This window comes from Capricornis sumatraensis, chromosome 14 (assembly GCF_032405125.1).
Source record: "Capricornis sumatraensis isolate serow.1 chromosome 14, serow.2, whole genome shotgun sequence".
In the NCBI taxonomy this organism is placed as follows: domain Eukaryota; kingdom Metazoa; phylum Chordata; class Mammalia; order Artiodactyla; family Bovidae; genus Capricornis; species Capricornis sumatraensis.
Window position 1 is genome coordinate 80,706,899 of NC_091082.1, and position 69,633 is coordinate 80,776,531.

Below are 69,633 nucleotides of genomic sequence, written 5' to 3' on the forward strand. Positions count from 1 at the left end.
GCTGACTACTGTGCGGGGACAGTTGGGTGTCTTGTAGTGAAAAATCATCTGAACAGGTAAAAAGATGAGTCTAAGTCAGGTTGGGGCTTCCCCGGTGGCTCAGTGGTAAAGAATCCACCTGCCAGTGTAGAAGACGCTGTTTCAATCCCTGGGTCGGGAAGATCGTCTGGAGGAGGAAATGGCAATCTCCAATGACGTTGTGTCGCACCTCAGTGTTCTTGCCTGGAAAATTCCATGGACAGAGGAGCCTGGCAGGCTACAGCCTATAGGGTCACAAAGAGGCTGACACGACTTAGCAACAAAACAACAATGAAGTCAAGTTAGGTGGGAGCAGGGACTGGGGCTGGCAGGGACATCTACCCCTAACACTGGATTAGAAGAGGTTGGCCATCTCCTGGGAGAGTGAGATAGGTATTTCTTATGAGAAGCGAAGTCCCCCAATTTCCTACAGGGCTGCGAGCAAAATTGCTTTTAATTACGTTAATTACAACAACCGAGCATTTCTCAGAAGAGCTTTTCATCTTCAAAGGGGCTCCAGGATGCTGCATACCAGTTGACATGAAAGGCCCTGGAGTTGCAGAACTGCAGTCTGAAGTTTGAGGGGCCCCAGCTCTGTGGGAAAGGCAGGGCTCAAGGAATTCTCTCGCTTCAGGGTGGGGAGCAGGTCAAGGCAGGGATATGTGTCCAGACGCTGGCCCTTGCCTCCCTGAAATTGGAGACCCAGGGGCATGGAGTGTCAGCCTCAGTCTAGTCCTGCCGAACCCTGCCCTCTCTATTGGAGTTGCCAGATAAGTAGAGGACACTCAATTAAATCTGAATTTCAAATAAGCAAAAAGTGCATGGGTTCACTAAATGATTATCTGTTGCTCACACACACACATGCACGCACACACACACACACACACATACACTCACAGGTGCACGTATGCGCACATGCAAACACGGCCCCAGTCATATCAGAGGCTGGGCTTCCTACCCCCAAAGACGCCGACCGGAGAGCTCAGCGAGCTGGGGCGTGTTCCCCCCGGGCCGTGGGATTGGGGCTCTCCAGACATGCCCAGACCCAGCCTCTTCCCCTCCCCTCCTGTGGGAAGGTCCTTCTTTCAGCGATCCGAGGCGGGACGCAGGGTTGGGCCGTGGGGCAGGCAGACAGTCCAGCCTTCCGAACTCCTCTATTTGCCTTGGATTTGGGGATGAAACAGCCTCAGGGATGGAATGTCTAGAGCTCCCCTTCCCTTGACGCCCTGCTATAGATCCCAGCCCTCCGTAGCTTGAGGGAGAAGCCCCGTGGGCACCCAGCTGCCCGCATCGCCCTGAACGGCTGGAATGGAAATTCCTCTGTGACAAACCCCAGAGAGAAATGGTCCCTGGGCACTGATGAGCGCCCTGCCTCGGCAGTGGAATCCAGGCTGCCGGGACGGGTCTGGGCCTGAGCTAGAAATACCTCTGGTTTCCTGGGCTGGGCGGGAGCCGAAGGCGAGCTGGCACTTGCCACCAGCAGGAGAGCACCTGGGAGGCGGCCGGGCCTGCTCCGAAACTCCGAAACTCTCGGGGCCTCCAGACACTGATGCCCTTGGAGAGAGGTTCCCAGGCCACTCAAAAGCCCCAGATCCAGCCCCTGGGTTCAAGTCATTCAGGGTCAAGGGCAGAGCCCCTCGTGCCTTCTTCACGCCCCCAGGACAGACAGACGGTCCAGGAGATCACTCTGGGCCCACGGATGAGATTTAACATTTGGCAGCTCGGGTTCCTTTCCATGACCTAATGGAAAGGGCACGAGGTCAGACAGGTCAGGCCTGGCCAGCTTCCTACTCACCATGTACCCCAGCTGAATGACCTCAGAGAAGAAAGACTCTTTTAAAATTAAATTTAAGAAAAATTCCCCCAGTGGACTTGAAAATAAATCCATTTAAGCAAAATGAATGTGCGCAAGATGAATTGACTGGCGACCAAGGCGGCAGAAGGGGGTTCTGGTAGGGAAAGCAGAGCACTGAGCCGCGACTGTGCTTTCAGATCCGAGTTCCTGGAAGGAGTCCAGAAACCGGCAGATTACTCTAAGAATTGTATAGGGAACAACAGCAGCTTTCCCCCGCCAACTGTAATAGTTGGTAAAACATGCTAGTGTTTCCTTCTCACGTTATCCTTTCTTAATAAATTAAAAGTGAATAAACTGTGACACACTTAGGTCATGGGCGTCATTCAAATGATTACCTGCCAATTATGGGAATTTGTTGAACACTGAGGCTATGGTTTTTCCAGTGGTCATGTAGGGATGTGAAAGTTGGACTGTGAGGAAAGCTGAGTGCTGAAGAATTGATGCTGTGGTACTGGAGAAGACTCTTGAGAGTCCCTTGGACTGCAAGAAGATCCAACCAGTCCATTCTAAAGGAGATCAGTCCTGGGTCTTCTTTGGAAGGAATGATGCTAAAGCTGAAACTCCAATACTTTGGCCACCTCATGCAAAGAGTTGACTCATTGGAAAAGACTCTGATGCTGGGAGGGATTGGGGGCAGGAGGAGAAGGGGACGACAGAGGATGAGATGGCTGGATGGCATCACTGACTCGATGGACATGAGTTTGGGTGAACTCCAGGAGATGGTGATGGACAGGGAGGCCTGGCGTGCTGCAATTATGGGGTCGCAAAGAGTTGGACACAACTGAGCAAATGAACTGAACTGTGAACTGATCAATAAATGTCCCTTGACTGACTAACCAACCTATGGTCTGATTTGATGAAGGAAGGAAGAGAGGAAGAAAGAAGGGAAGGAAGGAAGGATTAATTTTATGTCAACTGAGCACGTCTTAGCAGAAATCCGGACTCTGATTTTAGAAGCCTCCAACACTGATATTCTATTTCCCCGAATTCCCCCTCCCTGGCTCTCCTGTTCTCCCACCTCCTTTCATTTCTATGTATGCAGCAGCTCTGCCCAGCTCTGCTGATAAATATTTGTAAATAGTGAACGAGAGCAGGAAAAGCCTTGAGGCCCCTAAGGATTTAGTTGGCCAGACTCCTGGCCAGCAAGATCTGATGGGTCCTTGTTTGGACCTCAAAGGCCCCAAAGAGACTGTTACTGCTAGCAACTCAATGTTTTACAGATGTCAGTGGGCTGAGAAGGGACAGGTGGGGAGTGGGCTGCATCATCTCCGATTCCTAGGTTTGAACAAGAGAGAGGGAAAACAGTCCCAGAGAGTGGGATGGGGAGTTCCCCAGGGGGGTCAAAAGCAGGTGGAGGTGCGCGTAGGACAAGGGGCTGTCCCCACGACCTGGGTAGGGGCTGCTGGCTGGTGGAGGGGTCTGAGGAAGAGCTGTTTCTACTCTTCTTCTCTTAAGCCGTCTCTCTTACAAGACATTCTGCTGATTTCCAAGTTAAGAGATTTGAACTTGAACATGACTGTGGCCCTTTCCCACATCATCTATTACCCTCCACAAGCCTCAGTTTCCTACGTGTAAAATGGGAATCCTAATAAATAACCCATGCGCATGCACTTAGCAAATGTGTTTGAACACTGACTGACTGCCAGGCCCTGTGGCAAGCTCTGAAAACACAGCGGCGCTTATTCACACTCCAGGCAGTAGTCCCCAAAGGGCAGCTCCTGTGGGGTGGTTTATATGCTATTAAGATTTTTGAAAAACTTGTAGCAAACATATAAAATGTTGGAAGATTGTATGTACACATCTGGATTTCCCAGTGGGCAAAACTGGGCCTGCCTTTCTGTACAGCAGCTATCAACAAGACTAGGGCTGTTTCCTTTAAAAGGAAATCACGCTCTCCAGGTCGCCACAGTCCTCAACATTCCCACCTTGCTAGAAATTAAACGATATTTTTGCTTATCTAAACCCTCTGATGTTCCCTCACTGTAAACAAGAGAAAGTCCAGCTGTTTGCTGTAAACTTCAAGGCCTTTCAGTTCTGTTTCCTGCCTAATTAATTAAGTTCAGTCGCTCAGTCGTGTCTGACTCTTTGCAACCCCATGGCCTACAGCATGCCAGGCCTCCTTGTCCATCACCAACTCCTGGAGCTTATGGAAGCTCATGTCCATTGCGTTGGTTACGCCATCCAACCATCTCAGCCTCTGTCATCCCCTTCTCCTCCCGCCTTCAATCTTTCCCAGCGTCAGGGTCTTTTCAAATGAGTTGGTTCTTCGCATCAGGTGGCCAAAGTATTGGACTTTCAGCTTCAGCATCAGTCCTTCCAATGAACACCCACGACTGATCTCCTTTAGGGTGGACTGGTTGGATCTCCTTGCAGTCCAAAGGACTCTCAAGAGTCTTCTCCAACACCACAGTTCAAAAGCATCAATTCTTTGGTGCTCAGCTTTCTTTATAATCCAACTCTCGCATCCATACATGACTACTGGAAAGACAATAGCTTTGACTAGATGGACCTTTGTTGGTAAAGTAATGTCTCTACTTTTTAGTGTGCTGTCTAGGTTGGTCATAGCTTCCTGCTTAATGCCTCCCTATAAATGCTATGTGCCAGCAAACTGCAACTTCCTGACCATTCTGTGTGGTGCTTTGCGGTGCTATTTTCTTTGCCTAAAATGTCTTTTGCTTTGGTTTTCCTATGCAGATAATTGATGTTGATTTTCAAGGGTTATCTTAAACATCTTCCTCTCCCTTTGTGTGTCATTCCTGTGAGGCATTGCTCAGAGGGTCATACAGTCTGGAGACCTGCAAAGAAATCAAATGGTTCACTTGAAAACAAAGAGGCGTCGATGGTTCTATATGTTATGATTGGGCCCAAGGACCTTGCCATTGGCAACAACTTGTAAAAAACCTCAGCTTTCCCAAGAAATAGGGACAAAATAGAAACATTAAACAAAACCATGTCTGTAAGTGAAATTAGGCAACACTTAAATCGAACGGAATTATGGATGCTGGATAAGCAGCAGCGATTATTCGGGTTGTGATGATTATTTCAAGCAGAGTCCGCTTCATCAAGGGTGATATGTCAGCAGCTGCAAAGTGTGTTCAGGGAAGAAGCGTTGATTAGGGCGGCAGTGGAATAGTAAGAGATGCGACTGGACAAACAGATGAGGGCCAGCAAGGAGCCTTTCAACTCGTCTCTCTGCTTGGCCCTTTTCTCCTTTCTCTCTGCCTGAGACACAGCAGCCAGACTGATCCTGCAAAATAAGTCACCCCTTGCCACTCTTCTGCTCAAAAGCCCCTAGTGGCCCGCCCCCTCTCTTAGAGTGAAAGCTGCAGCTATCAAATCTCAAATCTCACAGCCCAACAACCTCTATTCTCTCCTCACTCTCTGCCAGTCACCGGGCTTCATTCCGACCTCTCTGCTCATCCTTTATTGGGCAAGTGTGCTCTCACCCCAGGGCCTTTGCACTTGCCAGCCCCTCTTTCTGGAACCGTCTTCCCTCTGCTATCCCAGGGTTCACGATCTCAGATCTTTACTCAGATTGTCATCTTCTCTCTGGTAAGTCTATCTAAAATTCCACTTCTCCCTCACCCTCTCTTCTTCCTGAAAGTGTGAGAGTGAAAGTCCCTCAGTCGTGTCCAACTCTTTGTGACCCCATGGACTATACAGTCCATGGAATTCTGCAGGCCAGAGTACTAGAGTGGGGAGCCATTCCCTTCTCCAGGGGATCTTCCCAACCCAGGGATCACACCCTGGTCTCGTGCATTGCAGGCGGATTCTTTACCAGCTGAGCCACGAGGGAAGTCCTTTTTGAACTTATCACCACCTGACTTTTCTTACTGTATTCGTTTATCTTGGTTACTGTCTGTCTCCACCACTGGAATATAAGCACTAAGAGGACAGAAGATTTTCTCTCTCTTGCTCACTGATGTATCCCCAGCACCTAGAACAGAGCTTGGCCCACAGGAGATACACAGTAAACATTTGCTGGATGAGTGAATCAAGGTTCTTGACTCAATAAACATTGAGGAGTCACAGAAATTTTTTAAAACTTTTAGTTTTATATTGGAGTATGGCCGATTAGCAATATTGTGAGAGTTTCAGGTGAACAGCGAAGGGACTCACATCATACATGCACGTGTTTCCATTCGCCCCGAAACTCCCCTCCCATCCAGGCTGCCACATAACATTGAGCAGAGTTTTTTGGGCTGTACAGTAGATCTTAGTTGATTATCTATTTTAAACATAGCAGCCTGTACACGTCCATCCCAAACTTCCTAACTATTCCTTCCCCCTGGCAACTGTAAGTTCCTCCTCTAAGTCTTACAGAATGTTTTCAACGAGGAAAGTAAACCAATTAGAGCTCACAAAGGGCCTTAGGAGAGATTAGGGTGGGGGTGGAAGCTGGTGGGGGGGGCACAATAGTAGAAGGATATATAAGTGAAAGTTTAAACAGAGGGCTTCAGTAGGAGTAGAGGAAGACAATAGGAGGCAGTAAGTTTCCTGATGGTGGGGATTTTGTCTGGAGAATAGGAGGCACTGAACAAATATTTACTGAAGGATGAATGAAGGAATGATGCTTGTGTCTCACGTGGGATGGACCCAGGGCTCTGGTTTGGGTCTGTCTTAGAAAAGATCTGGATCCTTTTTTGATCTTGACTCTCAGGTTCTCGTGGTCAGGAGTAAATGAGTTTAATGCCGAACTCTTATGTTTGTATGTATGTCTTCTCTTTCTTCCTGGATTGGGTTAACCCTCTATCTTGTTTAGTCACCTTGTAGGCCTCAGCTTAGGTCAGACAAATTGGGATTCAGGCTGGCTGCAGGAACTGAGATGTGGTTCAGACTGTAAGCGCCCAGGGACAGCCTCCCGATCAGATGACCTGTCTGAATGTTATACAGCTGAAGTTTCAAGTGATGTAAAAAAAGTTAGTGTGGAAGGAAGCCCATAGTGTGGAAATCAGTGTGCAAGTCCAGAGACACTCAAGAGAGTGGAAATCCCTGTGGACACCATCTTTACCTTTTCTGCAGAACCACAAGTAATTGAATAGGAGGCTAATCTAGGTTGAGGCTGGGTGTGTGGACTCTGCTGAGAGATTCCCACAGAGAAGGGGTGGAGGGATTGGGGGTGGAGGTGGGGCAGGTACTTGGTCAAAGAACCTCTCATTTATGCCCTCCCTTGTCTGCCCTTTAGTTAACGACATCTCCCCAAAGGAATTATTCACTAGGCTCTGACATCCACACTTGGACCTTGCCTGTAGTCCAATCAACAGAAATGAGGTGCTTCACAATTCTCTCTGCCCCAAGAATAAATACACTGTAACTCATTTCCGTCATGGCTCAGTCAGTAAAGAATCTGCCTGCAATGCAGGAGACCCGGGTTCGATCCCTGGGTCAGGAAGATCCCCTGGAGGAGGAAATGGCAACCCACTCCAGTGTTCTTGCTTGGAAAATCCCACAGACAGAGGAGCCTGGCAGGCTACAGTTCATGGGGTTGCAAAGAGTCGGACACAACTTAGCAACTAAACCAAAGCCAAACCAAACTCATTTCTGAACCCTCTGGGTTTTAACTAAGCCAATGCCTGGTGCCAGATCCCTGGGACCAGATCCCTTGCCAGTTCTGAGACGTGGGCAGTATCCTCGTGCGTGAGCTGAGTAAACCGAGGCTCAGCCAGTTCACACAGCTAGGAATTGCAAGAAGGGAAATTCGAGACAACTTTGGACTAATTCCAAAGTACAGGTTTTTCTGAGGACGTCAGTTATGCCCATAGAACTTACCTGTAGAAGTGGTAATTGTTAGGACTAGAAGGCAACTGTGGGATTTGTTCAGCTCCTTCAGAGGAAGGGGCTTGGGCTCAGACAGCAACAGGGACAAGCTCCGCTGTCACCAAGTACCAAAGAAAGATTTGACATCCAGGTCTCTCCTGACTCCCTGGGGCCCTTTTTCCTTTCTTTGGAAAGAAGTCCTCATATTAAAACGTTTCTTAAATTTTATGTCTGTCTGCTTTAAAATCAAAAAGTACTGAAAACTTTATCATCAAAATAGCAGACCTCCCCACTCCTTGTTTTTGTTGAAATAATATTTCATCTCCTAATATTTTATGTTGAAATCTTTCATCCTGTCTTATCTCCCTGCTTGTGCTTTTGTCCTCTCTTAACCTTGTGGGTTAATACCCTTTTTTTTTATTCCTTCATTGTCATTTTACTGGAATGGCCTGGGGAGGGAGACAAGACAAAACACATTCGGTCAATCAGTCTCGTTGAACAACAAAAAAAAAATCCAGTTTCTCACCACACTGCCCCCCAAGGATCCTGTATCACCAGACAACTCATTTTTCTGAAGTCAACACATTGCCCTATGCTCCTGGAGTTTACCCTGCTCCTGGCCCTGTGCTGAGAGCTCACGGCTTACCAGAGTTTCTGTCTGGCCTGTGCCTTGCTGCCCCCAGGGATCGGACTGAGGCTGGAGAGAATGATTTACAGGAGGAAACAAAAAGTAGATAATGGCAGTAAGAAGCCCTCCCACCCACTTGTGAATTTCAGAGAGCTTTCATATCCAGGATCTCTCAACAGCCGCAGATAAGCACAGGATCCGTTGTTTGGTGCTGACCGTGAAGTTAGAATCACAACACTGCTCTACCCCAGCAGAACAGCGTATCTGAAATGGGGACTATGAACATTCATGTCCAAGGTGCTTGTAACTTATTATTCGGTTCTTTTGTCTGCAGGTCTAAAGCTTCCTTTGCCAGGGGAGATGGAAGTGGACTCTTGTATTTCCAAGGGAGTTACTGAGTCTTGTTTATTTTCCTCCTGCTCCTCTCATACAGTCCCAAGTTCGGAATAAAGAAAGCTGCTTATCTGAGAACACTTACCACGGCTCAGCTTGGTCCACGAATAAAAAGAGTCAGAAACAAATAATCGTGAACACTTTCTTGGGAATTCTCTTAAAGTCTCGAGCCAAAGTCTATGTCATTGTCTAGGCTGGAACGTGAGATTCATTTATGGATTTATTTCTGCCGCAGAAATCTCAATGCTTCTAGGATTTGGATGGCATTCTGGGGTGCAGTCTATGGAGGGAGAGGGGACAGAGGAAGAGACAACGCCAAAATGCATTACAATTTAGGCTGTGGTTCAGACAGTGTGTTCGGCTCCTTGTAGCCCTAGTCCCTTGAAAACCTTGGTGGAGCCAGAGATAAACCAGGGCACTGAAAGGACTTGAGGGTAGACCTGATGGGCTCCAGAATTGCCTTCCAGAGGCTGGCTGGGGTCTGAGTTCCTCTGACAGAGCAGAGAATCGGACTGTTTAGCTTGCAGTCCCCAGCCCTTCTTTAGCAGCCCCACGGATGCTCAGGCTCGTCTCAGAGGTTATTTGCTGTCACTGCTTCCAGGAACACTCTCCGCTGTACTGAGCCATTGGGAAAGGTTCCAGTTGCCATGCCCTCTACCCTGGCCAAGAAGAGAGTAGGATTTGCGTCACATGGCTTTACCGTCACGTGTTTCATACTGCAGAGGCTAAAGCTTCAGGGTCATGAGAAAGACCCCACCTCACCAGCTAAGGTCTTCCCTGGTGGCTCGGAAGAAGTGGTAAAGATTCCGCCTGCAATGCAGGAGATGTGCATTCGATCGTGGGTAGGGAAGATCTCCTGGAGGAGGAAATGGCAACCCACTCCAGTATTCTTGCCTGGGAAATCCTGTGGGCAGAGAAGGCTGGTGGGCTACGGTTCATGGGATCGCGAAAGAGTTGGACACGACTGAGTGACTAAACAACACTACCAGCTAAGAGTTGCCTGGGAGCCAGAGAGGGAAATTCCCCAATTTCCTATAGTTGTGAATCAGGACGCCTGTGCTGAAACGTACATCCCACTGCCTGAAACTCAGACTCACGAGTGACTCAGCAGTGCCTCACCTGAGCAGGGACAGAGGGCAAAAGGCTGGGAACACTGCAGGTTCAAGCCACGTTGGGGATGTTTGAATCCCGAGAGTGCTCTTTTTGAGATCATAGAACAGATTCCTCTAGGGCCCTCACAGTTCAGTTCACTTCAGCTGCTCAGTCGTGTCCGACTCTTTGTGACCCCATGGACTGCAGCATGCCAGGCTTCCCTGTCCATCACCAACTCCCGGAGCCTACTCAAACTCATGTCCATTGAGTCGGTGATGCCATCCAACCATCTCATCCTCTGTCGTCCCCTTCTCCTCCTGCCTTCAATCTTTCCCAGCATCAGGGTCTTTTCAAATGAGTCAGCTCTTCGCATCAGGTGGCCAAAGTATTGGAGTTTCAGCTTCAAAGCACCGTCACAGGGACTCATAAGATATTCTGATTCCTCAGACCAAGCAGATAAGGTATGTCTCAAGCAAAAGAGACCTCAGGGTGGCCTCTTGCCAGCTCTCATTGGAAGAGCCAGGAAGTTCCTCCTGATTTCTACCTTAATTCCCCTTGCTTCATCCCCTCTCACTGGTTCCTCAGTAGGGTGACGCAAGAGTTGGAACCATGCTGTGTTCACCATAGTATCAACAGTGTCCAGAGGCATAGGTAACTTAGAAAAATTTTAGCAACCAGTGCAGCACAGTCACAATGGACTCTGGTTAGGGTGCTGAACAGGATCCAGGAGGAAAGAGCTCTGGGCTTGAGTTCTAGTCTTGGCTCTGCGGCTAATTTACTATGTGACCTCAAGCAAACCACTTGACCTCTCTGGGCCTCAGTTTTCTCACCTTTAAAAAAGGGATATCTGGACTAGAGGTTGCAAAATCATATGCCAGCAGGATCAGGCAATTAAAGTAAATGAGTGAATCCAGTAGGGCGGGGTTGTCCTGACTGTTACATGTAGACTCCCTCTAAATGGGCAGCTGTTGCCTGATGGAGCTGCCGACCCAAGCTGTCCCAGGCATTCAACTCTTCAAGACATGCTAAGACTCTGGATGTTTTGTGAAATCTCCTGATGTTTAAGCAATTCTGTGGGTCAAGCAACATCTCTAATTCCCCCCTAGACCAGAGGATTTGAAGGGCCCTCCCAACTCAAATTTTCTGCTTCTAAAATATACGTCTTCCAGGGAATTCCCTGGTGGTCCAGTGGTTAGGACTCGAAGCTGTCACTGCTGTGTCCTCAGCTGTTCAATCCCTGGTCAGGGAACAATACCCTGCAGGCCATGCAAAGGAGCCAAAAAAAAAGGAAAAAAAAAAAAAGAAAGTGCCTTCCAAAGAAGATCACTAAGAAATCACCTTAGTTATGGTAATTTCAGCTACTGCAAAAGCGAGTGTCTGTGTGTGGACTCATGCTTTCAGCTTCTGGTTCCCCTCAAATGACACTCTCCTGGTGGTCTTCCCCTGCATCCCGCTTATATACCTGCAGGGGATTGTTTGTTTGGTTTCAGGAGTGCAGCCCTGGGCCAGATGGAAGGTACAGCTTGTCCAGTGAGCTCACCAGCAGTAATAGGCTGGCTGTGCCGATGAGATAGCCCTCCCCTTTCCCTGCATGAAGGTAAGAGTGGCCACAAGCAGTGGCTGATTCAGGTTCTGGACCTTGCTGCCTTTTCAGGCCTTTGCTGGCCGCGTCCCTAGGCTGAACTGGGACTAGGAATCCAGTCTGCATTATTACCAATCTGGAGCTCTCCAACCTAGCTATATTAGTTTGCTAGTTTCCAAATTAGTTTGCATTTGGAACAACGGAGCACAGACTGGGGGGCTTAGACCACAGAAACGTATTGTCTCACAGTTCTGGAGGCCAGAAGTTCAAAATCAGGGTCTCAGCAAGGCTGATTCCTTCTGAGGACTTCGAGGGAGGGAAGGGTCTGTCCCAGGCTTCTCTCCTTGGCTTGCAGATGGATGTCTCCTCGCTGTGTCTCCTCACATCCTCTTCCCTCAGTGTCTATTTGTCTCTATGTCCAAATTTCCCTTTTGTATAAGGACATCAGTCATATCTGATTAGGGCCCATTGTAATAACTGCATTTTAACTTGTTTAACTCTGTGAAGACCCTCTCTCCAAGTCAGAGTACATTCAGAGACACAAGGGGTTATCGGACCTTGACATCTGGATTTAGGGAACACGGTTCAGTCCATAACACTACTTCACCATGGTCTCTCACTCATTGCTTTAAACTCCAAAACCTAAGTACCCTGCTTGTGCCCCTTCTTACCTGTGACAGCCCAGTGCTGCAGCATCTGACGTGCTGGTACTCAGCTCACTGTACACACGCACTCTATATGAACTGAGGCTCTCTGCAGTGGGAAAGGGGAGGGGACGTTTATCGGACACCCATTAGGGGACATACAGGCCTTGAATTTCAGGTAATAGTAAGAGCTGTCTGCTGGTGGTCCAGTGGTTAAGAATCCACCTGCCAATGCAGGAGACACGGCTTTGAGCCCTGGTCTGGGGAGATCCCACACGCCCTGGAGTAACTAAGCCCGGATGCCAACGCTATTGAGCCCATGCACCACAGTTACTGAAGCCTGTGCTCCAGGGCCTATGCTCTGCAACAAGAGGCCGCCTCAGTGAGAAGCCACCACACTGAACAAAGAGTAGCCCCTGCTCACAACTAGAGAAAGCCCACATGCAGCAAAGAGGACCCAGCGCTGCAAATGGATAAAATAAACAATTCATTATAAATGACCCATTTATAACATCTTATAAGAATCATTCATAATAAATAAGTGAAAATATGTATTTAAAAATGAATAAATAAAAATTAATAGTAGGAGATGTCTGTTTATTCAGTGAGACACTGCCCCTATGGCACTTTTTATCTTCATATCAATAAAAATGTTATTCCCAACTGCAGTTGGGAAGTGCCAAGTATCATTCCAAGCACTTTATATGAAGTAATTTTTTGAATACTCACAATACCCTTTTGAGGTAGATATGATCATTTACATCCTTCTACAGATGGGCTTCCCTGGTGGCTCAGCTGGTAGAGAATCCGCCTGCAATGTGGGAGACCTGGGGTTTGATCTCTGGGTTGGGAAGATCCCCTGTGGAAGGGAAAGGCTACCCGCTCCAGTATTCTGGCCTGGAGAATTCCATGGACTATATAGTCTATGGGGTAGCAAAGAGTAGGAAAAGACTCAATGACTCTCACTTTTCACAGATAAGACACTGAAGCACGGACAGCTTAGGAAAACTTCCCCAAGTCTATAGTAACTGATGGAGTTGGATTTGAATCCCAATAGTTGGCTGCAGAGGCCATGCTTTTAATCATTACCAGATAGTATTTGGAAAAGGCAGGAGAGTTATTCTCATTGACTAGATGAGGAAATCAAAACCAAGCAGCTAAGGACCTCACTCAGGGTCACAGGGGTAAGGGGCAGAGTAGAAGCAGAATTCCTGCCCTGGAAGCCACAGGGCTTTCCTCCTGGGTCCCTTCCCCACACCCTGCTCCACTTACACAGGCCCACAGGTAATAAGGCCAACCCACAATCTCTAAACCCTTATTTGTAGTTAACTGTCTCCAGGCGTGCACGCTAAGTCGCTTCAGTTGTGTCCGACTCTCTCTGACCCCACGGACTGTAGCCAGCCAGGCTCCTCTGTCCATGGGATTCTCCAGGCAAGGATACTGGAGTGGGTTGCCATGCCCTCCTCCAGGGGATCTTCCCGACCCAAGGATTGAAGCCGTGTCTCATGTCTCCTGCCTTGGCAAGCGGATTCTTTACTACTAGCACCACTTCCATACCGAAGGGGTGATTATTGGGCAGAAGGGAAGGGAGGCCCCTTCTCGATTTAGAGCTAAATCTCGACTTAGGTTTCCTCGCAGTCGCTTCCAGTGCACAAGCCCACGAGCCCCAAGGGGTCAGGTCTAGACCTGAATCCTGGCGTTTACTTTCTCAGCCTGAACGAGAAGCAGGGCAGGGCGGTGGGGAAGGCGCTGCGAGGGCCTGGGCCTCCCAGGAACACAGAGTATCTTATTTCTCGCGACCCGCCAATCACGGACGTGGGGGCGGGCCCACACCTGGGAGGCGGGGCCACACCTGGGAGGCGGGGCCACACCTGGGAGGCGGGGCCACACCTGGGAGGCGGGGCCACACCTGGGAGGCGGGGCCGGACGGCGGAGGTGGGGGCCGCGGCGTCCCCGGGCGAGGCGCTGACGTGAGCCTGGCTCACCTGGGCCGGGCAGGTGAGGGCCGGCGCGGGGCGGGGAGAGGATCCCGCAGTCCCTACCAGCGCGCAGCCAGGCGTTGCTCGCCCTACGGATCGAGGAGCGCGGTGGCGGCGGGTGATCGTACCTGGGGACTTGGTTCGGAGGGACGTTCGCTTCTGGCAGCCGGATTGAAGACAGGTGGGAACGCCAAAGTCCGGAACTAGCTTGGGGAATGGAGGGCACGCCCGCTGGTGAAGGGTCCCCTCCAGAGCCTGCAGGGGTGAGGAGAGCTTGCTTAGGGACATCTGTGCGTCGGGCGATGTCCTCTAGGGCTGGATGCCTGTCCCTGTGACCCAGGTGGCTCCTGGATGGTCAGTCCCAGCTTGGGATCGCCGGACCCTTCCCGACCCCTCGCTTCAGTCCACCTCCTTTGCCTCCCCGCCCAGCGGGAGTGCGCGGCTCCCAGCCTCCACCCACCCACCGTCGGGGCGCGCTAAGGCGCCTCCACCCCTCTGGTCCTACCGGCTCGCCGCTCCGCCGGCCCTCGCTGCCCAAAGAGGGGATTTCCCAGGCCGGCCGGCCGGCCCTCGGTCTTGGTGGGTGTTTTGGGAAATTGCGGGTCGGGGCAACCAGTAGCTTCGGCCAGTTTGTTTTCTCTGCTGGAATTTGTTTAGCACCGTCAGACCCCTCGCCCTGGGCCTGGGAGACACCCGTGGATTTCCAAGTAGCCAAACGAGGTGCTGCGGAGGGTGGCGCCGGGTGTGGCTGCTCTGGGGGTGAGGCTCTCTTCGCCTGAAGGGGCTGGAGGGCGGGTGTGGAGAAGTGGGGAAAGTCTTCCAGGCCGGGCTGGAAAGCAGGCCCGGGGTGCCACTGTTCACGGGGAGCCTGCTGTGTGGTAAAGGGGTCATCCCAACGTGACCCTGCTGTCTTGGTGGCTGTCAAAAGTGGAAGTCAGGAAGGGAGATGAAGAAGGTGCGTTTGAGCAGGGGTTGGTGAAGGCGGGGTGCCGACCCAGGACAGTACTTTAGGCTTAGATGTTTGTATAACACTTGACACCAGCACCCCATACAGGGTCGCTAGCTCTCTCCAGCCCCCAACTTCAATCAAGCAGGGAGGAAGGGCATAGGAATTATGGCTAGAGGCTCAGAATTTACCCATAAACAGGGCTGAACTAAATGGAGGAAAGACTGGGGAACTTGGAAGATGGCATTTCAGGTCCCTCCAGGAGGAGGGAGAAGAAAAGCAGGACCATTCCCTGAGGCCTGTCTGCAAGAAATGAGGGTGTGTGTGTTTTACTCTGAGCAAAATCATTGACAGCTGAGTCTCGGCTTCGGGGAGGCCGTGTTCCTGGAAAGTAGTCTGGGCAGGGGCTGCAGAGATGGCAGTGTGGGTGTTTCTAGGGGGCCTGTTCCCTGGATTGGGGGTGTGAGAGAGGACAGTTCATGCCCTGGGGAGGTTGAAAGCATCTGTGCTCAGGGCCCAGTGTGAGGGGAATTGATTGGGTTAGCATCTTTTTCTGTGTCTGGTTGAATACCTGTTGAAGACTCAGGCCTTGAATTCTCTAGCCTCTATAATGGCGGCTAGAGATAACAGAGCTGAATTCAACTAGCCTAGGGTTGTTCTGTGGGCCTTGGGATTTGGGTGGCAGGAGTGTTTTGAAAGAAAACTTTGGTTTAGGTGTGTTTAAGGGTGGGTGTCGTGCAGTCTCCTCCCTAAGCACTTTGTTGGCCCTCTGTGCTGCTTGTATCTTTGTCGATGTTTTTGGTTTACTCTGTTGGTGTACAGAAGAAGGGAGAGACTTGGAGGGCTGGGTGCAGTGGCAGGTTATGGTACAGCACACTCTGACTCAGAAGTATTGGGTCCAGGTCCCAGATAAAACACTTTGCTGTGCCTCAATTAACCCAGCTGTAAAATGGGGATGATAACAATACTACTTGTAGATCATGAAGATGAGGTCAGGCACATTAAGTAAAAGCGTACGTGAAAACTATAAAGCCTATGTAGATATAGAGGATTGTTGTTACCATGGTTTATATTAGCTGAAGGCCATCATCTTTTTTACCTCCCAGTGGCCAAGAAATGCGTTAGCTTCCTGTGGTTAAAAAAATATATATATATATATATATATATATATTACTTGTAGTGTTCTGTTTTTAAGTTATGAATCAAAACATGTCATTGTAGGAAAATGTGAATCATATAAAAGTATGTAGGGAAGCGTGAAAGTCACCCACAATCTTACCATCACTAAGGTAACTACTTAGGTAATGACTAAGAACTTCTTGTTGCATCGATATTTTATTTCTACCCCTTTTAAAAATTCTATGTGCATATATACACAAGTGCATGTTATGTTACAAGATGGAAGAGATACTATCCAGTCAATATTGTATGATGCCTTTTCCCTCTTAAGTACATGTAAACATTTTCCCAAATCCAATAGAAATTCTTCAGATGCCTCGATGTTAATAGCTGCTTGATACTGCAGCCTATGAATGTCTGATTAGCTGTTTTTCCCTGTTATTTTGGTTGCTTCCCAATTTTCCCTTTCTGCCTGTTTTTGTAGCCTTAGTTACTGGGTGGCAGGTGGAGATACTGGTCGGCTTTGAGAAGATGGGGAGGGTTAGCTGTGGTGGAGGTGGGGTAGGGAGGAGGAGGCTGGGCAGGGTTGCCCCTGCGTGCTGCCATCTTGAGAGAATGCTGAGAACACAGGGCTCTAGATCTTGATCATTGATCTCTGTGGGTGGCTACTTCTCCCTCCCCATCACTCTGTGTGCGGTTCCTTGTGTTGGCTTGCTTGCCTTCATTTTTTTCTCGATGTGCCGTGGATCAACTAGGAGGAACTCTCTTCTTCAAAGCCCGCAATCCTTCAAGGGGTGGATTTCACATGTCTGCCAGTCCTAGACACAGGACTGGCCATATTGTAATAAGTGTGTTAGTCGCTCAGTTGTGTCCAACTCTTTGTGACCCCATGGACTCTAGCCCGCCAGGCTCCTCTGCCCATGAGATTTCCCAGGCAAGGATACTGGAGTGGGTTGCCATTCCCATCTCCAGGGGATCTTCTTGACCCAGGGATCGAACCTGGGTCTCCCACGTTGCATGCAGATTCTTTATCTCCTGAGCCACCAGGGAACAGTATAGGAAGGCTGACCGTATTGCAATAGATCTTCTCAAAAGCCCCTCACTAGGTTGGACCCGTTTGCCACCCATTTCCAGTTCTCTCGGTTCTTCCTTCGACCCATCCCCCCCATCACCACAGGCCAGGACTGAGGAAGGGAAGGCTAGAACTTGCCCTGCGGAGGATATGCATTCCCTCCTTGTAAGGTAAATGTTTTCCGGGGTTTGATAGCTTGGTTTGCTGCCCTATGGAGCAACCTACACCAAGGCCAAGAACTTGGGGGTAGAGGGCACTTGAACACCCCATGCCACCTCTCCTGCCCACGGGGAGCTCTGCTCCCGGGGGTGGGGGGGTGGTTTCAGTTGCACGGCTTGGTAATTGGGTCAGAAGGCTCAGGTGAGGGCAGGTCCTGCTTTTCTCTTAAAGTGCCGGTGACCCAGCTGGGTTTGCGTTTTCCCGTTTGCTGTCAGGCTGGCCAGGGGAAAGAAGTGATGCATTAGGGGCCACCCCCTCAGCTAAGCTCCTCCGAGGGGGAGACTTAAGCTGACTCAACTGGTTTGATTTCTGAACCGCAACACCAGTGGGAATCTTTCTGGGTGGGAAGGTGACTTATTTATCTTCCTTTTCTCAGGTTCTTGTGGGGTTTGAGCAATTCCAGCGTGGATTTCTTCAGGCAGTCTGATGAAAACATTGTGTTTAGTTACTGACCTCGTGCTTGTCACGCAGTAGCTGATGAACAAATATTTGTTGAATGAATGTTGTTTTGCAGGCATCTCTTTCTCATCTGAAAATAAAAACAAAGTGAGATAAGAACACCGGAAAAAAAAAAAAAAAAGACTAAATGCAACATCCCAGGCAAGCAGTTCTCCAGGGATTGCTCTTTCCTGTAGACACCCAACTGGGACAGGCCTTTGTTTCCCCCGCTGGCACCAAATGTTATCTGCTAGGCTGTGCTGAGCCCTTCTATTTTTATGAGGATCAATTGCAAACTTTACCCAGGCTGGCTCCTGTAGCCAATCAGTTCCACTCACCCTCTGTGGGGGAGATAAACCGACCCAGGTAAGGAGGCTGTCCTAACAGCAGGGAGCGTGTCTCATGACTGTTTTTCGGACTTTAGGGTTAGGCACTGTGATATTTGATTATTCTGGGGCTTCTGAGCTTTACCAGACTCAGTTACAGAGCACGGGATTGTTCTAGGGATAACCAGCTCATACTCCCCTTCCCTTGTTTTTCTCCCCTGTACAGAACCTTTGGGTGGCCCAGAGAAAGGAAGCCTGACTTGAGGCCCAGCTCTCAGATTCCTGTGGATACACTGCCTGCTCATCTATGTGAGTGAGGACTTTGCAACCAGGACCCACCCCTTTGCCTACTTCTCTCTCATCACGATGCTGTCATTCCGTAGTTGTCTAAAAAGAGTGCGCGCTTCACGGTCTTGTCTATGCTTTGCTGTTTCCATAACTTTTTTCTTCCCTCTCCTGAGATGAGATTGAAAAGGGCAATTTCCCTTCTGTTCCCTTGGTACTTCAGGAAGGACTGTGTTCCAGCAGGGATGACATCATCTTTTTATTTTTCTGCCTCAGGATTTAAATAGAAGAAATGTGATCTACTTACATGATAAGTCTGATTTGGCTGGAGCATGAAAAATAAATGGCTTTGAAATAAGAATCAAAAGAACCTTTTAACCTCTTTTCTTTTCTTCCCCACCTGGCACAGTTTATTCCCATATTTAGTTTCTTTGCTGTAATCTAATGAAACTGTAGCTCTGTCATACGGGAACAGTGGCTGGGAACTTTTCCCAGGGGCTGGCCTAATTCTCCTCTCCCCACTTCTCCCCCCTCCCCCAAAGCGAGATCATGGCCCTCCACCCCCGCAGAGTTCGGCTGAAGCCCTGGCTGGTGGCCCAAGTGGATAGTGGCCTGTACCCAGGGCTCATCTGGCTACACAGGGACTCCAAACGCTTCCAGATCCCCTGGAAACATGCCACCCGGCACAGCCCCCAGCAAGAGGAGGAAAACACCATTTTCAAGGTAAAGGTCTTCTTTTACCATCTCGCTCGAAACGTTTTCCAGTTCTCAGGCCTTTTTGGGTTTTTGTTGTCTTGTTTTCAGTTTTGGCGTGAAGAAGGTACTAGATGCAAGATGCTGAGGCAGCAGAATGTTGTTGATGCGGGTCGGGGGACAGACTTAGCAGGCGTAGTGATTTCTCTTGTTGGGGCATGTCTCTTATTATGGTTGAGGCCGTTTATTCTTTCTCATCGGTCGAAGGTACTCAGCTCACATCCCAAGGGATGGCCTGTGTGACTGGCTATACTGTTAATTGCTTGTATGCTGAGGCTGTTTCTAGAGCTCTGGAGGGTCAGCCAGCAGTCAGTCTTTCGTTCACTCAAGGCTCTTGCTCTGGCCTGGAAATGGCTATCCAGACCCAGGCAGAACTACTGAGTGGCAGCAGGCTCCTAACAGCCTGTAGAATGGGTGTTGAGGGCCCCTGCAAGTTTCCTTTGAAATTAAAACATTTTGACTCATCCATCTATGCATGCATGCTCTGTTGTGTCTGACTTTTTGCGACCTCATGGACTATAGCCCTCCAGGAACCTCTGTTTATGGGATTTTTTCCAGGCAAGAGTATTGGAGTAGGTCACCATTTCCTCTTCCAGGGAATCTTCCCAACCCAGAGATCAAACCCCCGTCTCCTTCATTGGCAGGCAGGTTCTTTACCCCTGAGCCATCTTAAAAAATGAAAGGTGATTTAATTACAGGTTTTTATTCAACAAATGTTTTCTTAACTAAAGAATAGCTCAGATGTGAGAGTTATTTCGCTTAACGGAAAACAAGATTGAATCACGTGGCATGGTATAAAATGTGAGTGAAACCAAAATCTAAGACGGAAGTCAGTGAGAAGGTAGTTGTAGGAAGGGCTGTTATGTGGTTTGTAACTCTGGAACCTGTGCCTCCACTCCAGACCGACTTCTCTGTGCTGGTCAGTCTTCTCTCTCTTGAGTAACTTTAGTTCCTGCACCTCCAAAACACGGAGAAATGAGTTTCTCCATTTTTTCCCTGACTAGCAGCTGGAAGTCAAGTGAAATCCAGTGTCTATCCTGAACTTCTCAAGATTGATGTGTCAGGTTCTGGCTGAGATTGGGCCAGGAGAGGTGAACTCATACCTCAAGGGAGAGCCATCCCAGAACTGTTCTACTGGGTGTAGAGACAAGAGGTAGAGAAAAAATTGGCCTGTGAATACTTACAAAGTAAATCAGTGCTTTTAATTTAAAAATTTAATAACGATATAAAAGTGGTAAGGAAACCATCTGGAAACCAGCACCAATTATTGGAGCTGCCATCAGAGGAGGATGGGCCTGGTATGGCCTCTTTCCTTGGCTTGCAGCCAGACTTGCTGTTGAAGTGCCTGGTGGTGGCTGGCCATGGGGAAAGAGGCTGGTTCCCGAAGGTTCCACTCACGAGAATGTTCTGAATCCTTAGGGCTTGAGGAAAAGGTAGCTGTGGGCAGCTGCTCTGTCCTAGTTACATCTGTGCATCTGTTTGTGGCATGCTAAGGGGAAGTCTGGGTGTCAGGAGGAGAATGAGGGTGCCTTCACAGATCTCAAGCTCTGGCAGGCCTTTGGCAGGATAAGGGTGTCGAGGTGATGACCAGAATTAAGAGGGTGTCTGCTCCACACTCTAGGCGCATTATCTCACTTACTTCTCGACGATGCTGGAAGGAGGACATTCCCCTCCTATCGTAGATGTAAAAGCTGAATCTCACAGGGGCTATGTAACTTGCCCAAATCACATAGCCAATAAGTGGTGGGGCCAGGATTTGAACCCAGGCCTATCTGCTGCCCCCTCCATTATCAGACAGCCCCTTCTGACCAGGAACTGTGAGTGCTGGCTTCAGATCCTACTACCGTCACTCGCATGTGTGGTCTTGAACAAGTCACATAATCTCTTTAGGCTTCAACTTCCCCTTCAGTAAAATCGGGATAAAACCAGTCTTGCCTGTCTCACGAGATTGTTGTGAGAATTGAGTGAAATAAACCTCTAGAAAGGGACTCATAAATTGCTGTAAAAATGCAGAGACTGTGTCCATTTTTGGAAGAGAAATAGGGACCTGCCCGGTGACCAGAATCTCAGAATGGGTTTGAACACAGGTTGTTCATGAAGACAACGGCTGTCACGTGGTGGATACCACCCTCTGTTGCATCAGCCTCAGGTCCTCCACAGAGTCTGAATGGGCCCTGGGGGGTGGCTGTGCTGTGAGCAGAAAGGGCTCTGGGTTAGTCTGGCTGCTCTCCATGGAGGGGCAGGGATTCAGGGAGCCACAGAGATTTGCAGACCTGTGCCAAAGTCAGCACTGCCCAAGCCAGCTGAGTGGGGCCAGAGGGTGAGTGGACCTGGAGGTCAAACAAATGGAGGGGAAAACAGGGAGAGACAGCCGCCAGGCACCGCCAGGCGCAACTGGAGATAGGACTCTCTGGACACTGGGGGCCAGTGAGGTGGAGCTTTCTTACCGGGGGCTGGACGCAATGGAGCCTGCTACGCTGAGGGCAGCAGCCTTGTCAGCCCTCTTCACTTCATACCGCACAGCAAGGAGGGGAGCCCCCTCTGGCCCCAGAAGAGGGTAGGAAGAAATGAGTGAATTGGAGGAGAAGGATTTAGGTTGGCCATTGGAAGAAGCTTCCTCGTGACTGTGAGGCTCTGCAGGGAGAGACCAGAGTGCTCAGAGGACGGGGCAGAAAAACTCTGTCTGGGCTTGAGGAAGAAGTCCACAGTCAGGATCAGAGGCGGGGAGGTGGGACTGGACGAGCAACGGGCCCGGTCAGCTTGAACAGGCTGCCATGTGCTTCCCGATCTTGAGTCCTCAGCAGACGACACCCCCCTTTTCTGCACCAGGACGTACTACACAGCCCTGAAGAAAGCGCGGACATGGAGAATATGTTCGCGGTGGGGAAGGGCAGAGAGCCCATGAAGCAGACACGCTGATGCCTGTTAGACCTGGAAACTGAAAACCAGAGTGGCGAGGCCACAGGGGTTTTGGCCCAGGCCACCAGCCACTGGGGTTTCCAGAGAAATGTTCCCAATGTGGGAGTTTGGGGAAGTAGGGAAAGGCAGGCAGTGTGAGTTTATTAGGACTTGAGGCCCTCCACTGCCCGCTGAAGCGAGTTGAATTCTCAGAGTGCATGTCCTGCCCTCCTGCAGGCTATTTTAGTCCTAAAGGCACTTGGTTTCTGCAGTTATTTGTGCATCAGATTGAAGATGGAAGGGGAGGGAACAGCAAGACCACACTCTTCAAATCATACGCCATCTTCCTTTTTCTTGTTATATAAGCAACTCATGTCAAAAAAAAAAAGTAAAACAAAACAAAAAAAATTATCTGCAATCCTGCTTTCAAAGTTACCATTAGTATCTTAGTGTACATTTGTTTCAGATGTTTATTTATTTTCAGCCCTTCATTATGGCCATTGTAGTCACCAACTGGCACCAACGCTTGAGATAAGGCTCCTCTTTTCACAAGATTATATTTGCATCTGGTTTAATCTCACTCCGGCCCTCCTTCGCCTGGTCCTCCAAGGTGGTGTTTCCTGCTGCAGCCTCTCTACACTGGGGTTGGGATGATGGGGCGGACACGCGGGGCCATGTGTGTCTGTGTCTGCCTGCGGGAGGGTGGGCGCGCTTTGCAGTGTGTCTGGGTAACAGCAGGCATTCACTGCAGTTTCCTGTCCTTCAGGCCTGGGCTGTGGAGACAGGGAAGTACCAGGAAGGGGTGGATGACCCCGACCCAGCTAAATGGAAGGCCCAGCTCCGCTGTGCTCTCAACAAGAGCAGAGAGTTCAACCTCATGTATGATGGCACCAAGGAGGTGCCCATGAACCCAGTGAAGATATATCAAGTGTGTGACATCCCCCAGCCCCAGGGCTCGATCATTAACCCAGGTAAGGCCCCAGCTGCTGCGGAGAAGGTGGACAGTGTGCTGGGTTCCTGGCTAGACCCTTCAAGAGATAGTCGACTTGAAAATTGCCTCGCTTAGAATGTTTATGACTGCTGAACAAGAAATCTTGTCCCTAGAAAGGCTCAGAGAACAAAAGATATAAACTCAGCAAGGTGTTCCTACTCACTTATTGGAACACTAAAGCATTAGAAAATGGAGGGAGCATAGAGTTCTGTAAAAATAGCTTCTCTCTGGGCTCAACACTGAGAAGAGAGGCCAGATAGTTTAGAAGGAGGAGGGATTAAAACTTGGAAGGTCTGAGTTCTAAACCTAGTCCTTTTCACTTCGCTACCATGGGACTTTGAATCAAGTCCTTTGACCTTTTGAGCCTCAGTTTCTTTCATTATAAAACCCGGGCTCTCATCTTTCTTGCCTATTTCAAAGGCTATTCTAAGAGTCAATTAACATGACATTCTAAAAGCTCTTTTTAGATAAGTTCTCTTTATAAATGATGGTTGAATGTCATTGAATTTGTAGGGTAAGATCCAACTAAGAGCCAGATAATTTAGACTTGACCTCCAGTGAATCTAGGGAGGCCCTGCCATGAGGGAAGTTTCTGTCCTCACATTAAGTTTACAAAGGAGAGAAGCTGTGGTCCTTGAGTCCTTAAAAGGGATGTTAATGCATCAAAGTAAGTTTAGAGTAGAAGTTAGAAGTTTTCTAGAAGGGAATAGGGTGTGCAGCTCCTGGGTAGGGGAGGGAATGAGAGCTTACATTAGGGTTCTAGAGAAGGAGGTGGAAGGCGGGGTGAACAACTTCGGTCCCCCCACTTTGGCTAGGGCATTGGGGATGCACGCTGAACCCCAGGAGCCTCTGTGCTGGCAGTGGCTAGCTTGAACAGTGGGTCAGCTACCAGGATGACGGTGAAGAGTGAGCGGCTCGCTTGTGGGCTTGTGTGTCTGTTTTTCGGGAAGGATCCACTGGGTCTGCTCCTTGGGATGAGAAAGACAATGATGTGGATGAAGAAGATGAGGAAGATGAGCTGGACCAGTCACAGCACCACGTCCCCATTCAGGACACCTTCCCCTTCCTGAACATCAATGGTGAGAGGGGTGATGGAGGGGTGCGGAGGAGGAAGAGGAGGTAAGGGGCTTTCATTTTGCAACTGTTGACACCATATCCACTGCTGCCCTGGGAGCAGTGACCGGACCCTGTGGCCAGGTCGCCAGTCTGTTAGCAAGTAGGGGGTCATAGGCAAAGGAATTCCTAGGCCTGGTTATCCCAGTGGGGTGGCTTCTAGGCATAGAGAGCATCTTCTGAGTCTTAAGTGATAATTCAGAGAAATTAAAAAATGAAATTCATTCTCAATCGCACATACAAATACACCAGCTGTTATAACTTTTGCTGATTTCCTTCAGGTCAAAGTGCAGACATCATTTTCATGAATTGTAGGCCAATTCTTCTGCTGTTTGTCTTGGTATAAATTTTCTGTTACTCCCTTAACAGGGTCTTAGACTGTATCATGGGACCCTTGTGGCTTCTACAGCTCTTACTACTAGGCTCTGATAAAATTTATCTACTAGAGAGACTTTTATCTTTTTTTTTTAACCTTTTGAATTCAGCTTCCCATGAAAAATGAGTTGAGAGGTCTGAGGGTCACTGCTTGACAGAGCAGGTACTGCATTTTCTGTTGTACTGAGGATTCTCAAACACAGGGTGAATTGCTCTTCTGTAGCCGCTGCACTTGAACTTTCCACTGACATGTTCCTAGACATGTGACTTGCATTCAGTTGAGCAGCTTTTCACTGCCTATCTAAGTTCCATCTGGCTGTGTTCGCGACTCCATGGACTGTAGCCCACCAGGCTCCTCTGTCCATGGGATTCTTCAGACAAGAATACTGGAGTGGGTTGCCATGCCTCCTCCAGGGGATCTTCCCAATCCAGGGATTGAACCCGAATCTCTTATGTGTCCTGCATTGGCAGGCAAGTTGGTTTTTTGTTTTTTTTTTTTTTTTACCACTAGTGCTACCTGGCTGCTATGGGTCAAATGAGATAATTTTGCCACCTAGAAAATTCAGTATAGCAAGATGAGTCCTTTAGGATTTTGGAATACCCTACTCTAGATGATGCCCCTTCCTCGGAGAGTCAAGACATGACTCTTATCTACTTGTCTTCCTTCACTTACCCTGTCATTTATAACTTTGCAGCCAAGTGATGAGTAAAGACAGTCATCATAGAGCTCGCTCAAGCTAATATTGCCACAGATACATTCCCATTTAGTGAAATTTTAAGATTTGGACATTTGGAAACGTGAGATCCTTTCCCAAATCCTTGGCTGACTCATTCTGTTCTTCTCACCCCTTAAAAGGATACAACTCATTTCCAGGATATATATACTTTTTTTTTTTAGCTATTAAAAAAATTATTTTTCTGATTTCCTATTTCTTTTCATGTCTTATTAAAGATTCTGTTTCGTGGCCCTATGTTACGGGCCACCTTGGATCCTTTATGGAAACATTTGAACATATATTAAAAACAAAAGTAAAATGGGTACATAGATATAACCAGACTTGTACACAAAGGATCAAAGAAACATTAGCCTCTGTGATTTCAGAGCTGTTGGGCAGAGAAAGAAGAATTGTTGAAGAATAGATGCATAAAAGGTGAGGTTAGGAGGAGAAATCTGAAAACTTTGGAGTGAGCCAACTTTGACAATAGCAGGGAAATAGGATGGGTTTTTCATTCTCTCAAGTTCTTTTCACTTTGCTACTATGGGACTTAAAATCAAGTCCTTTGACCTTTTGAGCCTCAGTTTCTTTAATTGGATACTTTGGAATAAATAATACTCCTACATGGTGTAAATTCATAATGATACAAAAAGGAAATCAGCTGAAAGATTTTCCTTCCATCCTTTCTCTAAACAGTTCCTTTCCTGGAGGAGACAGATCTTACCAGTTTCTTGAGTATCCTTTTAGAAGTATTCATGCATATAAAGTATTTGTTTGTTTTTAAATGAATTTCTGTGTATTAACACTCAAAGTTAATCAACCAGTTTAGTTGAGTTCATTTTACAGAAGACAACCAGCTTCTATTTAATTGCTGGGCCCAAATTTTGCAACAGGGAACCTCACATTCATACCCATTCTAATTTAATCCCAGAGAAAACTCACTTGTCTTTTGAAGTGAAGTGAAGTTGCTCAGTCGTGTCCGACTCTTTGCAACCCCGTGGACTGTAGCCCACTAGGCTACTCCGTCCATGGGATTCTCCAGGCAAGAATACTGGAGTGGGTTACCATTTCCTTCTGCAGGGGATCTTCCTGACCCAGGGATCGAACCCAGGTCTCCCACATTGCTGGCAGACGCTTTAACCTCTGAGCCACCAGGGGAAGCCCACTTGTCTGTTAGTCATCAGCAAATGTATGTTGTCAGAATTATGAGTCGGATGCAGAAATAACAAGATTAGGAAGCAGAAACAGGAGAACCTTGTTTCTCTTTGGTGTTTGTTGGGGAAATTATTGATGGGCTGCTGCAATGAGTTGTGGTCTAGTGTTGGACCTTTAAGGTTTTAAAGCCTCCGACCCAGGTGGTATGCATGAGAGGGACCCTGCCAGCTCACCCACAGCCTTCTGTTTTAGGTTCTCCCATAGCACCAGGCAGTGTGGGCAACTGCAGTGTGGGCAACTGCAGCCCTGAAGCAGTGTGGCCCAAAACAGAACCTCTGGAGATGGAAGTGCCCCAGGCACCTATACAGCCTTTCTATAGCTCTCCAGAGCTGTGGATCAGCTCACTCCCAAGTAAGTAAGCCTTGGTTTCCTAACTGGATCTTCAGCTCCTATTATAGTCCATTTCCTGCCCCACCTTCTGCCTCCATTTCTTTGCCTTGTATAGAATAGTCCCCCAGGCAGCCTCTGTGTCTGGTTCCTGGCTGGCTGATGAGTCACTGGGGAAGAAGTAAAGAAACATTAGCCCATACTTGCTTGCCCAAGGAGATGCTCTGATTGGCTGCTGTGCAGCTCTGCGTTGCTCACCTCTTAGGTGGGTGGAAGGTCTGGGTTTATCAGTTTGCCTAGGGTATTTGGGGACCAGGTTAGTTGTAGGATAGGGAGGTTAATGACTGTGGATTTGGTCAAGGAGGCTCTTGGGTTCCGAGGGGCTTTAGGATCCAGAGAATATCTCTTTCTGAATTGTGCACAAATCCATCTCAGTGAAGAATCGATGTCCTCCCTCTCCCTTTCACAATACACACGGTGGGGGTGGGGGGCGGGGGGACTATCATTTTGTCCAAGAGGCTGATAGCTTTGATAAGACCAGTAGCTTTCAATAGACATTTACTGAGTGAAAATTTACTTTGCTGTGAACTGTGTCCTTTTGTGATGTGTTATTAGAACAGGTCGACCGTGTGTGCTCATCTGTGTACTTTTCAGAAAGATGGCTTGGTACTTTTTATTGTCTCTCTGGTTTCTTTAAACAGTGAGTCAAAAATGATAACACAAACCAGATGCTGCCTTAGTTTTTTCAGCTCCTTCCAACGCCTATTGATGTAAAGACTCAGTACAAAATGGGGAGACTAGGACCCGGAACTTTGGTTGGAGGAATTCTCGCTCTTAGGGAGTGGAGATTGAACCTAGATAGTACAGATGGACTTTGAACTGTTTGCTTCAAGGCAGCCTTTCGAGGGAATACTCCCAGGATATGTTGATGTCTCCCTGTGTGGCAGGAAGGATAACTATGCCAGTGGCCTTCCTGGATGCTGGCTGAAAGGTGGCTTGATCCTAATGGACTTGCACGAGTCTTAGGTGTGGACAGACAGAGCAGTGGAGCAGGACTCTCACTGTCCCGTCTTACGTTGCAGTGACTGACCTGGACATCAAGTTTCAGTACCGTGGGAAGGAGTACGGGCAGACCATGACCGTGAGCAACCCTCAAGGCTGCCGGCTCTTCTATGGGGACCTGGGTCCCATGCCTGACCAGGAGGAGCTCTTTGGTCCCGTCAGCCTGGAACAGGTCAAGTTCCCGGGGCCAGAGCACATCACCAATGAGAAGCAGAAGCTGTTCACCAGCAAGCTGCTAGACGTCATGGATAGAGGACTGATTCTGGAGGTCAGCGGGCACGCCATCTATGCCATCAGGCTGTGCCAGTGCAAGGTGTACTGGTCTGGGCCATGTGCCCCATCACTTGTTGCCCCCAACCTGATTGAGAGACAAAAGAAGGTCAAACTGTTTTGTCTGGAAACGTTCCTGAGTGGTGAGTCTTTTTTTCAGAGGAATGATGGGTGGGAACAGCTCCCTGCAAGTATGTCTTCCTCCTTCCTGCCCCGCCTCTCCTGGCTCTGCAAAGATCTTAAGGAAACAGTTTCTTCAGCAAGAAGTCAAGGTAGAAGAGAACCTTGATTCTGAAAAATAAAGGTGACCAGGGCAGAAGGATGTTCCACTCCAAAGCTATATATGTGAAGCCAGTTTTAGGTTGGTTGTGGTACCTTTGTTGGCAGAAGAGGGAGACAGCCTTTCATTGCTCCCCAGAGTCCACCAACTTATTTATCCTTCACTTTAGAAGGTGACGCTACTCATCATAATTGGTTAAACATATAGTCTTTTCGTTTGGGACATATTTGAGTGGCAAATTCAAGCAGGTATATTTCAGGAGAGGAATGAGATGTAAATTTTCCAATGTGATTTGAACCCCAAGTCTAGTTTAAGTGGTGTCCGAGAAAACCCTCTGAAATGATGAAAATCTTCTATATTTGTGTTGTTTGGTATGTTAGTCACTAGCCACATGTGGCTGTTGAGTATGTAGATGTTTCTAATGTGATTAAGGAACCATTTACTTTTAATGAATTTAAATGCAGTAGCCACATGTGGCAAGTGGCTACTATACCAGACAACATAACATAAAAGCTGGTATTTACTGAGTGGATATGGAATGACCCAGTACACCAAACTGCCCTTCCATATTCTACAGATCTCATTGCCCACCAGAAAGGACAGATAGAGAAGCAGCCACCATTTGAGATCTACTTATGCTTTGGGGAAGAATGGCCAGATGGGAAACCCCAGGAAAGGAAACTCATCTTGGTTCAGGTGAGGAGATAATTGTCAACAACTCTTTGCCTTTTTATCAGTGCTTTAGCCCATAGGTCTGGGGTTGAGCCCTGAATTGAGGTATCCATCAGCCTGTGTGGATTTTAATCCTATTAGACGGAATAGCAACAAAGTTTTGTATATTGTACAGTAGAACCAGGCTGGAGTATAGAGGGTCCTCAAGGCAAATTACTGATTCACGGGAGACTTTGTTTTCTCACTGACTTGAGAGTCTTGCAGAGCCTAATAGGATATGACTCTGCAGCTCTTTTAGAAGTCTTTTGAGCTACTTTAAGGACATATTCTGGAAAGTGACAGCAAGACCACTTGGGTTTGGCTGTGGATTGTGCAACAGGATAGGCGACAGATGAAATCTGAGTAAGAGTCTTTGTCAATAAGCAGCTATTTATTTAGGTATGTGATGTGATGCTGCCTCTCGGTTCTTTACCTTCATCTGAACCAAATTCTAAAGTGAACCTTGGCAGGATAGTCCAGAGAGATGAAAGCATATTCTGTGTCTAGACATTAAAGTTGGGGACGTCCCTATGGTCTCACTAGTCCTTCCTTCAATCTTAGGTCCCTCCTGCTGGTTTGTTTTTTTTTTTTCTTTCTGTGAACTTTTTTCTCAGAGGATACCTGTGTGCTCTGTGTCCTGAGCAGGTCATTCCGGTGGTGGCTCGGATGATCTATGAGATGTTTTCTGGTGACTTCACACGATCCTTTGACAGTGGCAGTGTCCGCCTGCAGATCTCAACTCCAGACATCAAGGATAACATCGTTGCCCAGCTGAAGCAGCTGTACCGCATCCTGCAAACCCAGGAAAGCTGGCAGCCTATGCAGCCTGCCCCCAGCATGCAACTGCCTGCTGCCCTGCCAACCCAGTAATCATGAATACCATCTTCCTTTTTTTTTTTTACAATATTGTACATATGAATATTTTTTATTTTCAGATTTAACCAGCTTTCAAGCCTTTCTTTTTCTAACAATATTAGTAGTCTCTGACTCTCCAAGTATGTCTAGCTTTTAAAGTTGATTTAATTTATGAAAAAAATCACCCTTCATACTTTCCTCTTCTTCTTTAAACCTCCCAAGGTAGTGTAATGTAGTATCAATAGAAGGAGATTTAGCCTGGAGTCTGGACAACAGGGTTCTAACTGCAGCTTTGCTTCCAGTGGGGTGACATTGAACCAAGTCATTTAACCTCTGGGCTTCATATTTGTTACTGTAAAGTGAAGGAATTAGAATGATGCCTGAAATAATGCCAGCTTTAAGACTCTGACTTGATGACTTCATTCTATTTGTACAAGGCAAAACTGCTTGGAACAGAACCCTTCTGCCTTGTTCTTGCGCTTTTTTTTTTTTTTTTTGCTTTCATTAAAGTCCCCTGAAGCACTGATTTGTCCAGGATTGATCTCCGTTTGACCTGTTATGCTAGTATAGTAGGCTGGTTCCCTGATGGGGGAAGAGGGAGGGAGGGGTGCCAGCTGGTTGCTTAGGAACTAAGCTTGATATCTAAATAGAAATAGGTGCCAAAGTCTGAAAGTCACCCAGCCTGTGGAGTAAAAGCTCACAAATTGAGCTTCTCAAAGGAAGCTGTTGACATAGAAAAAGGTTAGGGATTCTGTGGTCAGGTGTTCAACTTGCTACCACTCAAATACAGGCATACCTTGGCGGTATTGCCAGGCTAGTTCCAAACCACCACAATAAAGTGAGTATTGCCATAAAGCAAGTCATACAGATCTTTTGGTTTCCCAAGGCATATAAAAGTTATGTTTACATTATGCCACAGTGTAAGTGTGCAATAGCATAGCAGTATATCTAAAAATACAAATGTGCGTACCTTAACTAAAAGTAGATTGTTAAAAAATAGTAACCATCATCTGAGTCTCCAGTGAGTCATAAAGTTTTTGCAGTCGTTAAATTGAAGATCACTTATCACAGATCACCGTAACAAAAAAAAGAAGTTTAAGTATTGTGAGAATTACCAAAACATCACACATAGACATGAAGTGAGCAAATACTGTTGGAAAATGGTGCCACTAGTCTTGTTTGATGCAGGGTTGCCACAAACCTTCGACTTGTAAAACACAGTATCTGCAAAGTGCAATAAAGCAAAAGCACAGTAATAAAATGAGGTATGTCTGTACCACTCTGTGTGTGTGTGAGAGAGAGATGAGAGTCTATGACTCAGTGAGAGCCTTCAGAGAGGATAAAGCTCCCTTGTTCTTCTTTCCCTTCTTTGAGGAAGACCTGAGACTGGCCCACAAACGCCTCTGACTACAGAAGGGACAAGGACAGTTCCTCTGTGCATGGAGATGTTTTCCTCTCATTTGGCGTTTTTGCAGTTGGGAAAAACAGGGTGTTGAATATGTTAAGGGCAGCGTGAAGAAGGCCTGGGCAGTGCTTTTCTGGAAAAGATTCACATAATACAAACCTGCACGTTTCCCTCCTGGGTGGAGGTAGGTGGGTTTGAACAATCAAGGCGAAGAGTGGTGCGGAACATTGCAGCCGCGGCTGCCACAAACTGGTATTCGCTTTTACTTTGTCCTTGACCCTTTTACTCTTTTTACGGTGAAATTCTACATAATTTAAACTCCACGCCCCAAATGGTAAACAAGAAGCTAGTCTCTGGTTGCAGGCCCCAATCCTCCTGAATGCTGATGCCTATTTTGGGCCATATCGTATTAAGCAAGTCCATGTCTGCCCTGCTATCCTTAAAGCCACCTCCTACTTGCTACTGAAGTTGAGCCAGCTAAAAAGTTGGGCTAGCTTTATTTCAAAAACCATAACCCCCCTCAATTACAAGTTGCAATGGCACTTGTTTATTTGGAATGCTTAAGCTGTGGTTTTCGGGTCTCTAAGGGACCTAGTAGGTCTAAAACTAAAGTATGACCAAGAGAAATCTGAGTGCTCAATTGAAAGCAGAAGTTGGGCTTCTAGAGACCAGGAAATATGTAAGGTATAGAAATTTTATACTTTGGGAGCATTTGAGTGGGTGAAGTGAGGGATTTGGAATTGACATCTGGCTGCCTCTGTGTCTGCATAGTTCAAAGTTAAAAAAAAAAAAAATCCACAGTAAATACATTGGGAGGACAACTGTTGGATCTGGGCTGGGCCTGTCCCCTTTTTCTATGTGATGCTTACAGGCTGCCTATCTGGATGAGGGCCCAGAAAATGTGAGCTGGCAAAGGGTGTAGAGCATAGTGTTTAGGTGCCAAGAAAGACTGAACTTTTAGTATGTGACTGTAATGAAAAGCTTATGAATATGTCAGAGGAATGAATGAGTGGTTTTATGAGGCCTTAACCCAGTAGCAGAGTTGGTTGTTTATCCTTTGCAGAAGGCTGGGAGTGCGTGCAGGGCTGCCACTGGTCTCCCTCAGTGTTTCCTCTCTGGCGCTGCTGCCGGGTGTCCCTTCTTGGAGACTCAGTCCACTATCTCTTCGGTTGCTCCACCACATGCTCCCTTGGTGTTTTCTACTTCTGTGCCTTCAGGCGCTGTCACCAGCGTTTTGCTTTCTTCACTGTCCACCCTTCTCCCCATTGGGTTGGCCACAGTCTGGATCTGCACGTCCTGTTCAAAAGCAGACTCTGGAACTGCCTGAATGTAGTCTGGGACACGAACCACATCATATTGATAAGCAAAACAAAAAAGAACATTTCTTCCCTCCCAACCTTGAGGTGAAATGGCACATGAAGATTTGTCATGGCGTCTCACTGGGGGAAAAAACCCCCAAAACTAGTTGTTGGTATAAATGAGAGGTCAAATGTTGGATCTGGGCTGGTCCCTTGTCATATAATTAGGTCCCTGGCTCTATGTCCTCAGAGCACCCTACACTTATCTTTCAGAATAATCAATTCCCTTGTAATTGCTCAGTATCTGTGTCCTGCATGACTGCAAACTTGCTGGAGGTAAGGACTGGGTGTCTTGGACTGTGATGCCAGTCCCAGCAGAGTACCTGGTACATAGTATGTTCCCAGATATTTGTTAGAATAAATGAATGAACTACATAAGTCTCTCCTTTTAGAGACTGATTGCTAACTACTACGGGAAAATAAACGCAGGGAGGGAAAAAATTCTAAAATTAGTTTCTACTCTGCTTCTGACTCCCTCTGAGCTAAGAACATTAAAATGGGAGCCCTATAAGCCGGTCCTCCTTCCAAGCTGGCCACGCCTCCACTCCACAGTGGTCTCTCGTCACAGTCTGAAGACCCAAGGTACAGCCAGGAGTGAAACTTCCAGGTTAGGTGCCCGCAGTTCCCTTTAGCCTCTGCTGTGCTCATGTATCAACAAGTTTGGGCCATCTCTTTAGATATGAATTTTTCCCAAGAAATTATTCCCCTTTGTGGTATGGGTCATATCGCTGGTAAACCTTTCAGTGAAATAACGTTTTCTTCTTAATGACCTGATTGAAAAGCTTCTCCATCTCTCTCATTTCTCATGTGAAGTCAGCAAACGGAATTCCAGCAAACGGAAACTCCACGAAGGTGGGTTTCTTGGTCTGCTTCCTTAGCTGCCAATACCTCCAGGGCCTAGAAGCATACATAGCACACAGCTGTTCGGAGCGAAAACACTCATGCCCTTCACGCCCTATTTAGAGATGACGAACCTTGGCCAGGACACTTGTCCACCCACTTCTTGGAATTCAGCCTTTCAGATTCAGGGCTTAGGCAGGTCAGAGTGAAAAAAAGCTTTGCAGCACAGCACCACCTAAGTAAAAATCTGTAAAGCACGTCGCTAATCTTGAGATGTTTCGTTTGGAAAGTGAGTCTCTCCATAAACAAATCAAACGGTGTTCCGGCGCGCGTGCTCCGCTTCTGTCCTCCGGGTCAGGTGGGACACTGGACTTAATAATACACAACGTGGGGAAGCGGCGGGGCGCTGGGAGAGGCGGCGGACGACGAGCTTGACGCGCCGGCTTTCCTCCACTCCTCCCCTTTCCGTTCCTACGCTGACGGGTGGGGCCAACGCCTCTCTGGCCGGAAAGGGCTGGGCCTCAGGCGCCCACACTTCCGGCTGGGTGTTCTAACGCGAGGCGCGGGAGCCGAATGGGTGACGTCAGGGAATGGGGCGGAGCTAGGGTTGTGTCGGGCATGCGCAATAGGCCGACTTCGCCGACTTGGGGGCCCCCCAGGCAGTGAGGGACGATCACATGCTGAGAAGACTTTCCAGTTTTGTTGCTGCTGAGGGCTCGGGTCTCACGGCCTTCCTGCCAAGGGGCAGGAAACTGGAAGGAGTTCCTGAGCCCGCGAGCCTGCAGCGGAAGTAGAAGAACGTAGGTATCAGTATGTGTGAGAGACAACTCTGCCTCATTTAACAAGTCAGGATGCTATATTCACGAAACGGCGTGGGGGTTGAGGTGAGCCCATCGTCCCGGAGTCCGAAAATGTCCATTAGTAGGGGAAGGCGGGACTGTCAGAAGTTAAATTACAACCTTCTTGCAATTCTAGCTGGTTTCATTTGTTTACTTTTATGTCTCGGTGAGATGCTTGGTGGCTTCCCAGTTGGCTGCCAGTGCCTGGAGGAGGGCGGGGCAAGCCACTCCAGTGTTCTTGTTAGGAGAATCCCATGCACAGAGGAACCTGGCGGGCTACAGTCCATGGGGTCTAAAGAGTCGGACCGGACGGAGCAGGCACGCAGCGAGATGGTTGGTGGGCCACATTCTAGTGTGGGTTTAATTAGATTGCTTTTCTTACAGCTGTTCTTGGCTGGAAGAGAAGGAGGAGTTGGAAATGAAAAAAGAGTGCCTTTGAAACCCAGAGCTTTCCTCAGAAGGCAGTTTCGGGTGAAATGCTCAGAATTTTTCTCAAATCTGCTCTCTCTCTTCTCTGCCCCAAGCTCCCTTAAGTTTGAAGCAGAGAAAGTAAAATTACAGCAAGTCAAACTTAGGATGGACAGCAGTTACAATATAAATCTAACGATAGGCCAGAAAGACGCAGGAATTTGGGACTGATGGAGACTCAAGTCAACGAGTAAATCAAGTAGCGTTGGTGACCCTGTCTTGTCTGGGCGGGGTTAGCATTCCAAAGCAGAGGGGAAAATGACCTCTGGAAGATGCTCTAAGACTTAAGGAAAAGCTGTTGGCAGCTTTCCTGCCGTGTCACTGGCTGGTGTTAATAATCCCCTGCTTTGTTTTTAGGCCCTTCTTCAAGTGTCTGGAGGTCAGAGAAGCAGCCGAGGGGAGGGAACTGTGACTAGTTAAGAAGGCCTGCTTACTGTCGCTACCAGATCTCATGTCAACACCAAGTCCTCAGCTGCTGGTGGCAGCTGCTCAGCAGACCCTGGGCATGGGAAAGAGACGGGGCCCTCCCAGAGCCATCTGTCTTCATCTCGCTGGAGAGGTGCTGGCTGTGGCCAGGGGACTGAAGCCAGCTCTGCTGTACGACTGCAGCTCTGCAGGGGCAGCCAAAATCCAGAGCTACCTGGAGAAGCTGCGGGGCCTGGGTTTCCCGACTGAGGGGCTTCACGTCCTTGAGATTGCAGAGAACAGCCTGATTGTCCATCCTGAGCATGTGTGTCGACATTTGGAGCAGGTGCTGCTTGGTAGTGTAGCCTTTGTGGATGTTTCTGGCTCTCAACCTTACCCTTCCGTCTGCTCCCTGGACCAGCTTCAGGACTTGAAGGCCCTCGTGGCGGAGATCATCACACATTTGCAGGGGCTGCAGAGGGACCGATCCCTGGCAGTCTCCTGCAGCAGGCTTTGTTCCTCGGCCTGGAATCTCTGTACTGTGTTTGGGATCCTCCTGGGCTATCCTGTTCCCTATACTTTTCACGAGAACCAAGTAGAGGACAACTGTTTAGCCCAGACTCCACTACGAATGTTCACTGCCCGGATCTCATGGCTGTGCTGTCAACCACCAGTCTTGCTGTATTCCTTTAGTGTGCCAGAGAGCCTGTTCCTGTCCTTGAGGGACATTTTAAATACTTGGGAGAAGGACCTTAGAACTCGATGTAGGACTCAAAATGACTTTGCTGACCTCAGCATCTCTTCTGAGATAGTCACACTGCCGGCCGTGGCCCTCTGACTTTAACTTTTCCCATGTGGAAGGTGCTTGGTAAATGATCAGCTGTAGGTCAGGGATGGCAAATGGGAATCATTTCAAGTGCCAATTGCGAGTATCTCGAGGACACTAGGGAAGAATACTGTAATCCATTTATCATTTCTGTGCTGAACTGTACTAGGGAGAGTAGACCGGGATGCTTCAGGAATAAACAGAGTTCTTCGGGACAGACCATCAGGTGAAATTTATTTGTTTATTTTTACAGCAGGTTAAAAAAATAGTCAAAAATCTTAGTTGTGTTGGGAAAACCCAGACCTTAAAGTACCCAAACCTGAGTTCTTTGGTTTTTTTTTTGAGTTCCTTGTTCCTGATTTTCACCCAGGGCAGCTGTCACCAGTTAGAGCATCAAGCTGTCCTTATTGGCCAGCATCACTGCCACTGCTATAGCAATCAGCGCCATCAGCATCAGGAGCCATTGGCCGCATTGTCTCTGTGAGGAGGGAAGGGGAGAAAAGAGAAAGAGGACATGGGTTGGTCAGAGAAGATACAGGTGAAAATAATCTTCCTCCTTCCCCTTCTAGCCCAGTAGGAAACCTTGGGTTGGTGGAGGAGAGAAAGCTTTTTATATCACTGTCTGTCACTTTGCCACCTCTCTTGGGATAAAATCACTTTACCAAAGGTCAATGCACCAGCAAACCACAGCCAGCAGGGGCCAGGTACTTAAAAACTGATAGAAGTCAAACGTGGAGAACAATTGAGCAAAATTATATTATTCTCTGTTTATATTCCTCTTGCTTTCTTCACTCTGTTCTTGCCACTGCGCTCAAAATAGACTGAAAGTACACCATTTCAGACTTTAGCGAGTAGTAAGTTTTTCCCTTCAGGCTCAAGAGTTCCATGAAAATTGGGCTTGGAGGCATGAGCCAGTGTTTCTATTCATGGTTGCTATACTGTCGTACAGTGTAAACCAAGCTGAACAGAGCAGGCCAGTCAGATGTTGGCAGGGGCTGGGCAATTTTACGGGCAAGGTTTGGGGGAGGGAGGGAGCATCCCGCCATCATCTCGGGCTCTGTGGGAGGTTAGACTCTTACTCTGGGGGGCGGCTGTTGGCTCTGACTGAGCTCTTCTCGACAGTGCTGCAGCTTACGCAGGCAGGAGAGGTACTCGTCACTGAGGTTGTCTAGTTCAGAATGCAGTTCTCTGCACTGTGAGGGAGAACACCACCAAGGTCATCACCACAGTTCTGGCGGGGACAGAGCCCAGGTAGGGGAGAAGGCCCTGTGTAAGCTACCTTGTCATTCATTGGTCATTTTCACCGCCATCCTCCCGTCCCAGCCTTTGTCAGAGCTTTCAGTTTGGCTTTCGACAGTCTTGCCTAGCTTATTTATCCATAATGTGTTCATTTAAATGCATATTTTACATTAATGCATATTATCTATGTCATATATAATGCGTATTGTAATATTATGTACTATACGTGTAAGTACATGTGATAGTTGTGTGTGATAGTTGTGCAAGTGCTTTCTAAATAGGAACACACAAAAGGGAAGTTCCTACAGTACAGATGACCTGGAAGTGATCTTAGCGCAGGCCTCTTTTGAGGGGAACGAGTTGCATGTGAATACTTCCGGACATATGTATTTTGTGAGTATGTAGGTAGGAAGAGTTTTGTTATTTAAAAGACAAAACTAAAACTAAACTAAAACAAAACTAAAACCCTGTATAAAGTTTTAAGATACTCATTGTACAACAGAGTTTGAGGAGTTAATGTGTTTATTAAATGTGTTTGAGTTTAGGTTGACTTTCTGAAAAGTAACTCTAGTAAAACCTTGAATAAAGATTGGTATAAAGAAGGAAAAGATTGACAAGCTGAAAGTGAAGACGTTTTTATACAGGCAAAGGAATACCTACAGGCATCTAATCACAACTTCAGCTCTGAAATACCTGCTGTCTGACTGACTTCCAGCAGTTTCCCTGTCACTGGAGGATGAGTCCCTCCTGTCTGAGGTCACCACCTCACCTCCTTTTCCTTGGCCAGAAGCTGCAGAGTTTTCTTCTGGAGCTCGTCTCTGAAATCCAAGTCTTGCTCCTTCCCTGGACCTTCTGGGTCCACTTCGTTATGGGAGGGCTTTGGGCTCCTCACAGGCAAAGCCTGATCTAAAAAAGCAGCCAGATTCTCAATGACAGTGCGGCCCACACCTCTGAGGAAGGGTCCTGACACCGAGAGAAACTTCTGGGGAGAGGGAAGAGGACTGGGGGAACAAGGAAGAGCCTGTCGCTGGCCACGCTGCGTGGCTGGCGGTGCTTTGATTTTTAAAGAACTCTCATTGGGATCATGCTCAGCCTGGACAGAGAGCTGGAATTGGAGCCCCTGGAGGGCAAGGTTGGTATCTTTTCTCTGCATCGTTAGTCCTGCGTAATGCCAGATACTTTTAGACAATGCTTTTTTCGTGTCTTTGGTTGCATGTCACATCTTTTAGTCTGGTGGGTTTGCTGGATGCTCCAGTATAACTCCATTTTCCTTCTGTCCTTGTTTCAAAATGACGAGAATGGTAATCATAACCTAGAATTCATCTTCATGTAGTTAAAGCTGGTTGTTCAGCCCCTTGGCAGTCTGCATCTTGGTGAAGAGAGCCCTGGACTGGGAGTCAGAAATTCTGGATTGTTGTCATAGCTGTAGCCTTAATTTGTACGACCAACTACCTTCGTTTACCTTCATTTTCTTACCCATCCTATTTGGGCATAATGCTTCCTGCTTTATGTTTTACCCAGTGATTGTGATGAGAAAACAAATGGCCACATGCAGGGAGTAAGGGAGGAGCTTTCGCCCTCTCCAGATGTTTGGTGAGTTCTCAGAAAGCTGAGGCAGCAGACTTGAGGGCTGAGAGTGAGGTGACTGTTGTATGTGACATGGTTTCTACCTGGGGAGTTGGATCTGGTTTGGAAAGTCAAGGGTAAAAATTGACATAAAATTGTGAGTTCAAAATCAATTTATTGAAATGTTCAGTACAGATGTGTGTTTTCAGAGGGAATAGAAATCCTTTCCATAGTTTATATACCTCTCAGGATAGGAGGTTAACTAGCTAAAGTGTTCTCAGAGCCAATGATGAGTCAGTCCTTAAAGTGCTCCTTTAGCTCCCTGACCTAAGAGTCCCCGACACAGGGTCGTATAGTCCATCCCTCTGCCTCTAGGAGGGCAAGGAAAGAGCAATATCTTAGAATTTGTGGAAAGAAGTTTGCTGACCTTTCTTTATTAAGAGTTTCTCCTGTTTTTGAAGCTGTAAGGATTGATTCTGAAGCAGACCTGTTGGAAAACACAAGGAACTTGTCTGTGCTAGCGCATTTACTGCAGAGTGTCTTCTCAGAACTTTGCTGAGACCTTGACTATTCTGTTCCCATCTGTAGTTGAATTGTGTCACTCCCCCCCCCCCCAAATTCATATGTTGAAACCCTGATTTCCAGTACTTCAGAATGTGACCCTATTTGGAGATAGGTTCTTTTAATCAAGTTAAAATAGGACATTAGAGTCCTATTTTAATATTGACTAGTATCCTTACAAGAAGGGGAAATTTGGACACAGATGCGGACGGATGGAAGACGTGAAGAGATGGAGAAGGTGTCCATTTCCATCTTGGATGGAGAAGAGGGTCATTTCCTTCTCCAAGCCAAGGAAAGCACTCTAGAATGGATCCTGCCCCCAGAGCCCTCAGAAGAAACCAACCCTGCCCGCTTCCTTGATCTGAGACTTCCAGCCTCTGGAGCTATGAGAAAACCAATGTCTGTTCTTTAAGTCACCCAGCTTGTGGTGCTTTGTTACGAACACACCCTCCTTATATCTCTTCCTACCATGTACCTTTAAATCTCTGTGTAAATGTTACCGTAGAAGAAGGACATTCCCAGTTGACCCTGTGTGAAATAGCAACTGTTTCTCTTTAACCTGCTGTGTTTTTTCCTCTATAGCAGTTGTTAATACCTGAGGCGGATTTGTTCATAGAAACTCCATACTGCACTATAGTGTTTGTTTAGAATGTGAGCTTCATTAGGGAGGAAACCATGCCAGTTCTGTTCATTAGCATATCCTCAGAGTGTGTCTCGGTGCCTGGGACTTGGTAGGGGCTCAGTAAATAAGCGCTGAATAAATAAAGGCATGATTTTGAAGTGACTTGCCCATTCAGCCCCGACTGTGTGGGAGCCCAGCTTTTACTGGTGTCCTCCCTCCCTGACCCCTGAGGCTGCCTGGCTCTTATACTCATTGCTCTCTGCATGAAATTTCTCTGTTGGGGGCGTCAGAGGTTAAGGTGGGAGGCAACCAGCAGAGCTGTGCATGGTTTCAGGTTCTCTGGCTTTTCAGAAATTGCCAGCTTTTCTTTGGAAACACCCCTTTTCCTCTTTGGCCTCGACATGTAATTGGGAAGCAGACTGAGCTTATTTTCTGAACCATTCCCAGTGGCAGAGGTCTGTGTGACAAACGTACATAATAAATTAGAATAAATAAAATAAGAAGGACCTTAGAAAACACTCTGAAATCTGCAATTCTGGGGGAAATGCAGGTGGTGGTTGTGGGCAAGGAGGAGAAAAGTAGAAACAAACGAAAAATGCCAGAGGCTAATGTGGAACTTGTGAAGAACTGTCAGTGACCTCACTGCCCAGGAAGAGGGTCTGGACAAGCAGAGGTAGAGGATATGCCAAGGACTGGGCTTCCCGTCGCTTCTCTGGATGCCTTTTGTGGGGCAGGAGCCCCAGGAATGCCAAAAAGCCACCTGCGCTACTTTGAGAATCTGGAAAGGGACTTACTCTGCAGCTGCTGTACTTTGGTCACCAGGGCGAGTTTCTCCTCCTCTGACCTCTTTAGTTGATCTGACAATGAAATAAAACAAACCAAAATAGAAGAACCTAAGACTTAAAGAGCTCACCCCTGAGGCTGGAAATTAGTAACAGATGCCGTCTAGCCCATGGCCTCTGACCAGTGTCAAGTGGAAGTTGCTCTTTCTTCTGCTTGTCCCAGTTCTGAAGAGGTAAACCAGAACCCTACTGCCTTGGATTTCATCTGGATCGACAGTGGGCTGAGTTACGGGTTGTTTGTGTATATAGGGTTTTCCAAGTGGCTCATTGGTAGAGAATCCGCCTGTCAGTGCAGGAGATACAAGAGATGCCAACTCGATCTTTGGTCAGGAACATTCCTAGTATTGTCCGGAACAACACCGGAGTAGGAAACAGCAACCTGCTCCAGTGTTCTTTTCCAGCCCCTCTGCCCTGCTGCAGTATTCTTGCCTGGAGAATCCCATGGACAGAGGAGCCTGGTGGGCCACAGTCCATGGGGTTGCAAAAGAGTCGGATACGAATGAGTAACCCAGCACAGCACAGCAGCACGTGTGTATAATTTGGTCCCCTCTCAGCTGACAGGGGCCGTGACTGGGAAACCTCTATGCTTGGTGTTTTTGCTGACCTTTCCCTTTAAATTAGGAATGCGATCTTGGCACGTGACTGCTGTGGGAGTAACTGTGCTCTGGCTTAGATGGATAGGCTGGATCTTTTCTGTCTTGGTCTTGGATGATTAAAACAACCCTGCCTTTTTCTCAGAGTAAAATGAAATCACCAAGTCAACCAAACAAACAAATGAAAGACTGACCCCTTTCCAGCCAAGCCCCCTTTCTCTGGGCTCCCAGAGGCCTCCAAAGCCTCCAGGGGGATGGGTACCTTGTAGGTGCTGGGTGTCCGAGCTGCACAGGTCTCTGTCCTCCTGCAGGCATTCAATCCTGGCCTGCAGCTCTTGGTGCTCGCTCTCCAGAAGTCGTAGGGCCTGGTTCATCTGTGAGTCTCTGCTGTCTGCTCCCTGGTGGGAGGGGGAGGGGCAGACAGGCAGGTCAGCGCTAGCTAGGGTGGAGGCAGCGGGCAGATCCCAAGGAGGAAGAAAACTGGGGAAATTGTGGAGTAACAGACGGAGTCTGAGGGAAGTGGAAAAAATAGGAAGAGTTTTAAAATTCTTCAGTTGCTCTATTCCTCATGCTTAACAACCAATAAGGGATGAGATTTTTTGATATTCACAAGGGATTCCTTTGGATAAATGCCCACATTCAGGAATACCGAATCATCGCTTTTCTAGACAACTTCACTTTGTCTTTACTTCTCATTCTCAGGCTATCGATTTTTTCAAGGCAGAGTGGGTAGGCTCATTTTTCACAAAGAATTAAGGCTGAAAAGGAAACGGACTTTGTGAGAGTTTCCTTGTAGGTGATTTGAGGAAGAGAACAGCGAAGGCAGTGGCCAGTGAGGTTCTCTCCTGTGATAAGACGATTTACTTGTTGTCGCTTACCAAATAGGTTGCCTAGATCTGTGCTTCAGTAAAGGTGGGTTCTCAGAATTCCAATCCAACTAAGTAAAATTGATGAAAAACAACAGCTAATGTTTATTGAGGGCTTATATGTGCAAGGCATTGTGCTAAGTGCTTTGCATGGATTACCTCACTTAATCCTCACAACAGTCCTATGATAGAATACTATTATTATCCTCATTTTACAGATGAGGAAACTGAGGCTTAGGTGGTTAGTTAACTTCTCCAAGGTAACACAGATTGGAAATGGTGAAACCCTTGAGGATGCCAAGAATCCACTATGATGGCTTAAAAAACACATTGGCAAGATGTGTGAGTTGATACTCAACCTGTAAGTAAACTGGTGACTTTTGTTCTGTGCCAACAGCGGGCATTTCTGAACTGGATGCCCTCCTGGGATGGGGGTGCAGAGAGTGGGTTGGGGTGTGGCAGTAGGCTGAGGAATATTCCAGTCCAGCCCTTTGCATTTGGATGCTGTCATTCCAATGCACACTTCGGTGGTTTGCATGAGCAGTGTAGACATCCTCGCTAAAGCCAGATTTGGGGCTCCCAGCTGAGCAGGATCTTCTCTTGTCACTACTATCGACACTTCCCTCCCCTAAATCCTCCCCTGCTCCCTGCCCCCAGGGCCTGGTACCTGCAGTTTGGACTGAAGCACATGGAGCTGGCTCTCCAGCTCTCTGTGCTGAGTGCCCAGGGTCTTCCAGTCCTCCTTCAGAGCCTCATACTGGCTCTTCCACTGTTCACACTTCTGCTCGGCTAGAGCCAGGGACCGCTGAGGGAGACCAGAGGAGAGGGAGGTGCGTCGGAGGTTCCAGGGAGTCGTGCCACTGCTCCCTTGCGGCCCGACCGCCCCAGGCTCCCAGCCCCAGGGACCACGGGGCATCCCCACACCTGTGTGCTCTGCAGTTGCTGCTCTGCGCTCATTCTCTCCTCCAGCACCTTCTGCAGCGATTCCTTGGCCTTCTGCTCATAGCTGCTTTTCTGGTCTTCCATCTCTAACAGCACCTTTTTCATTCCCCAAGGGGAGTATTTCTGTAAATTGGATGCAATTCAACAAAGGCACATGGAGCTAATGTGTTCCAAGCCCTGAGCAGGGATGCAGAAGTGAAAAGAAATCGGTCCTTGCCCACGAGGCAGAGATGTCAGTAATCTGGTGGACTGCCTTCCAGGCTGGAGGCGGGCAGGGAGAGTCCCTCAGGTGACGTGAGAAGTGAGTGGGGATGATAAGCTGCCCCAGGCACGCTGAGCATTCTCCCCGGGGCCTTCCGCAGGCACTTGACATTCAGCGTTTCCTAGAGGAGATCATCTTTCTGAACCTGCTCCTATCTCGGTGAGCAGCAGCAGCATCTACCCAGTCTCCCAAACCCGAAAGCAGGGAGTCATCTTTGATTTCTCTCTCACCTTCTCCGAGGAATCAGTTGGTTATCAAGCTTTGTCAAGTCAGCCTCTCTAACAGTTCGTGCCTGTATCCTCTATCGACTGCCACCTCCTTAGTTCAGACTCTAGTAATACTATTATATGGGTTATATAGTCTCCCTATCTTCAAGTCTTGCCTCCCTTTAAACTCTTTTCAGTCCTGCAGCTAGAGGTTTCTTTCTACAACTTCTATCTGATCATGTCACAACCTGCTTCAATCTCATTGGTTTCCAGTGTTCCAAAATTCAAGTTCAAACTCCTTGGCATGGCTCTTACTTGTAAGCCGAGACTTTCATTCCATGCTGCTCCAACCAAGCTGAACTGCTTGTAGGTCCCCTAAGCACTGTGCTTCTCAGCCTCTGCTTTTGCCCATAAAGCTTCTACTTAAGAGTATCCTGGCTCTTTTACCAAGGACCTGCCAACATGGGCCGCGTTCGCACCAAAACCGTAAAGAAAGCGGCCCGGGTCATCAATAAACCTCGGACGACAAAAAAAAAAAAAAAAGAGTATCCTGACCCACCCTTTCCACTTGGTTAACTTCTGCTTATGCAAGATTCAGCCCAAGAATCATAAAAATTCTGATAAATTTGGCTAACCAGGTCTATCCCCCAACTCTTTATGGATTAGGTAGTTTTATTGGTGTTCACATAGTATCTATATTTCTAATCCATTGACTTATTTGCCTCCGTTAAAGGATTGTAAACTCCTTTGAGGCAGGGAGCATTTAAAAAAAAATAAAATTGTTTCTATAGCCTCAGTGATCTGAACAATCTTCAGTAATCTCAAGTTTTAAAAATTTCTAGCATTTTAAAAATTTCTCCTGGCTTCAAGATCAAAAAGACACCAGAGCAGCTTTGCAGATTCACTTGCCCTTCCCATGGTTTTCATTTTTATGCCCTGAGATTTTGGGAAAGCCAGAAGCTTTTACTGTTGATTCTGGCTTACCCAACTGGGTAAGAGATAGTCTAGATAATGCAAATTTAGAGTTCATTATGAAATCATTTCCATTGGATTTAAATATTGAGTGGGTCTTTTCTTGGAATTGTCACTAGAAGCCAGATACAGAAGTTATTGATTGAGATCCTATGTCCAGGTTATTGGGCTTAACCGTGCTGGTCACTGGCCAGCTTTATTCCCCATTGAACATGAGTAGACTGGCATCCTGGATTGTATGTCAGTTTCTTACGAGCTTGTTTGGCATTATTTAGTTAAGAGTCTGACAAAGTAGGTCATGCTGCAAAAATGAAAGCAGTGAATCAGCAAACCTATAGACTAGAAAAACTGTTCCCCTGAAAAATTCTAACTACAAGGTCACCTTATTTTCCAAACATCAAGTGGGAGCAGCCTAGTTAGTCCACCGCATTCTCTTAACCTGTCAGAAATCTATCATTTCTTGAGTGTGAAAACATTTTTTTTTTCCCTATCTCCTATAATCCAAGAGCAGGGCAATCAAGAGATTACTGGAAGTGGATAACAATGCCACAGAAAGCCAGGAGTCTCAGTCTTTTGCTTGCTCCCAGGGATTGGTGCTAGATAGAAGTTGCCCATGGGATGAAAATCATTTTGCGAGACTTCACTGTAATATCTAATTCATCTCTTCTAAAATTAGGGCCTGTGGAGTGCTGTCCAGATAAGCTGAATCTTTACCAAGGGCCTCTTCCTGCTTTTCCAGGTATTCTCAAGGTCTCCCTGGAGCTGGCAAAGCGCTGGTGCTGGGCTTCCTTTCCCAGGGTGCAAAGGGAAGGACAGCGGGAGAAAGGGAAGATAGAGTGAATTGGAGACCAAAGTGAAAATGGTAAAGGCCAGAACTGGGTGAATAGGATGTGTGCATTAATCTCTAGCAGGTGACGTTTCTAGAGTAGGCTTGAGGTTCAAGCACTGTCTACCTTAATTTCAGATTCCTGGGCTAGAGGCGCCCTCCGGAATGCTTACCTGGGTACAGGCGTACAGTTGGTTTTCTAAGGATCTCAGTTTGCCCTTCAATTTGTCTTCATTAAGCTGGCCCTGGAACAGATGGAATGAGTTAGTGAGTTTGGGCCAAAATATAGCATGCAGAGACTTCTGCTGTGTATTCCCAGCCTACTGCCTATAATAAACAGTGTTTGTGGAACTGAGCTCCTTTAGGAGGTGGGGAGGGGGAAAGATGGCAAGGGATGTTTGGAAAGAAGAGCATCTTTTCCTCTTTCTCTGGAATAGGTGAAGGAAGGATCAGACTGCTCCCCAAAGTCACCTGTGTACCTCAAGGTTTTCTATCACATGGCTGAGGGTATCATTGCAGGGGCCTGTTTGAAGGAAAGCTGCTAAGCTCCCCTTTCCTTCGCTCATCACCTCTCTCCCCTGTCTGTCTAGGCACCTCTGCTCCTCACCTCCTCTCCGTCTAGTGCATCGTCCTTTACTTCTGAAGGCCAGTGAGACTAAAGGGGTCTCTCCTCCCGCGGGGGACATGCATTCCCTCCCTTACCGCCGACATGGTCTGAATTGTGCGCCCCTGTCCACGCCCCCAGCATTCATATGTTGACATCCTAACCCCCAGTACCTCAGACGGTGACTGTATTTGCAGACAAGGTCCTTAAAGAGGTAATTCAGGTAAAATGAGGTCATTAGGATGGGCCCATATCCAGTATGACTGGTGTCCTCAGAAAAAGAGGAGATTCGAACCTCAGGATGCAGAGGGCAGGCCACGTGAGGACACGGGGAGAAGATGGCCATCTGCAGGCCAAGGGGAGGCCTCGGAAGAAATCTGCCCTGTCAACAGCTTAATCTAGCACTTGCAGCCTCCAGGACTGTGGAAACACATTCTTGTCGGTGAAGCCACCCAGCCTGTGACATTTTGTTATAGCAGCCCTAGCAAGTCAATACTGTCCTATCCTGGCCACACACACACGCACACCCCCACACCCCCCACACACACACACCCCACACACACACCAGCCCTAGCAAGTGAATACTGTCCTCTCCTGGCCACACACACACGCACACCCCCACACACACCAGCCCTAGCAAGTGAATACTGTCCTCTCCTGGACACGCACACCCCCACACCCCCCCCCCCCCCCCACACACACCCCACACACACACCAGCCCTAGCAAGTGAATACTGTCCTCTCCTGGACACACACACATGCACACACGCACATACCCACACCCACACCCCTGAAGATGAGAAATTCTTTTAAGAAAGCAGGAAAGGGAGAAAGGGTGTTAAGGCAGGTTTTGTACGCGTGTGTGGTTCCGATGGTAAGAGGAATTCCAAGAAAGCCACACTTTATTTGTTGACGAGCTGGATCTATCTGGTGGCATTTTGGACACACCAAGAGGGATGCTAATCTCAAGGGCCAGCGCGGAGAAAGGCAGGCGGGAAGGCCCGTTACCTGTTTCTGTTTCTCAGTATTTCTGCTGAGCAGCTAACAGTATGACTTAGGGGTGGTGGGGGTGGTGGTGTGTGTGTGTGTGTGTGTGTGTGTGTGTGTGTGTGTGTGTGCGTGTGTAGGGAGGAGGGGGCATGCCGTGGATGCCAATTTCCCAGAGAAAAGGCCGTGGGTCTCGTTAGGGGTAACTGGTTTTCATAGCCTTTCCCTGGGCTGTTCCAGCCAGGCCCGGTGGGACACTTGTGAGGTCTAGAAATTGCATTTCTCCTCAGGCCTGAGTCGCCAGGGCCCCTCAGCCGTGTGGCTTGGCCATTTCCCGCTCTTGGACCATTTTTGGTCTGTTACTTGCCAGAAGAGACTGTTCTGTGGTCTGTCCCCTCAGCGAGTTTCAGGGCACCTGTGGGGGAGGGGCAGGAAGTGGCATCTCACAGCTCCTGTTTTGATCTTTTGGCTGATTCCTCTAACCCAGGGAGCCAAGGGGCGACCCCCCCCCCCCCCGCCCCGCCCTGCCCCACCACCACCTTTTTGCTTCCTGTATTCCTCAGCTGGGTCTTGCAAAAGCAAGACGGCTTTGCCAAAAATAATTTTTCAAACTGCCTTCTGCTATTAATGTTTTTCGAAACGTCTCGTGTGAGAGCTGAGAGTCAGGGATTTGGCATCTACAATAAACCACAGGGCTTTGGGACCAATAAAAGAGATGGACAAAGACTTCCACTGTTCCTGGCTTTGGAGGGACTAGGAAAAGTCACTCCCCTCAGTGGCCTGTTCATTGTTAATCCGAGGGTCATGAAATCAACTCCCTCCACTCGGCACCCCAGCTCCTTCTCCACGCTTCAGGTTGTCAGACTGTTTTTCTCTACCCAGTGGGCACGAGTTTGTGCAAACTCTGAGAGACAGTGAAGGACAGGGAAGCCTGGTGTGCTGCAGTCCGTGGGATCGCAAAGAGTCAGACACGACTGAGTGACTGAGCAACAAACTCTTACTATGGAGAATGCAGTCAAACCCACTGAGCTTGAAGGTTTATCTTGCAGTAGTTTGGGAAGAAAACAAGTCTGAGGCGATATTCTTACATTTCCCCCAGGCTCCTACTCTTTCTGGGTAGCTCCTTTCTGCTTCCTTAGTATGGTTTTAATCCAATATTTTTGCCTCTTCCAGCTGTGTTTGTATGTTAGCCGCACCCCAGATTACTTTTCCATTCACGTTGCAATAGAAGACAATTCAGGCTAGCTTCTTTGGTGGGGATGAAGGGCCACCCAAGTCTGAGGTTTGAACACATCTCTGGCCCTCAGCTCTGCCTTCCTCGACTCCCCAAGTCAGCCAGGAAAGTTGCAGCCAAGTTGTTGCAAATGGGGTGTGCAATTTCCTGGTCTGAGCCCTAGGTTTCCCTGTATGAAGCCCAGTGGTAACAGTATGGGGGAAAAGCACTTTTTACAGGCCAACTGTGGGCTTTGCATCCCAGTAACCTGGGTTTCAGAGAGCAGAGTATCCCCGGGTGTAAAAGGGAATGGGGTGGAGGCCATACGCACCTGGGTGCCGGTCTGCGGGCTTCAGCTCCTGCTGCTTCTGCTTGGCTTCCCCTGCCTGTGACCTGCTCTCCAGAAATACCACCACCTCACCGCAGAAGCACCAGCCCACTTCTAGTCTCTGTGTTCCAGCAGAGGTTGCTTAGGGCCAATCCCCCGCTGCACTGTCATCTGAAGATCTCAGTTTCACTTTGCAGAACTAAAAACCCAAGTGTGCCCTGCTCCGGGCCTGTATTGCCCAATACTGTGGGCTCGCTTTCTCTACCGCCCGAACCATTTCTGCTTTGAAGCTTGGATCCAGCTCAGGAGTCGCTGCAGTGCCCCAGGGCCTGTCGCATCCAAAAGGCCCAGCGTCAGCTTGGAGGCTGGAGGCACTAGAGGGAGCTGGTCCCTAGTGTTCTAACAGAGTTTGCAGGGAGCTACCTGTGAAGCTGGGCATTTAAACTAGGGAGGCCAAATGGAAACGAAGGCCTGAATGTAGCTGAATGTCAGAGACCCTGTTCTGGCCACACGCTTCTCGTTACTTTTCCCCAGTACTGCAGTCTGAGACGTTCTTTCTGCTGAAGAAAGGGGGTGAATTGTTTGGGGGGAAGCAAGAGCAATTAACTGAAAATCTGAGGTGATTTTTCTTAAAAACAGGAAGCTGAGGGTTGGTGAAGAGGAAGAAGACAAGAAGAGAGTATTAGTTGGGGAGGAGGGAGGAAGGGAGTGAACCACAGCCCTGGAGGAGCCCCTGCACCCTTCCCTGCTGTTGGAGTGTGCAGTGGTGCAGAAACTGCTTTCCGAGTCTGCCTGGGAAATGTCTCTCAGTAAATCCTCCCCGCCCCCAAGCTCTGGTTGTATCCTACCTGGGATATTAGGAGAGCTTTCCCCACCCCTGCACCCCCTCGGAGCCCGAGTGCTCGCTGTTGTCAGAGATCCATTTAAAATGCAGAGCTGATCCATCGCTTTCAACTCAGTTCAGCGGCTGTGTTACTTACTTATTTATTGGCCGTGTGGGGTCTTGCTTCCCTGACCAGGGATCGAACCCTCGCCCCCCTGCCTTAGCATCACAAAGTCTTAACCACTGGACCTGCAGGGGAGGTCCCTGGTACATATGCTGCTAAGTGAGCACAGCTCCACAGCTACTGGACAAGCTCCTTCTCAGGATGGGGCGGACATTGCTAAGTGTAGGACTTCAGACCTGAGGCAAGCACCTCCCATTGCTACCCTGCTTACTGCCTGCAGCAGTGTTTCTCAGACTGGGGTGTCATGCATTCTCATGATAAACACACACACACACACACACACACACACACACACACTTGTCCACACACACACACACACACACACACACACACACACACTTGTCCTTTAAAAGGGAATCCATGACTATTTAAGTTCGACATACCGTATTCAGCAGAAAATATTTAAGAGCCGTAATACTAGAGAGGTCCTCTCTCTGAAGCTCCTCTGACACAATCCCTTCCTTTCCGTCACCCTCGGCCTTGCCCCACACTCTGTTACTCCCAGGCCTGTAGTCATTTAGATCGCTTTATCGTAAGCACCCTTATCCTTTCTGCTTTCTCTCCCCCTTCATCATTCCTGCTTCTGTCTTTGTTGGGCTTCCCTCGTGGCTCAGCCGGTAAAGAATCGGCCTGCAGTGCAGGAGACCTGGGTTTGATCTCTGGGTTGGGAAGATCCCCTGGAGAAGGGAACGGCTTCCCACTCCAGTACTGTAGCCTGGAGAATTCCATGGACTGTGTAGTCCACGGGATCGCAGAGTCGGACATGAGTGAGCGACTTCCAGTCTGTCGCGGTAAACTCCTCAGTCTTTCTAGACGCAACTAAAGTGGCCCCTTGCCTCTGAAGCCTACCCTGTTCCTCCACAGGCGGAAGAATCGCTCCCTTCTCTTCTGTCTGGGTCCCTTGGTAGAAAGTGCTGTTACAGCTTGCGCACGCGGCAGTTGGGTTTATTTATGACTTGTCTTTCTCTTCCTGGCTGCTGTGGGAAATCCACTGCCTTTTGTGCCTGCCGCACCCAACCCAGCACATAGTCGGGACTTATCAGACGTCTACTGAATAAACGAATGAGACAGTCTCAGTTTAGTTCAGCCCCGGAAAGCACCTGGCATGCACAGCTGTCTGTCTCAGGGAACTACTCTGCTACGAAAACCACTTCCTTAAGCAGCAGGAGCCCTGAATACAGACACCCAAATCCAGGTACAGTGACCGACGGGAAGAGGGCTGGCTGAGCCTTGGAGGTCTCTGACGTCACTGCAGGCTTCGCAGTTTTGTCCCACACCTTCCTGTCCCGGGTGGACTGGCTTTCTAAGCACACCATCTGTGTGGACGATCAGATGCTCACAGAGGCCTGTGAGGCCTGTGTGTTCTATCTGTACACCCGTGGCTTTCTGCTCTGGTGGCATCAAACTGCTTGAACACTGCAGTCTAGGAATTTCATTGTGGAGTCCAAGGACCCCTGGGAATCCAGGATCTGCAAGGTCTTCCCTTTTCCAACTGTGTTTCTGTGTAAGGTTAGATTTTCCTCATATATTTTAACAAAACAATGTATTAACAACAGATTGAATGCAGATGCAAACATGGGAGTCTAGCTGTCCTCTGTTCAGACATTAAAAATACTCGCATAAGTATAAAGCAGCGCCACTTCTCTCACTATTTAAAAATATTTTTCAAACAGTCTATAATTTAAGTTCCCATGTAATCTGTCTACTGTTATTTTAAACTTAGTGCATATTTTAAAATTCCTGTTTTCACTTCTAAATGGTAAACCAAAAAGTTCTTTGGATTTTAATATTATTTTTTAATAATAATGCTACATGTGGGATCTTAGCTCCCCAACCAGGCTTTGAAACTGTACCCTTTTTCACTGGAAGTGCAGACTCTTAACCAGTGCACCACCAGGGAAGCCCCTGGATGTTAATACTTTTTTAAAGAATATAAAGGTGTCCTGATAATAAAAAGCTGGAGACTATATCATGCCTCTGGTTCTTTGCCTGTCCCGTATCCCCTGACCAGAATATAGTTCTTGTTGTGACATTTGCCTGGAAAATACAATATGGATAGTCAATGCCTTGAAATATAACTGTAAATACTTCCCTGGTTCTCCCCTTGTATTCTACCATATCCTGAAAGCACTTCTTTTATTTCTCATATCTCTTCACTGTTTAGGCATCTGTCTCCCTGAGAAAGCCACAAGCTTTCTAAAAGCAGGAACCCTGCCTGATTAATCTCATTATTTCCAGTGCTCAGTGCAGGGAACGTGATCTGTGGATATTTGTTGAATGAATGAGCTAAAATCAGGAGGTCTGAATTTAGTTCCAGTTCTGCCTCTGACTAGCACTGTGACTTTAGCAAGTCACCTGACTTCCCTGACAGTTTCCTCATGGGCAAAATGAGAAAATTAGACTAGATAATCGCTAGGTCCCTTCCTGCTTTCACATTCATGTCTGGGGCGAGAAGTAGGTGCATGGTGGCTGAAAGTTAATATTGATATGAATTCCATACAAAAACGGTTGATATTTACCACAGTCAGTAACAGGAACTGTATTGAGACCTTCTTTTGTTTCTTCCAACAAATTTAAAAAAAGAGGGACTTTTTTTGATTCTGGGTCTTCCCTGGGTGAGTGGCAGCATGGTCCTCAGCTGACGACCCTGGATTCAGCCAAGCTCTCCCATATATCTACTGTGACATGTTGGATGTCTAACCCTACCTTCAGCGTCTTCCGTAGTGAGAAAGCGCTTTCTCTTGCTGCAATGGTATGGAAAGAAGAACGAGATGGACACATAGAAGCCCCCGAGCTTTGTTCAAACAAAGGTTTCCCTTACCTTCCAAGTGCTGTCGGAGGTCTGAATCAAGGTAGACAGTAGGTCTTGGAGAACCACCATTTTCTGTTTTAGAATCAGCTCCCTTTGGAGGGCCTCCTGAGGGGCAAAATGCAAGTGGGTTAAAATTAACCTGGAGGAGACGTGAGCAGACAGACGGAGGAGCTAAGGGGAGAGTTCATGCTACTTACTTTGAGGTACTCGGAAAGCTGGATGATTTCCTAGAGAGAAAGAAAAAGGGTGTTTAAGAACATTGTGGCTTTCCTGAAATCCTAGAACATGGAATCTGAGCCAGGATTGGCTTGTGCTAAGTGAATTTTCTTCCTGGACTCAGGGTCCCTCCAGGCTTCCTTGTCTGTGCTCATCCAGGGAGAGGATGCCCCATCCATCCCAGCTGAGTTTACCAATGAATTCTGGACCTTGGAGAAGATTAGATGCCATGTGATTCTACACCTCCACCATGAGGATTTTCTTACCTTATCTAGAACTGCAACTCCATAGCTGGAAGAGAAGAAAAACAAAAATGGCAGTGGATTAAAGAAACAGGCGTGTCAGGAGGCAGGGTGTAGATTCCTTCTCTCATCTCTTCTGGAGAGCCAATAGGGTGGGAAGGCCCTCCTTTTTCTTAATTAAGGTGGATGTGAAAGTTCCTTGTAAACAAGCCCCTCTTACTCCACAAGATTCTGGGGGAGGGTATTCAAGTGAAAGCTTCGAAGAGAGGAATGGATGGGCTGTGGGGAGCTGGGGCCAGGAACATGAAAGGTACTCACTTGGTTTGCTGACTGGCATCATTCTTGATTGTTGACTGTGTTTCTCCTGCCTTTGTCTGAGTGCCTGAGAGGGAGGGGATAAGATGATTCAGGAGGCCTGGGAGAGGCAGTGAGGGAAGTAGGGAGGTGTAGGGACTCTTCACTGCCAGCGAGCTGAGACAGCTGTGGCAGGATTCTCTGCAGGCCCCAGTGAGGGTGGGAGGCTCTTACCACGGTGGTGTTTGGGTGCCTTCTTGATGGGAGAGGCCTGTGGTGGAAGGCCACTAGCCTGGGTGGGGTGGTGGTCAGCTGGATCCCTCCAGGCACCTGAAGGAGGATGGTGTTGGGTTGCAAAGACCTCAGAACTGGTCTCTGACACCTGGAAAGCAAGTGGGGAGGGGGGTGTTGCTGCGAGACTAGAGAGAGCGTCTTAGAGCAGGGTTCTCCAGCTGACTGCAGAAAGGTGAGCCAGTGATTAAGTTTCGGGTCCAGAACACCAAAGGAACCCCGTCCTAGCCTTCACAGCCCCAAGCTTCCCCTTGTTCCTACCCTCACTGGTCGCTGGCTAGTGGGATCAGCTCCTCCTCAGGCCAGGCAGATGGGGAGCGGGCCTGGTCTCCAGTTAAAAGCATAAAGGCCTAGTCACTCGGTCCTGTCTGACTCTTTGAGACGCCATGGACTCCTCAGTCCATGGGATTCTCCAGGCAAGAATAGTGGAGTGGGTGGCCATGTCCTTCTCCAGGGGGTCTTCCCAACCCAGGGATTGAACCCAGGTCTCCCGCACTGCAGGTGGATTCTTTACCAGCTGAGCCACCAGGTCTCCTGTTACTTTCTCTCAAAACCATGATCCCAGCCCCTTACAAAGCCCCCAGCACGACGCTGTGGAAAGAGAACTGGTCTGAGGAGGGAGTGAGGGGGACCGGGGTCAGGTCCTGCCTTTCCTTGGTCTCAGGCTCCTGTCTGTGTGGCGATGAGTTGGGAGTAGTCGCCAGGGTGCCTTCCATATGCTAGAGGGGACTGCCTTCCTCTCAGGGAAGAGGACCGCCTTCCTCTCAGCGCCAGCTGGAAGATGGCTGAGGAGAAAGTAGGCCAGCAACAGGGAGGAGCATGTAGCAGCCGCCACAGTGAGTCTCACATATTTTCTTCTTACAAACTAAAATTGAAGTCTAAGAAATTCTGTCTTTGTAATGTAACACGAAAAGGCTAAGGAATGCCTATGGCAGCTAATCATGCAGATTAAGTCTCAATTAATCTTACATAATGACAGGTTCCGGAGGAGTTCTTTAGGGAACTGTGTGTGTTTTTTTTTTTTTTCCTCCTTAAAATTATTTTTTTTTTCCGTGAAAGATTCAGAAACCTTCTTGCCTTAGAAAGTACACCACTGGTTTTCTTTTACAGTTGGACTCGAGGATCCTTTTTCTGAACAGCACCTCCTGTGTTGGATAACAGATGCGCTGGCTAAGAAAGCCTGATAGAACAACTACTCTGGGGACGGGACAATATCAGGCACTTCCAGGGACGTTAGAGGACCTGTCCCCACTGTCCACGTGCTCACAGCATGGATAGGAAGACACAGATGGTTTGCTAGCTGAGCTCATTTCAACATACCCTAGATTTTTTGGTCAACACTGTTCCTTCCCAGGCCAGACTGATGGGCCCTATAAGAGTTACACAATCTTCAAGGATTTATAGCCTCATAAGGACCACAGAGAGCAGAGGTGGCCTGAAGAAGCTAGGGCAGCTAAGGTTTCCTGGACCGGACATGGCCTTAGATGAGTGAAGTTAGTAGAATTGGGATGGCCCGAGAGAAGGTGGGTGATACAGCTGCCTTATAGAAGAATGGAGACAAGAAATGTGTGTATGTGTGTGTGTGTGTGTGTGAGATTCCAGAAGGACATTAAGAAGATCTGGCTTGTGTCCCTGGCCCACAATAAGCATTCAGTGAATGTTTGTTGAACGATGATGAATGACTGCTGTAGAAGATATATCTAGATAGACTGAATTGGAATGAATACTAGGAATTAGCTGTGAAATTATTTTTCTCTTTCCTAAAAAGCAAGTGCAAAACAACAACAATAAAAAATAGGTAAACAAGCCCCTCTTACCCCGCCCCCCACCCAAAAAAAAAATCCACAAGAAGAAAAACATCAGAACAAGTAACTGGCTAAGGGAGACTCTATGATGACTGAAGAAGGAGGGGCTTCATTTAAATCAGCTTTCAGTGACCTTGAGCCCACCCAGGGCAGCAAGGCTGCTGCCTTGCCCCCACAGCCCACCCGCTCCAGGGCAGTGTGTCCCTCAACACGGCCCACCTGCTGTCTGGGAGAAGAGATCCTGTTGGCCCAAGACAAGGGCTCCTTGAGGTCAGTGGCCTGGCCTGTCCTGGAGGGGCCTGGCTCCCTGGCCGGCGGGCTTGGTGCCTCGCCTTTCTCCTCCACCTCCAGGTTCCTCCGTCTGAGAAACTGCTGCTGGCGCGCTCTCCGGAGCTGCTCCCTCTGCTGGGTCCTCGGGGCCTTCCCCACCAGGCGGCAAGTGGTCACGTTGGGGCGGCAGCGGCGGCTCTCACGGGTCTCCTGCCGGCGCTCGCTCTTAGCCTCGTAGCTCTCAGCCCACCGGGCCAAGCCAGGGGCAGGCCTGGGGTCTGGGCCGATCATGATGACCTCCCGAGCACCTGTTGTTGCTTGGCTTCCAGTTCCTGGAATAGCTGCCCGGGTCTGCCCAGTGCCAAGAGGGAGGCAAAGGGGAGGGGTCAGGAGATGGGCAGAAAAATGACCACCTCTCTAGATGAGGGGGCAGAAATAGCACCATGTCCCATACATGTGGGTTGAAAACTGAGGCGGGGATGATGTCACGTGGGGATTCGGGACTTCTGGGTCCAGTCTCTCGACTAATCTCTGCTCTTCTCTGGCCTGTGCCTCCCTTTCTGTAAAGTGGCGAGATTCCTCTGGCTGCCACTTCTTCCTTGACCGAACATCTCAGCCTGCCTCCAAGTTAGGGGAACATGAGAAATAATTGAGAAAAATCACCAAAAGCCTATAGCCCTTTGGATGGCGGATGCGGACGTGTGCCTTTCCCAGGAACTTCTAGAGAAGCAGTTAAATTGGCTCCCTCTTCCCCAATCTAAAAGGAAGGCCAGCATCTTTATGCTCTCTTGGTCTAGTTACTAAAGTACTAATAGGCGAGTGACTTTTCTCGAGGCCTGGACAGACAGCCAGACCCTGCAAGGTGCAGCCTTGAGCAGCGCCTTTAGCAGCTGGCTCTCGAGCCTAGCTCTGGGCATGGTTTAGGAGGGAAACCCTGCACTATTGCCTCCAGGTGTGGGGTCCTGACATCGGTCCCTTGACATTCCACTCCTGGCCCAATAAACAGCTCTGATTCTCAGGTTCAGATCAACCCAAATCAGTATTGGCTGGGCACCTGCCCGTTACTGGCCAAAAGCCATTTCAGAGCTTTCAGCTCCGTATCTCTTGAAGCAGAGGGTCCCTTTGCTTTCTGGAATCCCTTCCCTGTTAGGGCTAAGTGTGGCGCCATGCCTGCTTTCCTTAGTCCAGAGATTGTGTCTTCTGCAACCACGTGGGTTATACCTAAATAAGGCTGTGTTTCAAAAATGAAACAGAAGTAAACAAGCAAACTCAGTAACCAGAAGTGCCTAGGGAACCGGGCTTGGTGTAGAGGCCACACTTGCTGTGCCTTCACACCTTACCTGCTTGCTCACGTCACCCCCAGCCCTCGCCCCCCCTTCCTGCCCTGTGCCCTGCTGTCTCTTTCCCACTCTCCCTTGCCTACCTTGTGCCACTTTGTCTGTTCTCCCAGAACCCTCAGGGAGCTTGGCTAAATTGGGCTGGACTCAGGGCTTCCCTGGTGGCTCAGCTGGTAAAGAACCCACCTGCAGTGCGGGAGACCTGGGTTCGATCCCTGGTTTGGAAAGATCCCCCTGGAGAAGAAAATGGCTACCCACTCCAGTATTGTGGCCTGAAGAATTAATTTCATGGACTGCATAGTCTCATCAGGTCACAAAGAGCTGGACATGACTGAGCAACTTTTACTTTGGCTGAGCTGGATTCTGAGCCCTGGAAATTCTGGTCCCTGTCTCCACTGGTCCCCAGAGTCAGCCCAGAAACTCACGAAGGGAGAGGGACTTCCCCTTACAGCTGCTGCTTCTGTCCATCCACGGCCTCACTCCCCACTGCCTTAGGAACCTAGTTCCTGTGTCATAGATCAGAGAAGGGTGTCTCAGCTTCAGCCTGCAGGCATTTGCCGGCTCTGGCCCCTTGGGTCTGTCTATAGGTCACACAGACTCAACAGGTAGCAGCTTCTCTGCCCTTATCATTGGCACGCCTCTGCGCCTCCCAGCTCAGTCTGGAACTCTCTGCAGGATTCTTGCTCTCTCTCTGTGATCATGCCATTCCTTCTTGGGGGTCACGGGTGGGGCAGGCTCACACCCTGAGTGGGGGGGTCTTTCGTGGTCAGGTCCTGTCCGCTCTCCAGTGCCTGACTCTCCAGCCGTGGAGGGGGCATCCTGTGGTCTCGGGCAGTGCTGGACCCCAGCAGAACTGTGAAGCTGTCAGTGCCCGTCCGCTCGTCCTGTCCCTGGGTGCCTCTCGCCTTTCTGTAGGCTTTCCTCCTCGCTCCTACTCTGCAGGGTCCCCTTCACGTCCCACCTACCACTTTCTCCATTTAAAGCTTAGGAAAGGATCTGAGAGGCTCATTCCTATTACATTAAGAATGACTGGATGTGCAGGTAAACTCCATATTCAGAAACTATGCTCGTGGTGTCCCAGGCCATCAGCCCTGGTTATTCTGCCGTAGATAGGGGAAGTGAGGACCCCTGGCCATGGGCTCAGACTGTGTGGACTTCTGTCCTGGCCCTGCTGCCGACCACTCATGTGCTTTCGAAAAACTATTGATTGTCTTTGTGTCTCTGTCTCCTCATTTGTAAAGTGGGAACCTGCCTCCTAAGGTTATGAGGCTTAAAGAGAAAAATGCATGCTAAGCGTCAGGGACATAACACACAATAAATGTTAGCTTTTTATAATAACATTATTATTACTCCCGTCCTCCGGATCTTGGATGTTGAAGACTCAGTACTATAAGACAGAGGTTCCAAGGTAACCTAGCCCTCCAGGACCCAGAATGCCCAGTCCTCCAATCCCCCTGCCCCCTTCCTCTTTGAGGGGTATTGTTTACCCCATGGAAGGGATGCTGGTCCCGGGTTGAGACCATATTTGCTGTTGCTCTGTTCATCTGATTTCTGGGTGTGGGCTACAGGGAGAAAGGGCTGCCTTGGGGTCTACAAACAGTCACCATCTCAGTTAGGCCCGGCAGAAAGGCAAAGGAGAGAGTGAAGAACTGGTGTGCGGCCTGCCTGCCTCCCACCTTTAAAAGATGGGGCGCTAGAACCTCTCCCTTTGTGGTTCCAGGGTATCCCTCAGGCTTCGTAGAGGAGGCCAGGGAGAACACTCCCCGCTCCTCCAGCTGTGAAGAGCAGAGGGCTGGGGAGGGGAGATAAGTGTACAGGCTTTGCCTGCACAGGTTCGTTGAAACACGTGGCTGCCCTGCTTTACTTCCTGGGGGGGCAGACGTTGACACCTGTTGCCCAAGCTGGGGGTGGCAGTAGAAAAGGCTCCTCAGGGAAGGAGGAGACCCTCCCGGACCCCAGACTTTCACAGCAGGGGGATTTGGTGTGGCACAGCTGGGTAGAATCATCCCAGCTTTCCGGCAGGTCTCAACTATTCCGATCGGCTCTAAACACAAGCAGCCATGTGGACGGCTGACTGACAGAGATGGGCTGTGGGAGAAAAAGGAACTGCTCCCCGTGTGGTTCAAAGAGAGGTCACTGGGCCACTGCCCAGGCAGCCCTTGGCAGCTTGACAGGCCTCAGCTGGAGCTCTGGGAAGAGGTGGTACTGGCCCGGGGGGGCTGTCCTTGGTGGCCCCGTGGAGGTCAGGGCGCTACCCTCACCGGACAGTGCTTTGTCGCTGCCCTTCCCGGTCTTGGCTCCTACTTCCCGGCTGCGTGTGTGATGAGTGGCCTCCTGCGTGAATGAATGGGCAGACCTTCCTAGTCTAGAGCTCTCAGCACGAGCCTGGAGCGAAGGGCCTGCAGCCACGCCGCTGGGACGGCAGCTGGGTGCTACGGGGCCCCTGTGGGGAAGGAGCTGTAAAGTGTACGGCCCGTCCTTGGGAGCCTGCATCCTCAGTCGTCTGACTCCCGGCTCGTCTCATCCAATGGATGGAGCAGAGGATGCTGGGAGCCGGGCCTCCGGAGACCAACACGGGACACTTCCCTGGTTCCCCACATCCAACACTCAGACCACCGGAGTGGACAGGGTCTCCCCATTCAGCCCAGGGAAGCTGGCAGACAGTGTCTTCCGCCCCACCCCAGAGTCGGAGGTCCCCAACCTGGATGCAGAAGCCTTCTCCTTCTCAGTTACCTGAGGTCCCAGGCTCCAATCCCAGCAGCTCAGGAAAGCATCCCAGCTCCTGGGCAGGTCTCGGCTGTGGTCTCCAAAGGGGCAAGATCTCAATCCATGGCTCGGGGCCCCCTGAGCATTTCCCTTCCTGGTACTGTCTTTCTTTTTGCACAGCAGCCTTGCTGAAACAGGAAACAGACAAAGCCACAGCACTTGCTCACCCCAGTTCCTCTCTCTTGCTCTCTGGCACGATCGGAGGGGCCCCTAAACCCTTGAGGCCTCCAGGGCCGAGCTCAGGAGCTCCTCCCACCGGTGGGCACCCCAACCGCCCTTTCTCTTCTTATTCGATTGGTCTGAACTCTCGGACTGTTTCACATCAAAATTCCCTTTCCAGGATTAGACAAAGATGAATCTCTGGGTCAGATTCAAACCTTGCAACTTGCAGGGCTAGAAGAGAGACACAGACATAAAGAACAACCTGTGGACACAGTGTGGAAAGGAGAGCGTGGGACGAATTGACAAAGTGGGATTGATATATATATACACTGCTGCTGCTGCTGCTAAGTCACTTCAGTCGTGTCTGACTCTGTGTGACCCCATAGACGGCAGCCTACCAGGCTCCCCCGTTCCTGGGATTTTCCAGGCAAGAGTACTGGAGTGGGGTGCCATTGCCTTCCCCGAGATATATACACTACCAAATGTAAAATAGATAGCTAGTGGGAACCTGCTGTAAAGCACAGAGAGCTCAGCTTGGTGCTCTGTGATGACCTAGAGGGGTGGGATGGAGGCGTGGGTTGGGGAGGGAGCCTCAAGAGGGAGAGAATGTATGTAAACACAGAGCTGATTGATGTTTTAGTACAGTAGAAACCAACACAACATTGTAAAGCAATTATACTCCAATTAAATTAAAAAAAGGATTCAAATCTTGTAGTTTCTACAAAGGGGGAGAAAGATCTTTTTCATCCTCAAGAGAGGTTCCCAGTGTAGGTTTTTATCTGTATCAGGTAGTTTTCTGTGTAAGGATTTTCTCTTCCCTTTAGTTACCTCTTCTCCATCCTGGTATCATAAAGAGGTTCTGCTCCTCTAAAGTACTGGTATTTCTGCAGAACTCTTGAAATGAGGCCAGCTCTGAATTTGCTCCTTTCTGAAGCAATGGGATCGGGGACAGGGGAGAGGGGAAGGTGAAAAGATGACGGTTGCTTGATTGGGGAATAAAGGGAGCAAGAGCAGGCAGGATCTTATGAGAATTTCCTAGTCCCCTGAACTAGGAAATTTGGGGGAAAACTAAAAGAAATTTGTCTGTGTGCCTTAAAAGGGAACTATTACAAATGCAATAATCAGGAAATTCCCAAGAAGTTCAGGGTAAGATGATGGAGAGGGGACCGGCTTGGGACAAGTTAACCGAGTAGCTTTGTAGGCTTGTGCAATTCACCGTGTCTGAATGGTCCATTCAGCGTCTGAATGGATGATTTATGTGGCTCCCACGAAGTCCGAGACTTCACATGCGAGGCACGTAATGAGCCTTTTAAGCAGCTGTGATAAGGTAACAATTAGCCGCATGCTGGGAGTGTATCACAGCCTTCTTGGTCGCCTACTACTGCCTCCACTCTCTGAGGAGAAAAAGAACAAGGAGTAGGCAGAGAAGCGTGCTGAGGATGGGTTCTCAAGCACGGAGACTGAAGGCCAACGACATTTCTTCTGGATGAGAGACAACTGCCTGAGATCCTGTGCCTGACCCATGGAGATGGGAGTGAGGACAGAGGGGTTGAGGAGCCCAAGACAGCAGGATAAGAGAATGTTATGGGTGTAGAAATGTGAGAGGTTCTGGGATTTTAGGGCATAAGAACATGAGAGAGGACGGATGACGGCAGTAGGAGCTCCTGTGGGCCAGCTCTTTGGGTTCCACTGAAAGAAATGAGTATGAAGATTGAAATCTCTTTTAGGGCTATGCATGCACTGGGGTGGGCTTCCCTGGTGGCTCAGACAGTAAAGAATCTGCCTGCAATGCAGGAGCCCTGGGTTCAATCCCTGGGTTGGGAAGATCCGCTGGGGAAGGGAATGGCTACCGATTCCCGTATTCTTGCCTGGGAAATCCCATGGACAGAGGAGCCTGGCAGGCTACTGTCCATCGGGTCACAAAGAGTCAAATGCGGCTAAGCACAGCACAACACAGAGGCAGATACTTTAATAGTCTAATCCATAGATAGTCTAACCATTAGCCTCCTCTGCCTGAGGGTCCCCTTCCCCTGGTGTGGGTTAGTGAGGAAGAGGATGTAGGTCAGGCCCCCGTTGAGTTGATCACCTAGCATTTACTGGTCAGCATTCTGTGCTTTTCCTCACTGTTTCCAGGTCCCTTTGTTGAAGGTCAAATCCTGAACTTTGGAACATGATCTCCTTGATGGATGCTGAGCCCTCTCTGGGCCCCCTTGAAGGGATAAACACAGGATAGGAAAACACTTTGCTTTACCCTTCACAACATCACATGGGAATGTGTAGGACTATCAGATTTTATAGTAGGATTGGGGTAACAAAAGGGAATCCCAATTTTGAAAGAGAAAAATTTAAACTGTATATTAATATGGCTTTTCCCGTACTCCAAGAAACAGCACTAAGAAGTTAACCCTCTATAGGCCCCCCTCCCCACCCCCCAACCCCTCGCCATGGGAGCTGCTAGTTCTAATCTTTTCCCCCACTTCCACCTTTCTGGATGACATCCTATTCATTTTTGGGGAAATGGCAACCTTGTCCATAAGAAGTGCTTCTTGCCTCAGAATTGTACCCCATGCACCCTCCAACAATTTCTCAGCAATGCATTCCTCAAGTCTAAGTTATTCATTTTAGAATAAGGTCATGGACATTGAACAGCATAGTACCTGGTGGACTTGGCAGTCCACATTCTGCAGAAGGTGGCTGGGGTGTGTGGTGGGGGGAGTTTGGAACTCCAAGTCCTGCAGATCAGTCCTATGGACATACTTGTCTGCTCGCATGCAAATCCTCCACAGTGCAGACTCTCCTCTTTAGTCTTCCAAGTCGGTAGCTGGTAACTGTTTAATCAGATGTCCATATAGACGTCCCAAGGACAAACATTCATTCTCAGAGATGACACAGTCTAAAGTCATCAGGAGAAAATAAATATTTTCTTAACTCCTCCATTTGCAAGCCTGCCTCTCTTCAGTAGTTACAACTTCATGTTCGTGGCAGGACAGAATTCTCAGTCCTCTTTGGTTGCTTTCTGTTATCATTGTTGATAGAGGACCTTTATCTGCAATAAAACCTCCAAGTTATGCTGTAAGAAATGATCAGTACTGGTGTGAGATTCATCTATTTTATAGAGAATCTGAAAGGCTTAACCCTAAGACACAACTAACTGCGGATTCATTTTTGTGGGTCCAAGCGCTGAGCAGGAAACAAGTTACTTTTCATCCAAGGCTCCAGAGAAGGACCATGTCACTGGCTTTGACCTAGAAGGGCCCAGACAGGATGCAGCTTCAAGCCTGTGATAGGATAGTGTGTGTGTGTGTGTGTGTGTGTGTGTGTGTGTGTGTGTGTGTGTGTTAGAATGGGCAGATAGAAAAGCAAAGAGGAAGGTAGGCCAGAAAAGAAGGGCCTGCCAGACCCCAACCTCTAGACTAAAAGGAAAAACTGTGTTAATCTTTACAGCAGTTTAGTTTCTCCCTTTATACTCCACTTCAGATTATATCCCCTTGGGCCTGCCAGAGTACAAAATAAGGCTTATCCCTGAGTCAAATATCACCATGACTTGCCCCCTAGGTATGTCATTCCCTGTTCTGAACTTTAAAATCTACTGCTTTTTCTCAATTAAAAAGCACTGCCCTCCTCTCTCCAGGGGGAGTTGTCCAGTAACAAGACTCTGAGAACTCCTAGCTTATCACTAGAAAGTCACCCCACTTTTTAAAAACAGTCTACTTAACGTAAACTACTGAGCTGCTGCTGCTGCTGCTGCTGCTCAGTTGCTTCAGTTGTGTCCAACTCTGTGTGACCCCATAGACGGCAGCCCACCAGGCTCCCCCGTCCCTGGGATTCTCCAGGCAAGAACACTGGAGTGGGTTGCCATTTCCCTCTCCAATGCATGAAAGTGAAAATGGAAAGTGAAGTTGCTCAGTCGTGTCCAACTCTTAGCGACCCCATGGACTACAGCCCACCAGGCTCCTCTACCGAAAGTCATTTAAGAAAAAATAGAAATATGAAGCTTCTGTTCCTTAAAACATGCTTACATTTACTTTACTTCATTTACGTATTGTTTTTTTCACAATAGCCTACCTTTGTCTTAAGCCAAGAATTCTGAGAGCCTCAGCAAGAGTAACTGCGCTCCCCAGTGCTACAATTCCAGAGACGTTTGCTCTCTGGTAAAACTAGGTTATTTAATAGTGTTATCCTCTTTCTGAAACTGGCAGTTTTCCTTCCTGGTTTCAATTCAGTTCAATCGCTCAGTCATGTCCGACTCTTTGCGACTTCATGAATTGCAGCACGCCAGGCCTCCCTGTCCATCACCAACTCCCAGAGTTCACTCAAACTCACGCCCATCGAGTCGGTGATGCCATCCAGCCATCTCATCCTCTGTCTTCCCCTTCTCCTCCTGCCCCCAATCCCTCCTAGCATCAGAGTCTTTTCCAATGAGTCAACTCTTCGCAAGAGGTGGCCAAAGTACTGGAGTTTCAGCTTTAGCATCATTCCTTCCAAAGAACACCCAGGACCGATCTCCTTTAGAATGGACTGGTTGGATCTCCTTGCAGTCCAAGGGACTCTCAAGAGTCTTCTCCAATGACACAGTTCAAAAGCATCAATTTTTTGGTGCTCAGCCTTCTTCACAGTCCAACTCTCACATCCATACATGACCACAGGAAAAACCATAGCCTTAACTAGACGGACCTTTGTTGGCAAAGTAATGTCTCTGCTTTTGAACTGTCATTATTTTTTGGCCACAGCTTCAGTTAAACGATCTCAATTATTTTGCAGATGGCCTGACATTCCAAACTATAATATGCTCCAGAGCCTTTTCTATAAACCTTGTACATTTCTTTGCCAACAAAGGTCCGTCTAGTCAAGGCTATGGTTTTTCCAGTAGTCATGTATGGATGTGAAAGTTGGACTGTGAAGAAAGCTGGGCACCAAAGAATTGATGCTTTTGAACTGTGGTGTTGGAGAAGACTCTTGAGAGTCCCTTGGACTGCAAGGAGATCCAACCAGTCCATTCTGAAGATCAGTCCTGGGATTTCTTTGGAAGGAATGATGCTAAAGCTGAACTCCAATACTTTGGCCACCTCATGCAAAGAGTTGACTCATTGGAAAAGACTCTGATGCTGGGAGGGATTGGGGGCAGGAGGAGAAGGGGGTGACAGAGGATGAGATGGCTGGATGGCATCACCGACTCGATGGACATGAGTTTGGGTGAACTCCAGGAGTTGGTGATGGACAGGGAGGCCTGGTGTGCTGCGATTCATGGGGTCGCAAAGAGTTGGACACGACTGAGCAAATGATCTGAACTATACATTTCTCCCCTTACCTTTTTGCTCTGTTTTATACTCAGCACAATCTATTATCCATAACCAAGAATATTTGAGCTGATGCTGTAAAACCACCCCAGGCTGGTCTCACCAGAGCACTGACATGTTAGGTTGCTGTCAGCCTGTTCTGCAGAGAGCATTCCAGGAACCTGAAGACTAGTAATGAAGCCAGCTTGGTGGATAAAAGGGTCTGAAAGCATTCCGATTTCCTTTCATTTTCTTTTCAGTTTTAGAAAAGTGGTAATCTGATAACCCTTAAAAGAAAGACCTCATCTTACAACCCAAACAAATTCATTTCATATTTTTCACATTCCCTTCTACTTTCAGCCTGTATGCACCCATCTTTTTTTTTTTTAAAACACATATTTTGTGTCATGGATCTACAGTTATGTGTTTGCTTTCCACTTGATACTGTGTTAAAACTAGTTCTCCTGTTTTTACCTTTTTTTCCACATTTTTACCTTTTCGCGTTGTCACGATCTTTCATAATGTTGTTGGCGCTCTACGATCTGTTTAATAATTTCCTTACTATTGAATGGCAGCTATGCCTCCCTAGCATTGCTCAGGGTAATGATTAACCACTGGTTAATACAATTTAATAGACATAAGAAAAAAAAAACATGAGTTATAATAATTTCCTATAATTGCGATGATAAATTCAGAACTGGGGTAACATTCAACTTGGGAACAAGATTACTTTATGTACCACAGCTGACACCGCCTCTCCAGGGCTGTTGCTCACTGGGAAGCACTTTTCCCTGAACGGCAGCCCAGGGCAATGGAGCAACAGGGGTGCTCCAGGTAGGGCTGCCGGAGTTGTAAGCCTGGCTTCACCTTTGCTGCCTGTTTCGGTGTAGTGAATTACTTTACCCCTTTACCTCTCAGTTTCCTCCTCTGTAAAATGACTGTAGTGATGGGATTATCCAAGGATTACATGATCTAACACTTACATGTTCAGTTCAGTTCAGTTCAGTCGCTCAGTTGTGTCCGACTCTTTGCGACCCCATGAATCGCAGCACGCCAGGCCTCCCTGTTCATCACCATCTCCCGGAGTTCACTCAGACTCACGTCCATCGAGTCCGTGATGCCATCCAGCCATCTCATCCTCTGTCGTCCCCTTCTCCTCCTGCCCCTAATCCCTCCCAGCATCAGAGTCTTTTCCAATGAGTGAACTCTTCTCATGAGGTGGCCAAAGTACTGGAGTTTCAGCTTTAGCATTTTCCTTCCAAAGAAATCCCAGGGTTGATCTCCTTCAGAATGGACTGGTTGGATCTCCTTGCAGTCCAAGGGACTCTCAAGAGTCTTCTCCAACACCACAGTTCAAAAGCATCAATTCTTCGGTGCTCAGCCTTCTTCACAGTCCAGCTCTCACATCCATACATGACCACTGGAAAAACCGTAGCCTTGACTAGATGGACCTTAGTTGGCAAAGTAATGTCTCTGCTTTTGAATATACTATCTAGGTTGGTCATAACTTTTCTTCCAAGGAGTAAGTGTCTTTTAATTTCATGGCTGCAGTCACCATCTGCAGTGATTTTGGAGCCCCAAAAAATAAAGTCTGACACTGTTTCCACTGTTTCAGTTTCACTGTTCCATCTATTTCCCACGAAGTGATGGGACCGGATGCCATGATCTTTGTTTTCTGAATGTTGAGCTTTAAGCCAACACTCCATAAATGTTAGCTGTCAGTACTCTTTTAGCCCTTGTGACCTATTGACGGATGCGATGAGTCCTCACTTGGACCTGCAGTTGTATGAGTATGAAGGAGTGTTTTAGTGAAACACTAAATTATCTGATATAATTTCCAATTATATCTACCGGGAAAAATGTTTAAAACTATCTAAAGGTTAATCAGGTTAATTAAACATTTAAAGGTTAATGTTTAAACTATCAAAAGGTTAACTACCAAACTTCAAAGGGTTAATAAACATGTGACACCTGTCCATCCATGAAACGATGGCAAAAATTAAAATATGTAGCTTTTAAAAAAATTGTATTTTTAATTGGAGGATAGTTGCTTTACAGTGTTGTATTGATTTCTGCCTTACAACACCATGAACCAGTCATATGTTTACATGTATCCCTTCCCTCTTGAACCTCCGTCCCAAAACCCCCATCCCACGCCTCCAGATCATCACAGAACACCAAACTGAGCTCCCAGTGTTACACAGCTGCTTCTCACTAGCTATTTTACACATGGTAGTGTAAACTCATCCAAGTCAGCTGACCGGATTCTTTTAAGAATATGTGTTGAGCTAATCTCTGTGGTGGAGAAGGGAATGGCAACCCACTCCAGTATTCTTGCCGGGAGGATTCCATAGACAGAGGAGACTGGCAGGCTACCATCCATGAGGCGCAGAGCGTTGAACACGACTGAGTGAACATCACTTTCACTTTTCAATCTATGTGGAAGAAAATTATTTGAGGCATCTCACAGAGTTCCTCCAGAGAAGTGTCTGGTAGGCCATTTGATATCTATCTCTATTGAACCCAATCAAATGTGTTAATATTCATACCGTAGAATAATGCCTGAGCATAGTAAGTATATGGAAGTGTTTGCTAATACATGAAGGAAGAAAATGTATCCCAAAGTGTTGATGCCTTTTTTAGTTTTGCCTGATGTGATTGATAATTTGATTTATATGGATGAACTTTATTTATATGGAGATTTTGGTAATTTCTAACTTACAGCGTTTACTACAGTGTTGCCAGTGAGCATCTTCATGCACGAATCTATGTGTTTTCTTCTTTTAGAATACTTCCTTGAGGATAACAGTCTAGGAGTGGGTTTGCTCACGAAGAAGTGATTTCATTCTGAGAAAGGCTTGCAGGAGGTGGGCAGGAGGGAACACAGCGAGGGCACAGGCACTGCTGGAGATGGCAGAGTCAGGAGGGCGCGGAGCGGCTGGGGCCTTCCCGCAGCATGACGGCTCAGTGCTGCCGGGTGTTATCGAGGAGGAAGAGCCAGGCGGGCGTGGTGAAAGAGGAATGGTCTGGAATCTGAAGAAATGACTTTTAGATCCATCTGTTCCTGAGATGTAAATTTGCTTTGTCTTTTTGGCTCTCGTTTCCTCTAAAATCTTTCCCAGTATTAGGTTCTAAGAGTCCTTTAGTTCTTAAATGTTAATTAAATACCTTTTACATGCCAAGATCTGTGTTCAGTGGGTAAAGAATCCACTTGCAATGCAGGATACACAGGCGATGCAGGTTCCGTCCCTGGGTTGGGAAGATTCCCTGGGGGAGGAGATGGCAACCCACTCCAGTATCCTTGCCTGGAAGATGCTATGGACAGAGGAGCCTGGCGGGTTACGGTCCATAGGGTTGCAAAACAGTCGGACACGACCAAGCGACTAAACACACAGTGTAGCACAACAACAGGCCAGCGTCCGTGTTCTGCGCTAGGGCTGCAACGAGAAGCAAACTACAGCAAGTCCCTGGATGGGACTACATGAGGCAGTTAAAGAGGCACATTTAGAGCTGATGAGCTCAACTGACAGACAAATACAGGAGCTGTTGGAAGCATGGGAGACGGGTGGGAAAGCACCCATCCCAGCCTTGAGGGGTGGGCCCTGGAGGAAGTCACGAAACTCTTCCTAGAGGAGGTAACGGCTGAGTTGAGTCTTAAAGGGTGAGCAGGAGTTAAGCAGACTATGGGGAGAGTGAAGAGCATTCTGGGCAGAAGAGATGGCCTGGGCATAGGCACAGTGGGAATAGCAGGGTGCCTTCAGGGGACCAACAGTTCTGTGCCCTTGGGGAATCAAAAGCCCAGCAGGTGACCTGAGTTGTGTCTGGGCAGGTGGCCAGGGTCCTTCTTTGCACATCACTTTAAAGAGTTTAGGTTTCCTACATTCTACGTGGGTTTCCCTGGTGGCTCAGACGGTAGAGAATCTGTCCGCCGTGTGGGGAGACCTGGGTCCGATCCTTGGACTGGGAAGATCCCCTGCAGGAGGAGATGGCAACCCACTCCAGTATTCTTGCCTGGAGAATCCCCATGGACAGAGGAGCCTGGTGGGCTACAGTTCCATTTTAGCCAAGGGTGGCTTTGGATATACACCAGCCTCCGCTCGCAGCCAAGAATCTTGTCTTAGTTTCCCCATACATACCTGACGTCCTGACGTTTCTTTGCCCTGGAGGCTCAGAGCACCTTGCTTTTGAAGATGACCGCTAGCTATTGCTATTGAACAGATCCGGTTGCCACCAGCTGAAGGCCAATGGTGTCTTAGGCTGCGGGGTTCCCGGTGGCCCCACCGGAGGCCGAGTGCCGCCCCGCCTCCTCTGGGTCTGTTCAATCGCCCTGAGAGCTGACGCACAAGTAAGGCACGCGGTGAGGAGTGGTGGTAGCCCTTGAGCCGAACCTGGGCCCAAGGAGCTGGGGGTAAGGAATGCTGGTGACGCGTGGTCCACCGTGCCCTTCACTCAGCCACTGGGTGGCG

At 48.4% G+C, this 69,633-nt stretch overlaps 3 protein-coding genes across 3 annotated transcripts; 2 read left to right on the top strand and 1 right to left on the bottom strand.

The window, feature by feature from the left end:
• Positions 1–14,067: 14,067 nt before the first annotated feature.
• On the top strand, positions 14,068–30,226 carry IRF6 (interferon regulatory factor 6). Its single transcript, XM_068986112.1, has 9 exons — positions 14,068–14,129; positions 18,295–18,377; positions 18,896–19,076; positions 22,771–22,975; positions 23,946–24,074; positions 26,607–26,765; positions 27,824–28,216; positions 28,931–29,049; positions 29,710–30,226. The coding sequence occupies exons 3-9, from the start codon at positions 18,903–18,905 to the stop codon at positions 29,932–29,934; spliced, it is 1,404 nt and encodes a 467-aa protein (XP_068842213.1). The 5' UTR covers positions 14,068–14,129; positions 18,295–18,377; positions 18,896–18,902; the 3' UTR covers positions 29,935–30,226.
• A 3,975-nt stretch (positions 30,227–34,201) lies between these two features.
• C14H1orf74 (chromosome 14 C1orf74 homolog) lies at positions 34,202–36,072 on the top strand. Its single transcript, XM_068986597.1, has 2 exons — positions 34,202–34,322; positions 35,187–36,072. The coding sequence occupies exon 2, from the start codon at positions 35,281–35,283 to the stop codon at positions 36,070–36,072; it is 792 nt and encodes a 263-aa protein (XP_068842698.1). The 5' UTR covers positions 34,202–34,322; positions 35,187–35,280.
• A 261-nt stretch (positions 36,073–36,333) lies between these two features.
• Positions 36,334–59,786, bottom strand: TRAF3IP3 (TRAF3 interacting protein 3). The gene is made up of 16 exons (XM_068986318.1): positions 59,697–59,786; positions 55,576–55,977; positions 53,495–53,642; positions 53,285–53,348; positions 52,991–53,015; positions 52,706–52,735; positions 52,518–52,613; positions 45,731–45,802; positions 43,274–43,414; positions 43,017–43,154; positions 41,746–41,881; positions 40,843–40,905; positions 39,293–39,352; positions 38,069–38,205; positions 37,140–37,253; positions 36,334–36,538 (listed from the first exon to the last, which is right to left on the bottom strand). The coding sequence occupies exons 2-16, from the start codon at positions 55,915–55,917 to the stop codon at positions 36,446–36,448; spliced, it is 1,659 nt and encodes a 552-aa protein (XP_068842419.1). The 5' UTR covers positions 55,918–55,977; positions 59,697–59,786; the 3' UTR covers positions 36,334–36,445.
• Between the last annotated feature and the right edge of the window lie 9,847 nt (positions 59,787–69,633).

Coding starts and splice junctions, on each gene's coding strand:
- C14H1orf74 (XM_068986597.1), top strand. CDS start 35,281: ATGTCAACACCAAGTCCTCAGCTGCTGGTGGCAGCTGCTCAGCAGACC.
- IRF6 (XM_068986112.1), top strand. CDS start 18,903: ATGGCCCTCCACCCCCGCAGAGTTCGGCTGAAGCCCTGGCTGGTGGCC. Junction 26,766..27,823: donor GTGGATCAGCTCACTCCCAA/GTAAGTAAGCCT, acceptor CTTACGTTGCAG/TGACTGACCTGGACATCAAG. Junction 29,050..29,709: donor GGAAACTCATCTTGGTTCAG/GTGAGGAGATAA, acceptor TGTCCTGAGCAG/GTCATTCCGGTGGTGGCTCG.
- TRAF3IP3 (XM_068986318.1), bottom strand. CDS start 55,917: ATGATCGGCCCAGACCCCAGGCCTGCCCCTGGCTTGGCCCGGTGGGCT. Junction 43,415..45,730: donor AACTGTACGCCTGTACCCAG/GTAAGCATTCCG, acceptor TCCAATTTACAG/AAATACTCCCCTTGGGGAAT. Junction 37,254..38,068: donor TTCTGGCCAAGGAAAAGGAG/GTGAGGTGGTGA, acceptor TCTCCCTCACAG/TGCAGAGAACTGCATTCTGA.